The sequence below is a fragment of the Photinus pyralis genome, unplaced genomic scaffold (genome assembly GCF_008802855.1).
Source record: "Photinus pyralis isolate 1611_PpyrPB1 unplaced genomic scaffold, Ppyr1.3 Ppyr1.4_LG1, whole genome shotgun sequence".
In the NCBI taxonomy this organism is placed as follows: Eukaryota; Metazoa; Arthropoda; class Insecta; order Coleoptera; family Lampyridae; genus Photinus; species Photinus pyralis.
Genome location: NW_022170249.1, coordinates 67645530 through 67717618, shown reverse-complemented (window position 1 = coordinate 67717618; position 72089 = coordinate 67645530). Strand labels below are relative to the sequence as shown.

Below are 72089 nucleotides of genomic sequence, written 5' to 3'. Positions count from 1 at the left end.
TATTCAAAAAATTAGTCTGGCCATTCAGCGCGGCAATGCTGCTAGTATTATGGGCACTTTTCCTTTTACAATCTCTTTAGATGAAATTTTCTTCCTCTCTTAAATTTTAAACCTTTTTTATTAAAAATCTTTTTCTATATACTAATAAAAGTAATTTTGTAAATAAAAAATTAAAATCAAAAAAATTATTTTTTAAGGTTTTATTAGCACCTGAGCTAGCTGGACAGGTGTTTTGTGGGTGGCTTAGTGACCGTTTGCTATTGCACACAGCAAATTTCTGTTTGTAATATTTTAGTACTATTTATTATTTTTGTATTAAAGAGCTATCGTTTGTGACTACCCTCTCGATTCCCTTATTCTGTCTTTTATTTAATTCCCTTCCTGATCGTGTCTCAAACACAAAAGACCGCCATAGTAAGAAGACAATGTATTCGTACCACCCAGCCCTAGCCGAATGCTACCTAAATTTGAATGTGACACGAAACGTCCAACATTTTAACAACGAAAGGTAGATGGCGCTGCTTGTAATTGCGCCACAAAGTTACCAACTGTAAATATAGGGTAAGTCAACATTTTCAGTGTCGGCTGAGGAACCCCTAAGGATATTACAACACGCCTCGTAATTACGATAAAAAGGCAAGAATGTTTCATGTACTCCTTCGTATCTTGGTGGCGAAATAAGTATCAAAATAGATAATTTGTAATTTTGGTAGGTTAAAACCCGTTTAGGTGGGTGGACTGGTTTCTCCCCCATTTACATTTAACTGTCTAACCAATACATAAACATCAGTGGAGTATATTCTTGTATAATATTTAATTTAAAAAACCTTATTTGACTGCGAGCAGTCATCAGTCGTATTTAGATCAGTTTTCTGGGTAGCTTCTCTCACGCACCGATATATACAAATTGTAAATGAATTTGTCATATGTTTAATTCTGAGAATAGTGCTCATAATTTTCACATAGGGAATTGGTCTAGGTAGAGAATTTCTATCTAATCTGGAAAAGTCAGTAAAAATAAAAGCTTAAAGTTAGCCAATGTCGTTACATCTACCCTACGAGATTGTAATTAAAAGAAGTAGAAAATTACCTTATTCCCAAATGGATTGTTCCGAAAAGAAGCAATCAATTCCACTCTTAGATGATGTTTTCATACATCTATATCCAAAATGAATTTCGGAGAGCGTTTCGTATCAATTGCCGCACCCCTTGGATTAGGTGCAAGCAATGAACGTGAAATTATAACATTCACTTACCCCCCGCAAAGGGAATTAGAGGAATGTGACTGAGATTTCAAAACCAAAAGCAATTTGACGCGGCTATATCTATATCACGAAACGAGCGTTATACACGGACAATTAAAGATAATTCTGAACAGAACGGCCCATAACCCAAACACGCAGAAGGAATAACAATCAGAAACGTACGAATCGCGCAATTAAACGAGAACTTTGTAAATTTGAATTTTTAAAACACGGGACGCATCTAAATCAATGCGTTTTGTTCTACCAATCAATTGTTTAACTCGTTTAAAATTCAACGCAAAGAACCCCGCAATGGAAACTTGTCTAGATAGTTTTTGCGGAGGTTCGCACGCTTATGGATATATTTCCATCATAACACTTCGTTTGTTTAAGGGACGTCGATTATTTAAGACGATAGGTAGTTTAATACAACATATACTAAACAGACTTCATATCTAATAGATCAGGAATACCTTTATTTACGCCAATTTTCCACAATTAACTAATTTTGATCCATTTTCCCTAGGTTTTTTTATTAGGGTCCCCAATATATTTGCTCCTACAGAAGCTACATTTGTAGTACCTACTCTTTAGGCAAACCGGCAGATCAGTACCACGTTCCGGTAGCTTAAGGTAGATGAAAAGGCAGAAAGTTTGACCTGCACAACACCCACAGTTTGATTTTCTCATGTACTTTTAAACTTAATTGTTTAAGGATCACTGTATTTTGCAATCGTATTCAGCTTCGTGCATGGCGCATTTTTATTGGTGGATTTTTAAAAGCAAGTTGGAATGCTGTTTGTTGGTCGGCACAATCGTTCATCGCTAAAAATTCAATGACGGTTTAATTGCAAGACTTTACCGTGATTAACCGGATGTTGTGTAATTATATTCGCGCTCCGCCCTCTATGACCGACTACTTGTAGCAGGCTTTCAGCGTACTGTAAACCACAATTTAAAAGAACTTTTTTACCGATGAGCTGTCGTCAGGGTTAAGGGAGAAGGAAGGTGAAGCCATTGTGCTTTTTTGTGTGCTTGTAACCACATCGTGTTGTTTATTTAAGTAAAGTGTGTTCAATGGATCCTACGGATGAAGAATCTAGTTCTTCTTAGACTCCTTGTGATTCGCGCGAGGATCAGGAATTGCTATCCAGAATTAGGAAGCTAGAGAAGAAAATGAGAAAACGTAAATCAAAACGCCGACGACGCCGCTCCCGCTCTAGATCACGTTCACGTTCATGGCGTCGCCATCACCACGGTCTTCAGACAGATAGGTCTCCCCGGTCGATAATGAGAGTCGCCCCTACTCTTTGGACGTACAAGAATCCGCTGCGGAATCCTTTTCCGGCTTAGGTGGAAAAGATAACAGAAGTTCTAGTTTTGGATTTCTGTGCTACGGTGTAGCAGGACAGGTTGCCTAACTATAAGGCAAACCGTTTGGGTTTTACCCGCGGTCTTCTCGATCGTGCTTTTAATAGGCCTACGCAAAGCTATAAGCTTTGAGAACCTCTTTTATGCATAAGCATAACTAGCCAACAAATTTGTTGTTGGTTCCAACACATAGTTGTTGGCTAAACGATAAAAGCTGCACTGCCTTTAATGGAGATTCCTTTTAGGATCGCCTGCGCCGCCAATCACAGATCCTTCGGTTGAAGAAGAGGCACACAACTGATGAAGGACGGACTATCAGAAGAGGCACGGGCAGCATTATTGCTGAAGTATCCACCTATACGCAACATTTTATCAGTTCCTAAGTTAAACTTAGAAGTACGAGGAGCTTTAAATGAGGGTGCAGTCCAACGAGACGACAGATTAATTTCCAAACAAAAACAACTTGCTAGTTGCATGGCAGCAGTGGGCCGCATTCTATCGGCCAGTCTGGCAGAGACCGACACAGCCAACCCTTTTCTAGAAGTTGCAAGCGATGCTGGTCGCTTATTAGCAGATCTTTTCCACTCGGAATCTGTTTCGAGGCGAATAATAACGATCGTGGGCTGAATTAAAAAACAAGCCGACTTCAACTGTTTCTCGCCAACATTTAAACTCATAACGTCCGTCCATAGCTCAATCCGGCTTATAGCTCAGTTGTAGAGCGTTGGGCTATAAATCCGGAGGTCGGGTGTTCGAACCTGGTTTGAGGTGAATTTTTCATCTGTGGCAGAGATGGGAATTTCCTTAGATCAGTTTCGAGTATTCTACCGGCTACTCCGAATTAGGTTTTCCTGCAGTTTTCCTAATTCGTAAGGTAAATACCGTAGTATAGAACAACTTAAGACCTTCTGCAGGGGCACCTCTAAAAAGAATTATGCGGGTCACTCTGTAATTGGGCGTAAGCCTGTTGAGGGCCTAGAACAAGAGGGACAATAAATAAGTAAATAAATAAAATCCCGCCGCCCCCACAGAGTCCCCTTCCGACAGGACGGACGTCGAAATTACTCACAGAAGGGACCCTTGCCACGACACTCGGGGAGGAATCCGAGACTACAAAACTACTGAGTGGGTAATTCCTACTAAACATAATTAATTCAGAGGGGGTGACTTACTCAAAACCTTAACACATGTTCTAAAATGTTCTCTAACTCTAGGTGAGCACAAGACTAACGCCTATGTGTCTAATATACAGAGTGGCCCAACGAGAAGTATACAGAGGGCTTTTAGGGTATTAAATTTAGAAATATCGAAAAATCCTCGAACACGTCAATTTTGTATTCGAGGGGGACAACTTTTGAAATACAAATCACGAGCCCAAGTCTTCACCCCTCTACGTAGGGAGCTTAACTCCTAAAATTTTAAATGGAATCCTATGGCAAATGGCACATTATTTGAAAGCCAATTTAATCGTGATTACTAATCTGTTTTGCTTTTTAAATTCTATTGATTCGTTTCGGAGATATTCGCATTTGAAATGGTTTTTTCTAAAAAAACCAAAACAAATGCGATCTAAGTCACCTTGTATTAAAAAAGGTTTAAATTGTGCAAAAAATAACAAATTAACTTTAAACAGACAACATTTATTTCAATAAATGCTCGAATTGCCTTCCGCCTGCTTCCATGCAATAATAAAGATTTCAAAACGCTGCCGTACATGTTGCAAGATTTCAGGGGTAATCGCTCGAAATTGTTGAGTTATACTATAGTGCATTCTATTCTTTCACTATGGTTATACGTGCTTGCAACCCTTGTAATGTTCCGGGCGGAGTAGCATAAACTTTATTCTTTAAATATCCCCACAAGAAAGTAATCTAAGGGACTTAAATCAGGGGAAAAAACCATTTCAAAAGCGAGTATCTCCGAAACGAATCAATAGAATTTAAAAAGCAAAGCAGATTAGTAATCACGATTAAATCGGCTTTCAAATAATGTGGCATTTGCCATAGGATTCCATTTAAAATTTTAGGGGTTAAGCTCCCTACGTAGAGGGGTGAGGACTTGGGTTCGTGATTTGTATTCCAAAAGTTGTCCCCCTCGAATACAAAATTGACGTGTTCGAGGATTTTTCGAAATTTATAAATTTAATACCCTAAAAGCCCTCTGTATACTTCTCGTTGGGCCACTCTGTATAGATCGAGCAACTAAACTGTAAAACGTATAATTTATGGGCCATGTATGTACGGAGAAGTAATGACACTCCAATAACATTTAAACTATAATCATTGGTGGGTTTAATTTAAGTGATTAGAATGGATTGGTAGTTAATTAAAAACAAATGTGAGTTTCCATTGTGATATTTAGGCTTCAATGCTGCTAAAAATGTAAGCATTTCTGCTGCTCTATTAAGCGGAAATTGGCAGCTACATTTGAATGACTAAGAAATAGTTAAAAGCTTTAATTACACAACGATACTCGACTAATTAATCACATTCCTTACTAATGGCATCGAAATTCTATTCCCGTGTTTAAATTCCGCGAATCCTGTTTTAAAATTGGCAGTGAAGGAGGCAGTGATTATAAATCGAAAATTTCGTAAAAATGCGGATAAAAATTGAATTATTAAATGCGAGTCGTATGACAATTAGTTTTAGTGGTGATAGGGTACTTGCAATTTCAGATTTTTATTTTTGCTTTTCATTTTAGTAATAATTCCACCAAAGGTGTAAACAAGAACTACGTAAGGATCACGGACAGCCATTTAATTCTACTCGTAGTGTGGTGTGATTTAACCGCAAACTTGCGGGCTTGTTAAATATTTATCCTTACAGGAATTGGACCGATAAATTTAATTAGTAATGTACCCATCCTGCGAGCTAAAAAACTTTGTTATTTTAGGTCCGATTAAGGGTCGAATGCAATTTAGTATCGCGTTGCCTATTTAATCTATATATTTTCGCTAACGCTATGTTTACTCCTAAACTTGATTAATTATATAAATCCTGATCGATTACTCTATTAGGGAATCCTTTTAATGTAGGCAATCAGGCGCGTTATACGATCGTAACGATGAGTGCAAGAGACAATACTATTCGACGTAATCCGTAAATTAATTGTAGGCCAAAAGTAGCGCAAACAACTATGAATAGTAGAATTTCTTCCGGTTTGTTCATTAATCACAGTCTCTGCTTTTCCAATTCACTGCTGTAGGGATTTATGTCAACCCCAAATTCCAATTTCAGCGAACTAAAGTAAGCACCTGACATGTGATAAGTTACATTCTACATGCGAATGCGATAAAAAAATTATTTTAGTAATTGCCTTAAAGGGAACATCATTCACTCATTTCGCACCGCTTTTAATTATGAACAAAAAATAGTGTTTATTTTATACATCTTTAATTGGTCTAATGTAATTTTTCTACGTTTTTCGAGAATAAATAAACTGCAGCAATATAGACAACGAGCGACAGGGTGACTTCCGGTTGACGAGTATTTACCAAAATTTATTCAGTTAATCCTTTGACCATTGGCTACCTATTACTGAAAACAGAATTGAAAAATTCGAAATCGTTCGTGAGTTATCGTGTACACGGACGGGCGGACGAGCAGACAGTCCAAAATCATGAACTCACTTTTTGTCGCTTGTTAATAAATAAACAAGCATCTAAATCCTTGTTCTGATAGGTTAAAATATTTTTTAAACTTTTACACTTGTTTGAGGAGAACTATTTTACTTTAAGTCCATTACAATACACTGTTGCAGTTTAGCGACGTTGATTTGATTTAATATGTGATTCCTTATTACGTACCAAAGGAATTTGTAATCTGCATTTTTGATGTTAAAAGATTTTATTTAATGGCGTGTCATTCTATGAAAATTGTTGGTATCAGCAATGTCTAATGGTGATTAGTGCATCATAAATTTCACCCGCGTTGTAACTTAAGGATCTGAGTGCCACGCCTCTAGTGCAACTTCTCTATAAACAAAACAATATAATATTCATGTTAAAATTACATAAAGACTTTACTTGGTATATCACTTTAAAGTAAAGATAAAATCCCTTTTAAGAAAAGTATGAAAAAAGGGCCAACGAGCCGGTGGCGCAGTAGTTCCGTTGCCCACTGTTATTCAGGAGATTGTGGGTTCGAATCCCGCTGCCGACTACTCTGTCTGGAGTTTTCCTCAGACGCACGTAGCTTCATAATAGTAGTCATATAGGACCGGTCTGGACCAGTTCAAGGTAATTCGCCGCCTGACCTTGGAAAGTAGATCAAGGTGAATTTCAAAGGTCAAGGTGACCTTGGAAAGCAGGTCAAGGTGAAGTCCAAAGGTCACGTGAAGGTGACCTTGGAAAGTAGTTCAAGGTAAATGCCAAAGGTCACATGAAGGTGACCTTAAAAAGTAGGTCAAGGTGAATTTCAAAGGTCAAATAAAGGTGACCTTGGAAAGTAGATCAAGGTGAATTTGAAAGGTGACTCAAATGAAAGGTTGTACATTTATAATAAAAGGTTTTCTTTCGTGACGATGAGTTCATTAAGCAACATCAGTTGAGTAGGTAATCTTGCGTAACTGTGTAACTAAACGTACCGGAGTTCTAAAAGTGGCAAGTGCGCGGGAGAGGAGAAGCAGGCTGGAGACGTTAATAAAAAACATCAAAGAGCTGAAATTTGATATGGCGATGTTGGAGGCCCAAAGAAAGATGAAGACGTTAACAGTAGGCGATCGCTGCAATGAGTACGAGTTGCTAATGGCCTCTCAGAGCCAATTGGAGATGGTGTAGGCCTTTAGGGCACCGAGGAGGTGTTCTTTAATAATGTGAAAATTATCGCGTACCGTTAGAAAGTGGGGTTTGAAAACGCACTTTACAAGTTAAAGTTTACTAGTGTAATTTTAGTTTAGTGTTTTGGGTTAACGTTTAAGGTAATTTCGTTTTAAGTCAAGTAAATTTAAGTAAGTAAATTAAGTTTTAATTTACGTTAAATTTAGTGTAATGTTCAACTTCTAACCATTCTTTTTTTGTATGGAAATGTTTAGTTTAGTGTAATTTTGAAGATAGTTGTATATTTGTTTGGAAACGATTAATGAATCAGTTAAGTATAAACCAATAAACGTATATTTCACTTTGAAATTAATTTGTTTTACACAGGGACCGATAGAAACAGTGTTATTTAAAAGTACAATGCACCACACAATTTTTACAATTGTAATTCTTCTGTGCTTAATTTATGAATCAATAAAAAGACTTAGGTACCTATTTTTTTAATGTATTATGTTAAAATCTGGAGCAGTACTCTTTCCTCTCAGCACCCTAACTCCGTTCCTTCCGTTCCCATCCTTAAGGCTCCTCTGTAGTCAATCCGCCATATTGGAAAAATAACTAAACTTTCTTATGAAATGCTGCTTTTGTAGTTGAAGTCTAACAAATTCTCGATAGTGGATATTCTTTGCAATGATGAAAAGAACGGCGGTACTTAAAAAAAGCTGAAATATCGGTCTTAGTTTTTTAGGAAGATCGTTGAATAGAAAAATCGTTTTTCGTAAATAACAGCCGTTGTAATGGGAGTAGAAAAACCTACAGCACCAATTTGGAAATCCGACAGTATTTTTTACGGCGGTACTTAAAGATATTATTTCCATCTATTATGATAAGGCATATATTTTAAAAAAATAAGTTCCGCGATTTTCAGAAAAGAGCGCAACGTTAACATAAAGGTAGGCAACTCAAATTGCACTTAAACCCCTAAGGCGATATCTCATTACTTGCAAGGGAAAACAAAAGAAACTACCTGGCATTATCCTGGCACACTGTTACCTCGTTCCTAATGACATGGATTAGATAAACTACTATATAATTAGCTAATGTTTATTTTTATTTTTATAGAAATACTTTTTTATTTCTAAAACATTTTTCATTTTATCTAGATTCTTCAAGAAATTTGTTTAGGAAGATATCCCCATTTTTTAGCTCAACCCAAGCGGAATACGACCACTTATGTGTTTTAGATACTTAGTGAGACGATTATACCAATAATTTGTTGGCTTCTTGTCGCAATTCAGGTGTGGTGTAAAAATGTGACTCCTTTTTGTTTTTTTAACATTTTGTACCATGAAACTGCTTATTCTACGTGCATAAAAACATTAAAAAAACGTGGTAGGGCAGGACAAACGCATGACCTGTGACCTCGACATAAGGAGAAAGCACAATACACAAGCACAAGCAGTTTGTCAATTTAGCGAGACACCACCAAAATGAATATCCGTATCAAAAAAAGCGGCATAATTCGTTGGTTTTCCCCGTTATTAGTGGCAGATATAAAAAATTCTCGCAGTTTTAACAAATTTCGGACTATTTACTTTTTCCGTTTGAGTACCTATGCTTTTTGCGAGTCCCGCAATCTTCACATCAACTTTGCTGCGATTTTTTTTAATTTCCATTACTATGTGGCAACAGAAAACGATATGTTCTATATACTGTGTACTTATTTTTAGCGGATTTTTTTAAGAAATAAAAAAATGTGTAATTGTTTGCGTTTTGCCCGTCCGCCCGGGCCCACTTTTTTTTTAACTATTATTAGGGGAATGGTAATATATATAGTCTTGGAATTTTTTGCAATAAGTAGCCTATACCTTGGAGGTCCGCCAGACGGCCATCACTTTTAGATGTTTTAAGGCCCCCCTCTTTTTTACCCTTATCAGAATAGGGAGTTCGGGGAAGAGAGGGACTAGTTTTATCCATACTCTAATGAAAGGTCTCAACAAAAGGAATCCATTTTTACCTCTTCGACGCTTCATCGTGATCGGTTATAATTTATATCTCTATAGCGAATTGCCGGAGGAGGTACTCACAAAGGGCGATTGGGAGGTGTGGAACAAATATATCCATTGGTAAGATCAACACGATAAGAGCGAATACAGTTTGTCGGAGGAGAGGCAGAATGAATCGTCTGGACGAGACATCTATTGATGAAGTCGAAGCGAATATCTTGACACTTGTGCACAATTTATAATTGTTTCAATATGATCTGATATCAACAAGGATGAATACTTGGTCGTCAAAGAAATAGAGGAATGCCCAATTTCAATTTTCACTACTGAATTAAGGATTTAAAAAACCGAATTATGATACCGCACAAACGATGCCAATATCGATACTTACAGACCAAAAGGTGTAAATTCGATTGCTTGATGTCCATGTGATATCTCATGCTTTTTGGTGCCGAATATGGTTCTACCCATAAAAATGGAAGATAGTGTAACGGAAACGCTCCAGACATGACGTCGCCTTTGGCGCTCTGAAATTTTCTAGACGCGCGATGGTGGGGATGTTTGCAGCGTGTCTGGTAATTGCGCGAATGTTCTGGACTTACATTGCTTGCGTGTATAAATGGTTGCGGACCGAACATCGCGGCAGTCTACTACCGAACGAGTACGGACGAAACATCGAGCGCGGAAATATAAATTGCGAAGTGTGTGTGATATAAATAATCGATATAAATTGTACGGTTTTTATAGTGTTTTAGTTTTGTTTAATAAATATTGATATAAATCGAACCCGAATTTATAAATCACGTTACAATAGGTTGCAATGACAATATGTATAGACATGTGTTATTGTGTTAGTTACATTTTTACCAGCAGTTTTGTCTGTTCGTAAAAAACCTTCATGGGCCGTGCATAAATAAAACGAATACGCTAGGTAACTGTACAATTATTTTTTAAAAAGATAAGAACTTTTTTTAAATAAGTAAATTAATAACCTATTAATTATAAAAATGTCTAAATCAAAGTTGATCAGTAAAATTGATTAAAACAAATAACAGGAAATAATAATAAGGTGTAATTAACTAACAATCTATTGGGAAATGTTCGCAAACATTGCGAATTTTCTCCACTAATTACCTTAGAATCAAGTAATTTACAGAAGATCTCATTATAGACAAATGGAGTAAAAGGAACAGGTATTTGTGTAGCTTTATTCGAATATTGACTACACCTTTTCAATAAACTTGTTTACATAATTAGTCCTTGATCATTATACCTGGTCTATTGTGTTTAACAATAAATGAAGAAAATATGCAAAACTGAAAAGGATAGAAATATACCGTTTTCACACTCCACGAATATACGTAGAAATGTGTATTGTTGGTGGTCTAACCAATTGCAATAACATTGAAATGCAAATTGACTACAGAGGAGCCTTAACTTTACGCATCGTTACATTCCCGTTCTCTGGCTGATGAGGGTCAGGAAACCCTGAGCAGCCCGCCTCCGATCTCGAGGTGTCGGAGGAATGAAACACGTTGGAAAGTATGAAAGCTAAATCTGGTGAAAATATAGTGACAGTCTATAACCAATTTTTATTAGATAGTTCTAAAAAAATATATTTGCCCCTTTGTGGACACAGTTAATGTCAAAATGTAAATCGGCAAAAAACAGGGTAAGCAACGTTATTGTCGAGAACTACTTCGGCCGTTTAAAGCATTTAACTTTGGAGGGCAGCAAAAATTTGAAATGTTCAAGATTTATCAGGTAACATAAAATTGAGGTAGAGTTGGTTTGTAAAGACCTATAGGTACGCCTTGACGTCAATAAGTCGTCACTCACATATCGAACATCCTCAGAATCCACGCTGCAGGATGACCTTGAAGAGAAATTATCTCAAGAATTGTGGAAGGAGTATGTATAAACATTGAACAGTAATATTCCCACCCCAACTGACACCAAATGGAGACCAGTAAATGATCTTAATTTTTTAAATAATGCTTTGCTAAATGATTCATCATGTTAGAAACCTGTCTTAGGTCGCATAAAAAATAGCTTAGCCATAGATCGTAATCATTCACTTGCTTGTCCTGTGTCGGAGCTTTGTATGGAAGGCTTTGTTAAACCCAAGAGAATTATTGTGTATAGTTACTTATTACAAAAAATAAAAACCGAGAAAAATACAAAATAATGTCTGTTAAAATAATGTCGCTACGCACACATTTTGTGGAAATATTTCCACCTTTAATGCTGTCGATGCTAATTTCATAAATATATATCCGATAAATGAAAATAATTTTCATTACACTTTGATTGTAGTCAGACCCTAAACAAATGAATTTATTTATTTGAATTTTCTTGATTGAAGAAATACACAATCCAAGAAAAAAAAACAATATTTTCAAAAATGTCTTAATTTGATAGGATAGGTACAGTTAATCGAATATATTGTGAAAAATAAAGTACCCCACCCCTACTAAGGAAAGCGCAAATTTATATGAACTGGAAATCAAGGAGGTCAGGGCCTTAGCCAGAGGGGGGGTAAGAGCAGTTAGATTTGGTAGTAATTCGTACAATTTCGGAAATTACAATATTACATTTTTTTGGCCAATGTGTGACATTACATGAATTCTTTCACCACGCTAAAGTGGCAAATTTATATACGGGGAAAGTCATCGTTAGACTTTTGGAGCAGCGGTGGTCAGCTCAGGACACCTGGCAGTTGTCAAAGTAATAATTTCTAACTACAATGAAATAATTCGAACCTGATAACCCACGTGAAAAGTTCAGTGGTGAAGACGTAGCAAAAAGTGCAGGGTTGTTAAGTGTAATGAAAAAATTGAACTTTCGTTTTGCTATGGTTCTGGCAAATACAATACTTTTATTTATTGGAACCGGCAGATGCTGCACTACAGAGCCGCAGTATTTTATTACATTAAGCGATCGCAATAACTAAACGTGTTACAGGCGTTACAGCCCAATTATAGCAATTAAGAAACGGCGAAAATTTTAATATAACTATGAATGAAGCAGAAAACCTACTCCCCTCTTCTCCAATTGACGAGGCTGGATGCAGAACCCGAAAAATACCTAAACGTTTTGAAGGATTTATTGCAATCTTATCTACCGGCAGTTCACTAGATAACACTACTGCAAACACCTGCAAAATGCACTTCACCTTCACTTAGGGCCCTGTTTAAACTTTATCTGTTTTCAGGCATTGATCTACCGTCCAAAGAAGAATTAATGGTAGTAAAGCAGTATCTACAAGGAAAGTCCGGAGAGGTTTTCAAAATTTTATATGCTCAAAGGGAGGCGTTTAAAAAAACGTATGAGCTATATGCAACTGTTGGAGTGTTTGGCTGTTCCACTGCTGTTAATGAATCTACATTTTCAACAGTGACTCGAATCAATAGACCACAAAGATATTCGATGTCGCACCTAAGAATGGCTGATTTGGTCTTTTTAGCCTTTGAAAAAAAAACCGAAACCTTAGACTTTGAAGTTTCTTCAAAAATTTAATAAAAGAAGAGAAAGAAAACTTCAATTATTTGAAATTGAGATAAGACAGTATTTTTGGTTGAAAGATGGAGTTGAATATATAGTTTCTTTTCTATTATTAAACGAGTAAGGTTTATTGGGTTGTTTCTGTGCTAGCCCAGGTTGTGGGCCCATAAATGATATATACATATATTCTTATCATTTTTATCAATGCGTCGTGCGAGAAGTACACAAACGCAGTACTCCCACTTTTATGACAGAAATCTGCGTTATGAATCCCTAGGAACCAAGATCTCAATGATCATTAGGGCTGTGCATTCATTTCCTGCCAAGCCACTGAATCTAAATTTGAAACACGTTCTTAGGTCATAGGGGTAAGATGAACACTGAAAAGCTCTTGAAAATGTGCTTATTTTTTTATTTATTAAATGAATTAAACGTTATGCTACCAAATTATGCGAACTATATTTTCAAGAAAAAGGAGATACCACAGCAAATAATTATGTCGCCCGCCCGCTCTGTAAATTTATTTGCCCGCTCTTAGTAAGAAATAAATAAATAATATTTTATTGTGCTCATGTAATTACACTTGTCATACACTAAATAATACCGGCAAATAAAAAAAATAAAATATACAAATACAAAAATATCACAGATTACTTTTACAATAAATAACATAATTTTCAAATGTATAAAAAGCGTTCATGACTAGCAGGTTTTTTATATAAGACTTAAATCAGACTGGCTATGGCCCTCAAGGAGGTTCTGCATATGAAGCACTTGGGGGAAGAAGGTACATAAGCCACATTTTTACAAAAATGAAGAAATAGTCACTGAAAGTTACACCAAGATAGGCATAAGTCACAATATAAACGTTGTTCAAAAATAGCAAGAGATGGCGACACCGTGGTGTAATGTTTTTGTTCTCCATACATGGTTTAGTATGATTTTGTAGTCAACAAAGTCAAGCCACGCAAAATTCAAGATGGCGGGGAGACGTGAAGTGTCATGTAAGAGAAAAGGGTCTGACGAAAGTCAATCAAGTAGCAGTGAAAGTGATCCATATATGGATTCAGACGATAGTGTTTGTGACAAAGATTATGCTGCGACAGATACTGATTCTAGTCTTTCAGACAAAGGAATATCGGTAAGTAATAGTTATTTACATTATTAGTGCGGGAACAGTTATTTTGAAGATGAGCGCGAAGTTTGGCGGCGCGAGTGCGCAACGCGCACGAGCGACGCATCTCGCGCGAATCAAGCAAATACTGTTCACGCACGTAACATGTATTCTATTTTTTGCACGGATTAGTTAAATCGAATTTAGATATATAAATTCAAATCCTTTTCGCGAGATTTTTGCGACATTATAATTCTATTGAATAAATCAAGTCCTCTATGCCGATAAAGTAGAAATTTAGAAATTTAAAATGTCAATTTATTGTTAAAAACTTCTGGTTTAAGCTTATTTTTGCCCGTGTACTACAGGGAATGATGTAAAGTGTATTTATATTTTCTTTTTTACTCTTCCATCATGCTACTTATTAGTTTATGATCCGCACTAAATAGATATTTTCGTTGAATTTTTAGGCACTAGTGCGCGAAAGTAGATAGTCAATTGTAAAATTGACGTTCCCGACGTTCGTGTTTGATTGGGAAAACGCGATTTAGAACGAAGGAGTGCAAAAAAAATATTGTGACATATGCCCTTCTTGTTGTATAGCTTAGCGGCATGTGTCATTATATTCGATTGAATAAGAACAAAAATATTAATATGATTTTTAGACGTTTTTGGTGCAATATGTCAATTTAAATGATGTAGAAACTGCACGCTCACCATCAAAATGTCACATACATAAGTTCAGCTTTGATTATTCAGTATTGTTTGATAATTTCCGTTGTGGTTTATGCCATTTTTTTAGTGAAAAATTGCCTTTCTTTCCATTTCCAGAACAAAATTTCAATTTTCGTTAATAATTTCACAGATTTCTCAAGGCAGTTCGCAAGGTGATAATAAATCAAGAGGTAGTTTACAAACGCCTGAGAAAGCAACTCCATATCTCCCTGGCGAAAAAGTAACATTGAGTGTAGAAAAAAACAAAAAGCTAAAATCAAAAGGAATTTAGGGCAGAGCAGTCGAGGGAAAAGTGTATAAGATAAGATCGGTTCACCTTGTAGATGCAAAAACAAGTGCAGAGAGCTATTGCATGGAACGGAAAGTCATATTTTTAATGCTTTTTGGAATTTAGGCGACTATAAAACAAAGACAAAGAGACAAGACTCGTCTCGAAAAGTAACTTACCAATATTTTGTTAAACTGAACGGGGTAGATATACAGCTATGCAAACAGGAGTTCTTATCAGTCCACGGATTGCAAAAATGTTCTAAACGAATTCGCCTTCTCTGCTCTCAGATAGCAGATGGAAGAACTGTTCCAAAGAATGATGAACAGGGAAAACACTATAACCGACCCAATAGAACACTCCTGGAGCATATACAGTCAGTTCATGACCATATCAAGGCTTTTTCAAAATATGTCAGTCATTATAGTCGGAAGAAGAATCAGAACAGAGTATACCTGGATCACGACATTTCAATATCTGGACTCTATAAGGATTTCTATCTGGACTGGTGTAAACAGAAGAACATTTTGCCTGTTAAAGAGGACAGATACCGAAGAATATTTTGTAACGAGTATAACATTGGCTTTAAATTACCAAAAAGTGACACGTGCCACACATGCGAAAGTTGATTATCTTGAAATATGCCAAATGTGGCTTATGTACCTTGTTGCTCCGACCGCTTCATATTTACCACCTTCAACCCTCCCTTACCTCACAAATGGATATGGTCGCGCTTTAGTAGTTCATCTTGATAAGTAGCATATCATGTGCTAATGTATTTATTATTGTTTACATCAAGCTAATGTCAAATTATTAAGTTCGATAATGATATCTGTAAGTTCAAGTTTATCTGGTAAAATATTAATTGTGTTTGTTTAATGTGCACATTATATTTATTTTTATTGGTATTACATTTCGTAAAGTATGGTAAGTGTGTTTGGATAATTAAACAAATGCAAGTTGATTTTTTTAATCTATTTTATGTCAAGTACATTTGAAATGCTTGTCAAGGAGCAATTAGCTACTTACAACATAGTGTTACGATATCAAAAATCTAAAATTGTTATTCACTTCACCGTCATAGTGTTTCAACTGTTAGCGAATGTTCGCTCATGCTTTCATTTGATCTCAATTGCTCCGGCTGATTAGATCTATAAAAAATAGTTCTGTGATTGTAAGTTTATGAAAATTGTTGGTTTGCACTGTAGTACTGATCGTTTGAATTTGGGAACCTTGATTGATGACCATGTACTTTTTTTCTAAATTCTGGTAAGTGTGATCAGTAACAATACTAAGTAAGTGTATAATAATGAAGAAACTATGCTATTACAGAATCTTTTACGTAAACTGTAAGTAATTTTACACGTTCAACAATAATAATATAACCATTTATTTATTATCAATTGGCATATTCGTAGAGATATCTTATGTTAATATAAATTCAAATTATGTAGATTAAAAAAAATGCGGGAAGGTGCGAGGTTGAGTTCCTAACCTGTCCCAAGAATGTAGAGTACATATTATAATCGAACAGAAAAATCCGAGGACAGCTATCATTTCCTGATCGATAATAATGCAGTAAAATACAGCACACCCTTTGATAAATAATGCGTAACGGTCGAAGTATACTGATATATTTACCGCGATACTCAGGTGTCATTATCAAGATCAATATAAATATTTACATTGAATAAAAACACTATATTTTTATTCAATGATATTTATAAATACTGCAAGAATAAATTATCTGCCTACCTACTTGGTTTAATAAGGAAATGAGTTCGTATAGGCTATTTATATATTATTTTAATGCGATAGAGTAAATCGCGTTTACTGTTAGGCCTTTATTTAAACTTTGAGTAAACATCAATATCAAATAATATATGCCACTTCAGAGTAAAAAATGCCCTTAAAAAATGATTGACATCTGCGCTACATTGGTCAAACTTTATACTTACAAACAGTGTCTTTCTATTGCACTTCAGATCAAGTTTGTATTTAATACATGATCCTTTATGAAGTTCCACTATGCTGTCGAGTGTTGTAGGTAAATGATTTTGAATATGTTAACATTATACCAACAGAAGGTGAATATGAAAAAAAATTATTTTGAATGCTAAATTTTTTAGTTGTAGAACACGTTTTCAGTTAGTATGTTATGAAAAATGAGCAAATTTGACTAACAAATATTAAAGTGTGTCCAGTAGAAATTTTAAGTCCTATCCAATAATTGTTAAAGAATGAAATTAATTCACTTCACTACTGTAACGGGCGACCAAATGTGCTAGAAAGATAAAGCTACAGATAAAATTTTTATATATAAAAATTAAATATTGGAAATTATTTTAAGATTTATACGGTAATTAGGCCAACCGATATGTCGTATAAAATAGCCGATAGCGGGACAATTACGGACAAGCTGGAAATAATTTTCCGCGCTTCCCTCTCTGTAAGAGTAAGTTACATACATGACGACGTCAAATGTAAGGCTCCAATTAACATTAGACTATTGGTTGCTTTTGACTAGCAGGCTTTTACAATTTTACTTACATTCCGATTATATCTGTCACATTTAACATTTGCACAATTAAACCAACTACATACCTTATATTATCGTAAGTCCAATGTATATTATGTCTTGAAAAAACGAGTTTGTATAAAACTGGAGACGGAAAACCAAGAAGCAAAGTGTAAACGAAAAACGTGAAACTTTATTGTCAATATACAACGATACAATCAGGTTATTTTTGAGGAAAGTTGAATACAAACGTAGTTTTCCCGAAATCGTCCTGAAACCTTCGTTTTCATGCCTACTTTCTGTCAGGAAATTGACGCTAACAGCCTGAACAGCATCCTGTCACTTTAACGGACACCTGTCAAGATTGACACATTGGTATTACGAAACCTTTTATTTTAACTAAATGTTATTATTATTGTAGAAATTTTATGATAAACAACAATAATTATAACATTTAGTTATTATTTATCGTAATGGTAGTATTTTGAACATTTGAAATGTCTATGGAAGGTATCTTATTACTAGCGTCAACACCAATTTGGCCATTGCAAACTATAGCGTTATATGTAGATATTACTATATTACTATATTCACTATTCACAGTGTAGGGTAGACCATTACTACTGCTACCTGATTGTATTTTGTTAGCTACGTTCAACCTGTGTTGTATAGAATCATGAATTTTGTACAACATGACCGCTACGATGAGTAATGAAGAAACTTTTAAATTTATAATGTTGTATTGCTGTCTTCCCGCCTGTCTGTCCGTCCGACAACTTTTGTATTTGCGTCATCCAATTTCCTTTTTTGTTAAGATATTGAAATGAAATTTTGTTTGTAGGCACCTCAAATAAAGGTAAAACTAATGGCGAATCAAATAAATTTGTTTTGCGCATGCGCAATCCGATTCGAATTAAAACACGTAAAACGATTATTGCGTGTGCACAGACCCACATTCGTTACTTGTAAACCAATTCTTCTAGAATTTTAGGATGGGATTCTTCTTATACACTGAAATTGAAGTAGCAGGTGGATTGCGCATATGCAACGCTAACTTTCTTATTTGTGGTCGGATTTTTACGAAATTTTAACAGAAGTTGCATCTTACAAATGGGAAATGAATGCAAGTGTGCTTTTTGTAAATCGTTTACGATTACTTTTTTAACTTGTTTTCTTGTTAGTTACCCTCTGGACAAATTTGCAAGAAACTTCGAATATTTTTTAAACAAGCCAGAGCAAGCAACATTTCAAAAGTACTGCAAATAGTTAATTGTTATTCACTTTATTCTTGTTAACAGTGTAAAGAAAGCGGTACTATAAACATTTTATTTACTCTTTCAATTAAAATATTAATTTAATAATTTCATTCAATATACTAAATGAACATTTTATGGTGGGGAATTGGAAAATGAATTTAGGAGAAGAAAAACAAAACATTTAATTACTTATTTACTTAATTCCGAAATGTAATTAAATATGTTCGTATAGTTCGTTAGTTAATAGTTTGAGGTGGGGAAGTTAACTGACCCTATGTTGTAAGACAGTTATTGACTCTAGATAAGACCGTGTGAAAGTTTCCTATTATCAATTTGTAATATTTGCTGACGCACATTTATTTTTTTTAATAAAAGCAGTGATAAACTGAAGTGATGATGAAAATTGTTGGGATTGAGTAACTTACATTTGTACTGTATTCTTTGGTAATTGCGAAACGGCAATTTGCAAATATAGAACATATTTTGTAATCTATTTAGCACAAATTAAAATCAATCCCCATTTTGTAGGTTATCTTTATAAAGAATGAATCAGCTTCCGGTCATATATAGGATGTAACAATTAAATATGTAAAAAACAGATGTATGGTGGAGGGAACCAAAACAAGGATTTATTCCCAAATAAACCAAGGGTTTAAAATGTATCATTTTTAAAATACGTCTCCTCTTTTCTCAGTAAACATAAACCATAGGAAGTTGGAAGTAACTGCTTTACCTAGGTATTTGGTATGCGCACAATCGGTGAGCTTTTAAAATGAAAGACATTGGCGGAATAATAATTGCAATTTAATTACAAAGAAAAAATATACACATACAGGGTGAGTTTTTTTCATTTTAAGCATTAGGATCTCGGAAACCGTAAGACAGAGATTCGGGTAAATGAGGAAAGAGTTGTCGTTTTAAGAGCTTATTCAAGATATGTTTTTGTTTTTTGAAAAAATCCACAGTTTACTAGATATGAGCGAAAAACAGATTTAGTGATTTTTCTTTTAAATGTTGTAGAATCGTTAGTATTAGAAATACAGAAATATGCAAAGAACAAAAATTGTAGATTTTGTTCCGCTTAATAAGGTACATTTATTAATTTTGATTCTTCTTTTATAATTTTCGAGTTATAACTCAAACTTACATTTTTTTAAATGGAACCATAGCTGACTGTGACATTTTTAAAAAGTGCATTTTTTCTATTTACGTTGTTTACTTTATTGTACTTACTTTGACAAATAAACATGATACAGAACTGTTTGTATTATTAAGAGTAGTAAAAACAGAGTTTACCATGCGAAACATTTTGTTTCTCTTAATTACTCAGTCTATTATAATATTTAACTTAAAACTTTAGGGCCACAAATAGAACGACAACGAAAAGAAATTACGAGTACGAAATATTACATTTAAATACTTTGAAGTGATTACATGTAAAAAAATGTTCAAAGTGGCCATCATTAATATTTACACACAAGCGGCATCTTTTCGCGATAGAATTTACAGCATTCTGTACCATCTAAAATGCGAAAGGCATTTACCACCGGATCATGTAGTCTTTTACAGCATAAGTTCGCTGATAAATGAAACCCGTTTAGAACACCGAAAAGGAAAAATTTAAAATTGAAAGATCTGGCGATCTTGGTCGACAAAGGGCCGACCCGTTCCTACCTATCCATAACTTTGGAAATAGTTGGTTTAAGTGCTCTCGAACTTACAGTTGGTTGTGCAGCGGGGCACCGTTGTGGTGAAACCTACATGTCTTGAAATTCATTTGGTAGCAAACGAAGATAACAATGGCTTGTCCAATTCTCATCGTAAATTATATGTCCAAGAATTCGTGATCCAATAATTCCGAACCAAAGTTTAAATCCAAGTTTTCTTTGAGGTCGTCAATAATAAACAGCAGTATTTTGTTTATTTATTGTTTTCCATGGCATGATACTATCTACTTTTAATAGTGTATTGAATATAATTGTTAATTTAACTTACATAGTGAATTTTCGAAAATGGCCTTTAAATATGTTAAATGTGCCACAGTTACACTATTACCTATCTCACTAGATGTTGTTTTCCATGGCAAACTCTGTTTATTTACCTCTCAATAATACTTACGAAAATTCCTGCAGCGCGTTTATTTATTAAAGTACATTTAGTAAGCCTTATATCGTTATGTCTAAAACTTTTATTCGGGTCATTTTGATGTATTTCTAATAATAATGATTCTACAACAGTTAAATGAAAAATCATTAAATCGGTTTTTCGTTCATATCAAGTAAACTGTTGATTTTTTTAAAAAAACAAAAGCATATCTTAAATAAGCTCTTAAAACGACAACTCTTTTCATTTAACCGAATCTGTATGTCTTATGGTTTCCGAGATCCCAATGTTTAAAAAAATGTGATATACGATTCAGATCAGAAAATACCTGAATTCTTGCAGTATTACGAATTTTGGATAAAGTGTATTACAAATACATTGAAATTTGTTCTATGATCTTTTAGATTTGTATAAAAAATGTGACATGAGAATGTTTATCTTGCATTTTAACTTATTGTAGCGCTTATGAATATAATTATTCAGCCCTGTGATGTATCAGAATCGTTAAACTTAACGTGCAGGTTATCTGTCAAAAATGTCATTGCGCCTATTAGTCCAGTAACCTTGTTCCGGAAAAGGAGAGGTACCAGGCGTGAAATCCGGTAATTCTGATTTTTTGTGGGTGTTTATGTTGTTAACCCAACTGTTCAATAAGTTTTCAATGCAGACCAAATTTGCTATAATTTAAGGCCAAATCCGTTTATATAGATCTAATAGATTCTGAGATAATGCTTTTCAAAGAATTGTCAATTTTTCGAATTCGAAAGTCTTTCGCAATATTTTGTGGGTGCCGTTTCTATTCTGTTTTAGACTGATGCCAAGAACACCAAATTTGTAGTAGTCGATATAGGTTTTCTTCTTCACAAAGTTGTGTGGTCTCGAAAATTATCATTTGGTTCGATAGCTGACAGGTAGATACACTCGCAGTACATCACAGCTCAATATAGCTCCAATGTGGCAGTAGTTTTCGATAGATATCCAACGGCTATTGGAAAAAAAGGTACGAAGAGCTTTAAGCGTGTTCGCAGAGCCAAGTCATATTCATCTCCGGAAATAATCTTTGATGAAAAAACCATACCTCCGGTTTCTCAAGAAAATTTCTTGTCAAACGACAAAAACAAAATTCGATTCATCAACTTGCTAAAAACAAAAGTGGGAAACCACGGCATCCGAGTACTGCAGGCAGAGGAAGATGCTGACAGGCTCATTATCACTACAGCTATCACTGCTGCTTCTTCTTATGATGTAGTGTTGGTCACTGGTGAGGACATCGACTTGTTGGTAATCCTCACTGGAATCTCACACCAACGTAATCTTTTCAAGCATCACCTCCTCAAAATGCACATCAAAAGCGGAGCTTTTTTATTCATTCATGCATTCAGTGGACGTGATTCGACATCCTGCTTTTTCGGCCAGGGGAAAATGAAAATAGTGTCCACTATACAAAAGAATCCGGACCTCGAAAGGAAGACTGCAGTTTTTCGCAACACCACTTCTACACCTGATGAGATAGTAGAAGCAGGGGAGCGGATAACCGTAGCTTTGTATGGTGGCAACCCCGACTCCCAGAACCGGGAAGAGCTCTTAAAGGCTGCAGCGAAAACGAGCTTTAATGTCGTCAGGTTGGCTATCACACGAGATGCCACTAGACTCCACTCCTTGCGCACTTACCATCAGGTATAACATGCCACGAAAGATTGCCGGTCACAGCACACCTTGTGTCGATCTACAATCTATGTTTTTTCTTAACATGCGAGCGATTTCCGGAATAGGATCGTGCCAATGTTGAACGAAAAGTCTTTTTGTTCAACATTGACACGATAGAGAAGTCGCTCACATCTTTAGAAAAACATAGATTGTAGAGCGGGATCAAGAGTTCTGGGACCGACAATCTTTCCTGGCGAGAGGTTTACCTATCAACTGTCCTTATATATTTATGTACATAAACTCATAAATTTCTTTCTTGATGCATAAATAAGGTTTTAAAGTATGAATTTTGAATACTAAGAAAATTGAGTTTAATTCAAAAATCATATTTTAAAAAATAAAGTTCAATCCTGATACAGGTGCAGAATTGGTTTGGATCCGAACTGAATCTCTTACCTGGGGTAGATCTCCACCACACATCGCCTCGTCCCCAAAATGATTTCGTACGGTTGCAAGAAGGGTTGTGGGAACGCGTGAAGCTGCAGGAAGGCCACAACCACTGCAGCGGGGTATCGTGCGATAATGTGCCAGATATTGACCTTGAGATAGATCGCATCACCAGAAAGCGATGATCTGTCTGATCTAGAAATGGTGGAGGATGTATTGTGGAGAGACTTTACACAAGACATTGACAATCCAGCCACAAACCTTTCAAGTGAGGAAATCGACGATGCTCAACCGGGTCCGTCCGAGAAGGGAAAACTTTGAAAAGAATTATCTTGGAAACTATTAAGTCTATAGAAACAGTTGTGGTCTAAAATTGTAGCAAATTTAGTCTACTTTCAAAGCGTATTCATTATTTATTTTCGTCAAAATGGTCCTTCAGGGTTAAAATCGTCAAAAAAAGAAAAAAATCGAAAATTTCGCGGTTTTTTGTATATTTGACTATGTTGCGTTCGGCACCCGAGGTCGAAAACTTGGATTAGAGGTATATTTAGTCCAGGCTATATAATATTTTTGTATGAAAAAAATTAGTTACCGAGCGAAACCGGGTTTTTCAGGCAGGTGGAATGAATAGAATTTGGGAAAAAATAATTAAAACAGCTGAATTTTTCCGCGGGTGAAATCACAGGGGTTGAAAGGGATGGAAAGTGGTATTTTGCAAATTGTGGTAAAACTATTGATTTTAGACGAAAATGTTAAACGTAAAAGTTATAGAGATTAAAAAAATGAGCAACTTTTGTATCTGCACTATTTTCACATAACCTCCAATTTTCCTAGAAAAACCGGAAAAACTGTTTTTTTTCGTTTTTTATTCTTATTTTTGCGAAAAAATGTCGTAGGGGTTTGAAATTTGGAGGTAACATAGCCTGTTTTATGATAAAACAGAAGCCGATTTCTGAAAAAAATCACCTATTCTTCAAGGAGATGAAAAATCTATTTTTTTTCATCGTACAGAGGTGCGCGGGGTAGCAAAATTTTCGGGAAGACATATTTTAATAAACAAAAATAAAAAATACTATTCCTATAGCAAAAATTCGAGAAAATACCCAAAAACCGGAAAAACAGATTTAAGATATACACGGTTTTTGACATGATAAATCAACATGTTGGATGTTAATAAAGATTTTTTCGAAATCTGTCTTCTTTCTTCTCTTTAATGTTTGCCTAATATTCTCTTTTGTTATCTTATGCTCAACTGTTTTAGTGAAAATATCTTTATTATTTCTTCTTTCTGCACAATAAAAGAAATTCGAAGTAAAATCGAATTATGTATCTTGCTTCCTGATTCTTGAACAATTTATTTTTGTTCACCGACTCTTCTTCCTGCTTGTTTTATAGCTGATGCAATTGCGTTGGGCCTGTTGATAAACTTGCAAAATCTGCAATAAGAACGTTGGTTTTACCGGCCAAAAGCAAATGATTTGAGATGTTAAACCTGCAGGAATAAACCTTATGAGGATTTTATTCATAATTCCTGTAAATTAACGATCAACAGGCCCAGCTTAATCCCATCAGCTGTAAAACAGGCAGGAAGAAGGGTTAGTGAACAAAAACATATTGTTCAGGAAGCAAAAGAATTCGAATTTACTTGAAATTGTTTTTATTGCGGTAAAAATGCAGAAAAAAGAAACAATAATGATGTTTTAATTAAGGCAGTTGGGCACTGGGAAACAAAAGAAAATATTTTAGCAACATTAAAGAGGAGAGAGAAGACAGATTTCCAAAACTTTTTATTAGCGCGGATCCAACACGTTAATTTATTAGCAAAAAAGCTTATTTACCTACTGTCAAAAACGTGTATCTTAAAACTGTTTCCCCCGTTTTTGCCGCTTTTCTTGAAATTTTTCTATTGGAATAATATTTAATATTTATTTTATTTCACTTCAGTCCTTTCATATCACTTACTAGGTAGTACGCCCCTGGCGCTGCTACGTACCGCAATTTTAAAGCTAAAAATAACTAAAAGAAGAAAAACCTCTCCCCGTATTCCCACCGTTGGCCCGTGACGGAACATACTCATTCTGCCTTTTGCGCTGCGCGTGATAAGTTCGTTACCGCTTTGTGTACGTCGCTCGTAACGTAAGTTCTCTAATCTATTTACTTTTAGTTTTGTTTTTTAGAAATGGAAGAGAGAAGCTTTAGCTCGTCAGATAATGACGAGGCGTTATCCGTTTTAGATCGTCTGAAACGTTTGGAAAGACGGGAGAGAAAATGGCGTAGAAAACGTTCTAAGCGTAAACATCGCCGCAATTCTCGATCTCCGTCGACTCCGGACGAGATCCGATTTCGTCGTTCTCGGTCGAGGTCTCGCCACTCACATACTCTGCAGGACCGGACTCGCAGAAGTTCGGCCTCAGATAATGAAAGTTTTCTTCACTCTGAGATTGATCTGCACGTTGATCAGACCCCAGGAGGTTTAACAACGGAGGAGAATAAAGAGAACTCACCGACTTTGGTTATTGATAATGACGTCGTTTTGGATGAGGATGTCTTAAATATTATTGGCGAAGATCCCGAAAAAGTTAAAAGTAATACTATTACTTTAAATACAGCTATTTGTTCCAGATGGAACAATTTTTTGCTCAATGGGGTACCAGAAAACGATTTAGCTTCTATAAAAAGGAAGTATAATTTAAACAGTAATCTGGAGTTAACCCTTCCGACAATCAACCAAGAATTGTCGCAAGTGACTAATTTAACAGTCCGGAAAAAAGACAGCTGCTATACTGATATTCAGTTACAGATAGCTCAGGGTCTTAATGCTTTAGGGTTGAGCATTTCAAATATTTTAAATGATCCAGACGGTTTATCGAAAGAGGTAAAAGAAAGTTTACTTTTACCTTTGTGGGATGCAGGCAAAATTTTTACTGACCTCTTCTATACTTTAACCAAAACAAGGCGCAACTTACTGCTTCCGATCCTCAACAAATATATGCGAGATTTAGCAGAAGGAACCACTGCCGATAGATCCTTATTTGGGTCAAATTTCGGAGAGTTGGTTAAAACAGCAAAAGTGCTCGAAAGAACGAGCAAAGATCTGCTACCTCATTCTTCGAACAAACCAAGGTTTAAAAGTCTTGTACCCAAGGGACGTGAGGGACGACAGAGGGGTCAGTTTACAAAATTCACTCCCTCGACGGAGATGGGAAACAGACATCGCCCGGCCCGATACAGAAGGGAATCGAGGTCAGTCCAAGGGCGCCCTTACAAAAATTTTCGGAATTAATTAACTCTAATGAAAACCAGGTACGTTTTGCTGGTAGATTAATTATGTTTTCTACAAACTGGGAACGAATCACTTCGAATCCGATAGTTTTGTCTTGGATATCAGGTTATCGTATCCCATTTGTTTACCCGCCAAGACAGGAACTGCCACCTTGTGTCCGTTCGTTCTCTTCGGAGCAGCACGCTCACCTGTTACAATCGGTCAACGATTTGTTAAAGTTGGGAGCTATTTGTGCTTGTACTCCACACAAAGATCAATACTTATCGGGTTTTTTTCTAGCAGATAAACCAAATGGGAAAAAACGATTCATCTTAAACCTAAAGCAACTTAATTTGTCGGTTAGACATTTTCACTTTAAAATGGAAGACTTTAGAACTGCTTCAAAACTTCTGAATAAGGGTTACTTTATGACAACCTTAGATCTTAAAGATGCATATTTTTTGATTCCAATACACATTGAAGATAGAAAGTATCTAAGATTTAACTTCAATGGAAACTTATATGAGTTCACGTGCATCCCCTTTGGTTTATCTTCAGCTCCCTTCACATTTACTAAATTATTGAAACCTATTACTTCTTGTCTACGAAAAAAGGGAATTCCCTGTGTTAACTACTTAGATGACTTTTTAATTTTAGGGAGATCTCATTCAGTTTGTTTAAATAATACCAGATTCGCACTACAGCTACTGGAATCCTTAGGCTTTGTTGTTAACTACAACAAAAGTTCTCTCACCCCGTCTCAAAGAAAACAATTCCTGGGATTTATCTTTGATTCTGTAAATCTAACTTTGGAATTGCCCTTAGAAAAGAAAATTAGAATTACTGATTCTATACAATTTTTTCTTCACACTAAAACTTTTTCAATTAGAAAATTGGCGAGAAGAACGAAATTTTTATTTTTGCTTCGTATATAAATTCTAAAGATAATTGGAGAGCGGACAAAGAATCTCGCTGTCGGTCTACAGAGACAGAATGGTCGCTAGCTCAATCCGCTTTTACGCAAATTGTGTCGAATTTTGGAGCACCAGAGATAGACCTTTTTGCATCAAAATTGAATCATAAGTGTTGTAATTATGTCTCTTGGCTCCCGGACCCGAATTCGATAGCAGTGGATGCATTTACTCTTTGCTGGAGCAACTTTTTTTTCTATGCCTTCCCGCCTTTTTCACTTATTCTTAAAGTTTTACAAAAAATTGTCTCCGACAAAGCTGTGGGAATTATAGTTGTTCCAAAGTGGCCGTCCCAATCTTGGTACCCATTACTATTAGAATTATGTGATGGCCATCCTATGACTTTAGGTCCAAGTATGAATTTACTGACTTCTCCTTTTAGGGAAACCCGACCTCTTCCGAGGAACCTTACCCTGGTAGCAGTGCGTTTATCAGGGAAGCGTTAAAGAGACGAGGAGTACCGGATTGCGCTTTGGAGGTAATGATTCATTCGATATCCCGATCAACGGAAGCGCAATATAACACTACTTACAAGATGTGGTGAAAGTTTTGTCAACTCACAGGAAGTTCCTTGTTCTCTTCGGGACCGAAAGAAGTAATTAAATTCCTACACACTATTTTAACAAGAAAATCCTGCGGTTACGGATCATTTAATAGCCACAGATCTGCACTTTCTCTTATTCTACCAGGAAATGTTGGAGAGGATATTCTACTGAAGCGTTACCTTAGAGGCATAGCAAATACTAGACCACCGAAGCCAAAGTACACCAACACATGAAACCCACATCCAGTTTTGAATTTTCTCTCGAATTGGTTCCCAAACGAGAATCTCACTTTGAAACAATTATCCTTAAAATTATTAATGTTACTTTTATTAACTACTGGACAAAGGTTAAATGCAATTGCTCTAATCAGAATTGAGAACATTCGGGAATCCCCATCAGGATTCCAAATTTTTATTTCTGATAAAGTGAAAACTACAAGGGTAGGGAAACCTCAACCCTACCTTCAAGCCTTCTACTTTAAGGATTTACCAGCGTTATGTGTAGGTAGTACGTTGAAAATTTTTCTTCAGCGTACTGCCCCCCTTAGAAAAAACAAATCCTTCTTATTCTTATCTATTAGAAGACCACATGGGATAGCTTCAAAGCAAACTTTGAGTAGGTGGGTGAAAATGGTCCTACAAGATTCGGGAATTCCAACGGACCTATTTAAGCCTCATTCTACACGCCACGCGGCTACTTCGGTCGCCTTTAGGCAAGGAGTCTCGGTGGACGGCATTTTTCAATCGGCTGGTTGGGGAGAAGAATTATTTTGTTATTAAATGCAACTTCAATGAATGCTTTAAACATCTACCTAGTAAGTGATATAAAAGGACTGAAGTGAAATAAAATTATACAATCAAACGAACTTACCTTAGTGAAGTTCGATCGTAATTTTATGAATCTTCAGTCCGAGATATCACTTCCCACCCACCCATGTGAACCTGTTCGGTTCCCCTTCGAAGTTGCAAGGGCTTACTTTAAAGAAATGAATATGTTCCGTCACGGGCCAACGGTGGGAATACGGGGAGAGGTTTTTCTTCTTTTAGTTATTTTTAGCTTTAAAATTGCGGTACGTAGCAGCGCCAGGGGCGTACTACCTAGTAAGTGATATCTCGGACTGAAGATTCATAAAATTACGATCGAACTTCACTAAGGTAAGTTCGTTTGATCGTATAATTTTTGATTATTAAAATGTAAATCTTTAAAAAAACACCCCGCATAGTAATTAATGCAAAATAACGTTTTTTGGCAGATAACTTGCACGTTAAGTTTGACGTTTGTTATACATCACAGGGCCGAATACCCCTGTTTGTTATCATTGTCAGCGTTATCTAAATTAATAATTTAAAAAACTAATTATACTCTTTTGACATTCCCGATAACCTTTCTTTTCAAAATTGCAGTCTGTGTTGTAATTAGCAAATCAACAAAGTTTTCAAAATAGATTGGATAATAATGTAATAAGAGAAAACAAACACAGTACGTCAACGAACGGCCTTATTCGTTATGAAACTCGATAACCGAAGGGTGTTATTGTAAATATTTACAGACGAATTGACGTACAATTAGCAATGTATTAAAAAGCAACCGCAGAGCACTGATTTTAATAGAATGAGTAACAATCAAACGTTAACACGTTGAACAAACACAATCAGTAAGAATTTGTAACTATGGGTCGTTAATTTCGTAATAAAGATAATCTAAAAATTTAATTGAATAAGTTTAATTTGGGTACACACATCACGTAAGCGAATTACGTGCCGATAGTTTTAACAAGGCAAGGTTAAATGTGTTTTGATATGATGTTTACGGGACTAATAAAGCTCAATTTATTCAGTTAAGTTCATTGTAGTGATTAAGAAGAATAAGTCGATGCTCCAGTAGTTGCTGTATATAAACAATGTTGCGAGTCGCCGCCCGAATTGTTTCAAACAATAGAAATGGATTATCGCCATTTGTTGATAGGTGCCAATGTTATTCTAGTGAAATTAATTTACCCTCGCAGGCGGACGTAGTAATTATTGGTAAGTTTCGGACATTACGTAATGGTGCTTATAAAAGACTGTAGGTGGAGGCAGTATAGGATGTAACACACTTTATCAGTTATCCAAGAAGGGCGTGAAAGCAGTATTATTGGAGAGGAACAAAATTACGAGTGGCACAACATGGCATACGGGCGGAATAGTATGGCGTTTAGGGACTAACGATGTGGATATTCAGTTGTTGGCGGCTACCAGAAACCAACTGCTTAAATTAGAAGAAGAGACCGGATGTAATTCCGGGTTTGTTAATACCGGAAGTCTATTTCTCGCTAGAAATAAGGTGATGAGTACTATTTAATCCGGTCGCTACAGTTTGTGATTTTAGGAACGTCTGAAAGAGTACAAGCGTATGCATACGATCGGGTATTACTTTGGTGTTGAAAGTCAACTGTTGTCAGCTTCAGACGCGGCTAAAATTCATCCCTTACTTAATCCAAAGAGTTTCGTTGGAGCGTTGCACAGTCCAGGTGATGGGGTCGTCGATTCCACAATTCTTTGTAATGCACTCACGAAGGGAGCAATTAATAATGGCGCACAAGTAAGTGACAACTGTAAAGGTGGTCGTTAAACATTCAGTTTTAGGTCATTGAAAATTGTGCTGTAACCAATGTCAAAGTCGACTCCACATCGGGTTATAAGAAGGTTGTCGGGGTTGAAACTCAGCATGGTGTAATTAAAACAAACTGCGTGTTGAACGCCGCAGGTGCATGGAGCAGAAATATTGCACAAATGGTGGGTTTGGACATACCACTTTTGCCCATTCAACACGCGTATGTAGTTACTGAAGGTATTCCCGGCGCAAAAGGTGCCCCGAACATACGCGATAAAGACGTTTCAATTTACTATCGATCTCAAGGCGATTCCTTGTATATAGGAGGATATGAAACAAACCCTCACATTATCAAAGATGTAAGTCAAACCTTTGTAATCTGAAAAAAACTCGCTTAAAAACTACTTTAGCTACCTAATGACTTCGCCTTCGGCCTTTACGAATTAGACTTCGGCCTTTTCGGCGTACATATGGAAAAAGCCTATGATTTAATGCCAGCGGGGAAAGATGTTGGAATCAAAACCAATATTTGCGGTCCCGAAAGTTTTACACCGGACCACAAACCTCTGTTAGGAGAAGATCCAAAGTTAAGAGGTAAGAGAGTAAAGATCAAATTATCACCACAACCGCGGACAGTATGAGATAATTAAGGCTTAATTTAGAATAAATTTTAACTTTAAGATAAAATATCAAGCTATTGCAGTAATTTCCAAGCTCTAGTTCTGTAAAAAAATGTTTCATAAGGTCACTTACAACATCTGCCCCTGACTTTTACTTTTTTTTGCAACTTTCTCATAGTATCTCGTTGAATCATTTTGGCGGTGTAAAATTAAAGCAGATATTTTTGGCACAGCCGTCACTTAGGGATTTGTGGTGCAGAAATAAACATTATTATGGGGTATGAATGACCCTGGCGCCGTACGGGTGACACATACGTAAGTCTCACTTTGACGTTCATTGGGTATAATGTTCGTCATCTGGTGGTACTAAATGCGAATTTCAATCCATCCGACTGGGCTAAACCACTCTTTAGAGTCAATCTGTGCACTTGAAAAGTTTTTTTCCCAATACTAGTTTTTAATTAGCTACAAGGTTTCTCAAATTTAATCCACTTTACCCTTCTCCAATGTACTGTTTTAATAATCAGTTTATTTTTTGCAGTTGTTAGATAAACTGTGATCTAGTACATTCACTCCGTACTATTCATTTTTAGTGGCCAATTATAACATTAATCCAGTCACTAGACCAGTAAATTTTTGCACATTCTATGGACGGAATCGGTATAATGTGTCTTCAACAATTTCAAATCTATACTTTGTAGTGTTTATATTTGGAACTGCTTGGTGTATCATTAATTAGTACTGTTTCAGTTGTAACCAGAGCAAGGGAATGCAATACAACACGTCTTGTTGTTTAAGGCAGCTTTTTTCCTCCTTGGGTTGGGCTATATCATTTCTACGTACGTACTTTGACCTTTGGATCTATTGTGCGTGCCCCAGTATCTTACTCCCAGAGAGACAGTTTAAGTTAAAATATCTGAGGATCTTCTCCGGATGTAACTCCCTGGTTTGCTGAGGTGCTATTGCAGCCCCACCCAGGTCTTGTAACCACTGTCCGGAGACAGCCTCACACCAATAGATGATGTGCTCCGCTGTTTCTTACTCCGCGATTTTGTTGAGATGATATCTCGAGGAGCAGTGTCCAGGGACCACGCCATGCATATGACCCTAGTTCATTTCTACTGAGTGATAGCAACGAACTGAGAACTGATCAGTTTCTTGGAATGTCTTAGTCCAGGGGCAGATTCCCATAGACGTTTCCACTTCTTTTCGAACTGACTTCTTATCACTCCTCCCAACTAAACTTGCTGGTGCTCCACAGTAGGATTCCAGTCCGATTTGGGTATGGTTGGTGCCGGCCTTAGCAAGGTGATCAGCCTCCTCGTTACCAGCTATCTACTCATGGCTTCGCACCCATACTAACGTAACACGTGGTTACAATTCTGAAATGCGGTTCGTGTACGGCCGCCCTAAGTCTTGTTCGCCTCGTAATTGTTTAATTGTTTGTATGTCCTGGTGCACTTTGATTCCCCGAGCGAGTAACCAATCTTGCATTAAATCACACAGAGTGGCTCTTGTTTGCCCGTCACCACAAATGCTAGGTCGCGGTCGTTTGCATACGCTATGCAGCCAAAGCCTTGACCGACTAGGAAGCTTACCCGTCCGTTCATGACTAACTACCAGAGGGGAGCGGAAAACCCCTGCTCGCGGCCACAAGGACTCTCCGATCCCTATCTGGTTTTAATCGCCCTGCTTTCTAACATGACTTTTATGAAACGCCTAGTGCACAGGTCGATATCCTTGTCTCTTGCTGCTTCATCAATGGAATCATAAAAGGGGCAGTCCCTCTCAATGCGTATGAGGAAGACTAAGGTCGGTTGTTCAGCGTGCTTTTCTCAATCTTAGAGATGAGGGTATAAAGGGCCGGTCTTCGTAGAGCGTCCCTGTTGGTTGGTGTGAAGGGCGAACTCTTCCCTTATGTATGGCCCTACTATTTCTACATCGTTTTAAGGACGAAGGGCGATAGGCTGATAGGTCGGTAGCTTTTAGGTAGTTGGTAAAACACATTTTCACACAAGTGGCTATTTCACTTGCGCCTCTCTTACCTTAAAATTCCGGCCAAACAGCACTACCTTTGCTTATTTGCCACATTAAAACCTGTAAGTCAAATGTAGCACGCTTTCGCTTATAAAATTTCGGTTTAACGTGAAACAGTGGGCTATACTAAACTGCCTCGAGGTCAAGGAATTTCGGTGTCTTGAGATTCTTCGTAGCGGTTGAATCGGTTGGGCATACACCTTCGTAACTTCACTGTAACTTACCATAGAATTGAGCGCCACCCAACTTCTTTAAATGTTTAACTCTTTCCGTATAAAACTGGGACGATACAAGGGAAGTAATAATGAAATCCAATATGGGAATACTGAAATATTGTTCTTCAATAACAATCAAATCAATAAACCAAGTAAATTTAAATGTAACTATCCCTATTGAATCCCTAATACATCTCCTAACTCAATAGAGTAAGTGAATTGCACAACAGTTCCCAAAAAGTAAAACCCAACAATTGTATCGATGTTGAAAGTACAAGTAAGAATACAAAAAGAAATCTTATCTTGCATCTAATTTCGCTGTTGAAAAAGAGCGCTCTCCTCGGACGAATAACAAACAACCAGAAAAACACCAAATTTACCGAGATAAGCCTCGATGATGAATGAATTGATTGTATGCCCGAAGGGCCTTAGTCTACTTGTAAAACCTCAAAATCGTCTACGTTAACTATGGACAACTGTTAGAATTAAAAAAAGCAAAAATATATGTTCAATCGCCAGAATAATTGTAATTGGAAATTGAAATTAGAACCTCATGTTTTTCACCTTTCAGTCTGCTTTACGTGTCACAATAAGGTGTGCTTGTACTCGAATGCCGGAAAAAGAAATTGCTTGCGCGGAAAATCCACCGACAGGTGACGCCAGTAAACGCAGACAGTTAAAATCTAGGTTAAAATTTCAGTATGTCGGAGAATCTCAAACAATTATTTACAGTGACCGGCAATCAAAAATAATCAATACTGACATGAGAAAATAGCACAGTTCAAAAACAAAGTATTTGCATTGTTACGATTAAGAATTCCTAACTAACTGTTTCATTTTAACCTAAAAATGCATACACCAAAGAAAGCAGGATTCGTGGTTTTATTTTACACATCGAAAGCATTCAGTAATTTCCTAAAATTTCTAAAAGTAAAATGTTACATAACGGAGCTCTAATAATAGACCAAGATTAATTTGTTTTGCTGTTGCTACACATGTAACTTAAGATACTAATCCTTGCCAGGGATCTGTGCCCCTGCGTCATCATTTATATTTTATGGTGTAATATGAAAAAAGCTAGTCAAATTATGTCCGTAATAATTATATGTATAATATCCTTGAATGATAATGTATGCTCAGAGATGGCGGCAGCGGCGCTAAAAATCTTCTTGACATTACGAAGTTTTGTTATGCTGTGAATTATCTGACGAATTTGTAAAGCGCAATTAATGGTCGGCAAAATATCTTAATCTGCGCCTAATTTGTAAATATCCAAGAAATTGCCTTACTCTAATTAAACTAATAATCAAAACAGTGTCATGTCAGTGTCATGTCAAATGAGTATCCAATTTTATAAACATGAGAAACAGAAGCCACCTTATTTTCATCGGTGTTCTCTTTTCACCGCATTGAATCCATTAATAGCGTACGTCGAACGCGTGAAATGCACTTTATTTATGATCTATCCTTGTTTGAATTGCGCGGTAATGAAATGACATTATCAACAAGTTAGATGTTGCTTGATTCGTACGTTGATGACGCAGGGGCACAGATCCCTGGCAAGGATAGTAGTAACTGAAGATCATAGCTTCTGCAGAGTTTGAAACGATCATATCTGTGCCGTCACGTTGAACGAGAATATTTTAAACGGTCATTTATTATTATACCGTTGCAATCTAACAAGACGAGGTATCTTGATTCTACAAACAAACAAACTTTTATGATTCACACTGTGAAATTACTGTAACGGATTACCGGAGGACACAAAATAGCGTATATACCATAGGACTAAAGTGCCTTTATTTTTGAGTGGGCGTGGTTTCAGCCAAGGCTGTTCTACCAACCCAACCGACTATACATTTACAAATATCCATGTCCGAACCCGGATTCGAACTAGGGACCCTTAGCACCACAGTTCAGCTTTAACTGAACTGTGCCACACGGGCCACATCGCCCTTCTAATATGACGCCTTCGTTATCATTTAAAAGGCATGTTAAATCGTGTTGGACCGGAGTTTTACAGTAATTTGTAAATACTCCTAGCAAGAGTGTGGAGTAATTCGAGTTGGATCCTTAATCATTAGCACAAAGGTTGAAGGTGTCGATGAAGGATGCTGCTATATAGGAATCGAGCATATTAATATTAAAATCTCCAACACACGTTGGGATATTGAGGTAGATTACCGCTGCCACTTGGCCTCCTGATTAACCAATTGTCAATTTCTCATAAAATGAAGTTCCATCCATAGCTGTTCTATTCCCACGTTGGGTGGTCAACATTGTTAGACAAGGAACGCATATCTTAAAGCACATCTTTAGTTTTGTGTAGCTTGAGAACAGGGAGTTACTTAGTTTTTTTTTCATTGACTACAATTTTAGGCTAACCACGAACATATCGAATATTTCATTTTTCCCTGATTTTTTGGCAATTCTAACCCTTCACGTAGTCTTGATCACTGCTAATTGTGAATTCCTAGCCAGAAGGTAAAATCAATTTGAGTATCACTCATTTGTGGATATTAACTGAAAGCAGGTATCAATCCCTGAAATTATACGTTATGACCCCATTTCCAGGGAGTTCGTAGAACAAGTACTTTTCATTGCTGCAAACACATATTTGAATAAAACGTACATTGTTTTAATAAAAGCACGATTTGTTTGTAGGTTTCTATTACGCTTGCGGTTTAAATTCGGCGGGAATGATGTTTGGCCCAGGCATTGCGGAACAGATGGCCCATTGGATTGTCAACGGTCGTCCAGAACTGCCCATGTTTAACTACGACATACGTAGATTTACGCCGGAGATGAAAAACGATAGAGCTTGGGTAACGGAGAAGTGTCACGAGGCGTATGCGACGCATCACGGCATTGGGTTCAAACACACTCAACCATTAGCTGGACGCAATTTCAAAATTGATGTGTTTCACGAGGTTTGCTAGCGGTTGCTAACGATAAAGATGCTTATGTTTGAATTGTATCAGATTCTTGTTGCAAACGGTGCGGTCATGGAACAATCGCAGGGATGGGAGGTGCCAGGATTCTATATAAAGGATAGTACGGCTCCGGTTCGGGTATATGATTGGCATGGTTTTTACGATCACGTTGATAATCCTGACAAACGATACGAAAAACAATTGGAAGGGGACTGCACCTTCGAATTTTCCAAACATCACGATTTGGTACACTGAAGGTACTCACAAAAATATTTCTAATATGGTGCCCTTTTAGATTGGCCACGAAGCGCTTGCAGCTCGTACAAACGCGGCTTTGTTTAATACCTCGTATTGTTGCAAACTGTATCTAACGGGCCCTGATGCACGAAAAGCAGCCGATTGGCTATTCACTGCACACACAGATCAAGAGCTCGAAAAGATTGTATATACTTGCGCTTTGAACAAGAACGGCGGGACTGAAGGTGACGCCACAGTCATAGGTTTAAATCAGGGCCTCGGTACTTTAGTAGGACCAATTCTTAAGGTAAACCCCTGCACTGGGTTCTTTGCGGTCTAGTAACATTTCACGTTTAGGGTAGAGGATATTATATTGTAGCCAATGGTTTATCAGGGTACCACATGCTTACTCACATTAAGAGGGAAATTCAAAAGAAGCAGTTTAGAGCCACTGTTACTGACGTTACAGATAATCTTGGGATACTATCCATTCAAGGTCCAAAAAGGTGAGTTTTTATGACTTTTACCTTCCTCTTTTGACTTCCGTCAATTTAGCCGAGAAATTTTGCAAGCCATCACCGAATCTCCAATCACCAATGAGAAGCTACCATACGGGATGTCTGATATTATAACCGTTAATGGTCACACGTGTAGAATATTGAGGATCAGTTTTGTTGGAGAATTGGGCTACGAACTGCATATTCCATATTCCTCGTGCATCCCGGTATATAACAAACTAGCTGATGCTGGCAGAAGCTTTGATATGAAACTCGCCGGTTACCGTGCAAGGTACTCATTGCACTGTGAAAAAGGTCATCATCTGTGGAACAAAGATTTAAGATTGGATGACAATCCAGTGGAAGCCAACCTTCATAAGTTATGCAGAAACGAGGGTTGTTATTTAGGAAAAGATCACGTAGATAGGCTAAAGAAGGAAGGCGTGGATAAAGTTAGAGCGTTTTTTACGATCAAGGATAAAATTCCGTTGTGGGGTTACGAAACAATCTGGAGAGACGACCAAATTGTTGGATATTTACGAAGAGCCGAATATGGATATTACTTGAAGTCGAGTATTGGTACCGGGTACATTAGGCATCCCAAGAATAAGAAGGTTACAGAAGAATATTTATCGAAAGGGCAGTACGAAATCGAAGTGATGGGTAAACGATATCCAGCTACCTTGCATTTAAAGAGTCCTTTTGATCCTAAACACCAACGAGTTGCGGGACACTACGAGCACCAATTTGTGGAAGAAGTTAACTTTGAAGACTGACCGTTTAAATTTAGTTTAGTTTTTATTTCTTCTTGTACCTAATTAAATGTGATGAATTAAGATGTTAAAAGTATTGTACATTATGAAATTATTTTAAATATAAAACGATTCTAACCCAAAGATCCTTGCCTAAATCAAGGTCAGCACCATACGCTCTTCTACTGCAAATTAATTCAACGTGTTTTGTTATTCATTTAAGGGACTAAAGCGGCGACGCGACAGCACACGTTGAAATGTCAAAGACAAAAAACTGAAAAATCACCACGCTCGGGAATGGCGCCCAGATGTCGCCGACCCCACATCATGCAGTCCCTTCTCTAAATTCAAATCAAATCAAATCAAAAAACGTTTATTGGTTTTGGGTAGGGTTGACAGTTAATTGAACCATACACATATACATGATGGTAGCTGTTCAGTGTTCAGGCCTCAAGTGTCTTCTTCAGCCTGGAATTTACATTAAAGGATTATTACGCATAAGAGAGAAAAGGGAATTTAATTACAAAGTATATAAAAAAAGGATGTTGCTCTTCGTGGGGTACTGGATGCGTGCGACTGGGCGGCGGTGTGCTGAGGTGTTGTTGGTCTTGTAGGTGTGCTGGCTGCTATTGATAGAGGGTCGGCGCTGGAATCATGGTTATCTGAAATTTTAAAATTGGTAAACTTTTGCTTGTATGGTTGTTATCTGAAAATGTAAGGAGTGGAGTCATGGTATAGGTCGACTGGAAGGTCGTCAATTTGTTAAAGGAGCAGTGAGGGGGGAAATTTAAACTTCGTTTTGGGCAGTACTTATTCGCGGTATGTGTTGTTGTGTGTTGTAGCGAAAGTGTTACGTGTTTGAGGAATTTGACCGTGCATACGTCGTTGTGTGAATGTGGTTGGCAGTGCTGTGAGCTTCTGTGTGATTGGTGTGATGTTCGCGTGCTGTATTGTCAGTTGGCAAGGGTGTCTGTAGTGTAAGCTGTGAATTTTTCCCAGTATGCAATGGAGTGGAGTTGGGGACGGTAGAGGGAGGGGGGGGGGGCGCTATTGTTGGTAGATCGGTGGAGACATGTTCGGTGACCACGTTCCAATTGGGGTTTTCAAAGTATTTTCGTAAAATACGAGCAAGTGGCGTAGGTGGTGGATCGGTAAACCAAGAATTAATAAGCAAGGGTAGATGGTCTGAGGTAATCGATGTGCCTAAGTAACAGTACGTGTGGCTCGAAGAACAGTACGGGCGATTCCGTACATAGAATATGTCAATAATGGAGGTGGAGGCGCGATGGTTTTCACCACAGTGGCGACAGGTAGGGATGCGAGAAGTTGACGAAGGGTTAAGTACGCTAAGGTACAATCCATATACCATTAAACAATGGATTTGACATTACAGTTGGATTAAATAGCCGATCAAAAATTAATAAACAGAAACATTTAACGCGAGCAATAAAAAAGGATTTAATAATAATAATAATAATAAAGCCATCAATGCATTTGCAATACCAGTACTGACATACTCATTTGGCATAATAAAATGGACACCTACCGAATTAGAAAGCATTAATATTCTGACTAGAACACAATTAACCAAACACAGAAAACACCATCCAAACTCCTGCAAAGAAAGAATAACAATAGAAAGACAGAATGGTGGAAGAGGACTGATCGACATTCACAAGTTACATTTAAAACAAATAAAAACTCTTAGAGAATATTTTCACAACAAACATACATCGCTACATACAGCAATTACATCTGCAGACAAGAACTACACACCACTTAACCTATCAGACCACCAAGAGAGACAACCATCAAAACATGTTCAAACACAGCAAGAGAAACTAGAGAACTGGGCTCAGAAGAATTTACATGGAAGACATATACACATTATTAACAATGAACAAATAAACAAACAGGATTCGTACAGCTGGTTACAACAAGGCCAATTATTCCCTGAGACAGAAGGCCTTATCTTGGCAATCCAAGATCAAGTCATAGCTACCAGAAACTACCAAAAATATATAATCAAGAATACGGAATACAATAACGACTCGTGTAGGAAATGTCACCAACACCCTGAAACAATTGACCACATAATTGGAGGATGTAAAATACTAGCTGGCACTGCATACACAGATAGACACAATATAGCAGCCAAGATTATAATAGCCATCAAATACAATCTTATTACAGAACACACACCATATTACAATTACACACCAATCACCATACTTGAAAACACTAATTACAAACTATACTACGATATCACAATTCACACAGATAAAACTGTAATATGTAATAGACCAGACATAACATTACAGGATAAAAATCAAAATATTACCTACCTGATAGACGTTGCCATACCAATAGATGTAAATACAGTAAAGAAATACGCAGACAAAATTGAAAAATATACAGAACTAGCAATAGAAGTAGAGAGAATATGGAGGCAAAAGCAAGTACATATAATACCATTCATAATATCAACAACAGGAATCACACACAAAACATTTAAACAACATTTACAACAACTTGATCTAGATACATACACTCATCATCACATTCAGAAGGCAGTCATACTCAAAACCTGCAGCATCACGAGAACTTTCCTCAGAAATAACTAGCCAGACTTGACAATAGTCCGTTTGGCTAGGATTAGAACCGGCAAGACCGAGAAAATCAAATAATAATAATAATAATACTTTATTGGTGTAGTTGTTCAGCTTGGATCCGGGAGCTTTGATGTTATACTTTGCTTTTAGGGCTCTAATGGGTTCTTTCGCTTCCTCTTTTGCTTTTTTGATGATCTTATCAAGATTAGTCCCTCTGGTAACAAGAATTGTGATTAACCTTCTGAGATCTTGTTTAAATGCTTCGGGGTCAGGTTCCTTGTTGCTAATTATTTATTATCCTGGCGGAGACCAGCTGTAAGCTGTTTTTCCCAACCAGCAGAATTACAATTTTCTCGAAAATACTGATTGAAAATAACAAACATTAAAAAAAAGGTATACTATTTCAATAACTTGAGTTGTACGAGACTACATGAAAAGAAAATAAATGAAATCTTAGAAGAAGACGACAGATTGACAAAAATGACAAAATTTCTCCACGTGTGTACATATCTAAAAGAAGTATATAGAAGAATACATATAGAAAGATTAGGTAACAGAAACTTGCTATACTTAAAGGTCTAATTATTATTCATTGTAAATAATACTTTTTACTGTGCGTCTAAATTGATAGATATTCAATGATTTGTATTCATCAGGCAGCCTATTGTACAAACATGCAGACATGTAGGTAAACGAAGATTTGTAGCTTTGCAATCGATGTGCAGGTATTTGAATATAGTTTGTATTTCTGAGTTGACGATCATGTAAATCTTTCCGAAAACGTATTTTGGACTGTAAGTATGGGGGCACGCCCGATCTTATAATTTTGTGAATTAAACACAAATAGTGTAGGTATAGTCCTCCTATCGTTCATTCGGTAAAGATTCAATTGCTTGAGATGGGGTGTGATATGTTCTTGCCTATTTACGTTACTTACATAACGTACGCATGCGTTTTGAACTTTTTGGATTCTGTACGAGTCTGAATTTTTTAAACAAGGACCATACACAACATCACAATAATCAAATAGGGACAACACAAGGGAATTAACAAGTTTACGTTTGACAGAAAGTGAAAGAATATTTTTATATTTATAAAGACAACGAAGCCGACCATACGCGGATTGTATCAACTTACTTACATGCGGGGTGAAAGTCAGATTTTCGTCCAGTATCAGACCCAAGTTTTTGTGAACGGTTTTAAAGTTTATTACGTTGCTATCAATATGTACATCAGTTAGTGAAGAACTAATTCCCCCAAGCAAATGTTTCTTACCGATTAGCATTCCTACAGTTTTAGATGGATTTAGAATAAGAGAGTTGTTACTTGACCATTCAGATATGCGATGCAGATCTTCATTAATTAAGGCAGCTGTATTTGAAAGCTGATGTGGATAAAACGAATAATAAATTTGATTATCGTCTGCATAACTGTGGTACCGACCGTGGTGTACACATCTACCGAAGTCGAAAGTAAACAGGGAGAAGAGAAGTGGCCCTAAAATTGACCCTTGTGGAACTCCAGTAAATACTTGCATGGAAGACAGTTTATAACTAAAGAACTTACCTTGATTGATAACGGAACCGGTTGTTATGCGCTTACTCCTACAGTAAACAGGAAAAGAATAAAGATTTTCGTTGCGGTTACGAGGCCACTAATGGGTTCAATCTAGAGACAATACCTACCTGCAACAAAAAGATATGAATATACTGACCTCTTCAATGTTAATCCTTGCCTTATCTAATAATCAAAGTTGCTAATATATTAATCTGTGGCTATTATAGTTAGTGAAACCGGGTGTATAAGAAATATCATCAACCACAAGACACTTTGATTACTGTGTTGTATCTTAAATAAACATTATGTTGTAAGCTTTTTGTTCAATAACGTGCGACAATAGATTTAACATTAAATGTCAGTTTGTCGCAATGTTGGCGAACAGCTTAGTACTCGCAGTAGAATAAAGAAACAAATTCTATTATCATCCACATAAAAGTAGATGGATGCACAGCACAAGAAAAGGTAATTTAGTCATTAAAAGTACAAGAAGATTCCTCTGAACATTAAAGTTTGTAGAAACGCTATTATTTTTGAACCGTTCTTAAAGGAAGTAAACAGTATCTTTACTTTTTATATTCGGTTGTTTAAACTGTCTGCAACTTCCTTTGTGCACTGATCCTCACGGATTTGAGAAAAGCAAAACTAATTTAAAGTGGCGTAGTTTTGTTATTTTGTTTAGGGAGTTGCTGAAAAGATTCCTATTGTGACACTTAATACGTTTCTTTGCCATTGCGTTACGGTATACACTGAAGAGGATATTTCTAGCTAAAATACACAGTTATATGTGTTACCTTTTAAAAATGTTGCGGTGATGTAAGATTTGCTGCATGATTTTTGTCAAATAACAACATATTTATTTGTCTTTAGAGGAACATTACTTTTAACTTATATCCAAAAGCGTGAACATTAAATTTAAAATCCTAATGATAGTATACGGATGTAGTGCAATTTCAGACTATTCCATTGTATCGTACTTTCAAGTTGATGATATTCAAATACCTCCAAGGGTTTAGAGAAATCTAATTATCATATTTCCGTTTGTTCCCGTCGTAAATAAGTGCTGCATGTCGTTACTAGAAGTTCTAAAAATGGATTTTACTTTGTTTCAGTTACGCCCCTTGCAATTTTTCCAAATTAATGATATTACCAGCAGAACGCAACGATTTCAAAACAACTTGGGGGACAATTCGCGAACCCCTTTTTAGGAGATTTTTTTGGAAGAAAAAAATACCCTTATGATGGTTTTGTCCGTCCCCCACATTCGACCTAATAGGATGAGTAGTAAAGGAGATATGATGTAAGTTAGAGAACGTATAGGGTCGTATGAGGGTACTCACAAAAGGAAAAGGGAAAATCTGGACACATCCGCTTCTCTTTATTTTTACTATTATTTTGAATTTAAATTTTAAGGGTAAGGTAAGATTCAATGAAATCGTTTGATTTATATTTATATTTTTCAAATTTGGTGCCGTTTTATACTTTTCCTGTGTGTGTAGTTTTTTTAAACAGCGCCACCTACTACTTTCTAATAATGAATGCAGTATATAGGCTGTTTCACCGTTACCTAAAAGTATTCAGACTCCCACTAATAATTTAAATCTGAAAATTACATACAAACACAGTTTTACATGATCTATCGAAAGAAAATATTATCATGATCGTTTCACTTCCGGTTTTACCGGATGTGGGCAGTAACTTTCTTATTTTAAATAGAACACCCTATATTTTATTGCATTTTCGAAATCTACATGAAAATCTACCTCATTTCATACCACATTTTCCTATAACACCACCAAAGGTTTTCAAGTTATCCAAGATTTTGCAAAATTTTTGACGTTTCGACTGCTTTTCTTTAGGGCATTGGTCCCTGTAGCTATTCCGTTGACTTGAATTTCAAAAAGTCTTCCATAATCAACAATACTATTGATATTGATAATGATTTAAATTTTGATCGCCCTTCTACAGGGTGTTTTGGATCTAATGGTCAATTTTAATAACTTCAACCTTAAAAAGTTGATTTTTTCAAATGTCGAAAAAAATTCATATTATGACCTAACTGCTGTTTAGTCACTTTACCTGAAAATATTTGGAGAATAAATCTTTTATTACTAACATTTTACGCAAACTACGGTTTTGTAGAAAATCTACATCAGAAACCTTCATATTAACCAATTCGTCTGTTTTGCATGCACCAGATATTCCGATTATGAGACCGACCTAAAAATGAATAATGATAAATATGAGGCAATAAAATGGCATTACTACTTCACAAGTTATGGAGGTAATGAATGGTTACAATTACAACACTATGGCAAATTAATTGTATGTTTACTTTGTAATGTAAAAATTCCATAGGGGCCTCTTTTAGAAACTGATAAATCTGCTCTTTTGTTAAGACCTCTGGTTTTTTAGGTTTGTAGCCAACATTTTGTTTTTTAATAAAGGCGCTCAACTTGTAAAATTTTGTAATATCTACCTTTTCATTCAGATGTAATGTTGATCGCAACATTGAATAGGTCGCCCATAACGTGGAGTAGGCAAGTAAAACATTTTCAGAGCCTAGGTTGGTTACACCCTTTCCTACACACCACTGTTTATAAAAGTGAAAAATTTACTCGTAACGTTTCTTGCTTTTCTGGGAGAGTACATTTTTATTGCACTTTCCGCAATTTCCCTTATTTCATGGGGTGCAGATCAAAATTCGGACATTTTTAAAGTCTAGTGTAACTTTGAATAGTAATTATAATATCCAAATCTGTTTCTCGGCAATGCTTTTAACAAGAGCAATCCTTTACAGAGGGCGAGAGATATTGAGGTGACCCTCTTATCTAAAACGCACTGTATTATTTGAGAATTACTCAATCCCCTAAAGTTTCGTTTTGTTTCGCCAAAGGGCCTCTTAATTACAGTGACTTTATAAAGAGAGTGGCGAGAATGGAAGCACGTCCGCCATGTTGTGGCAAATTCATACACACAACCCTTCATTATACGGTGTTTATAATTAATGATAGAAGGCACCCCGATAATGAATTTAAAAAAATTACAAATTACTACTGGAATACTTTAATAATTGAAGATATTCAACACAGCTAAACATTGTAATGATATCTAACCATATCTAGACTGAGATTGTTCGGAATTTTAGCTACTATAGGGAACAAATGAAAATGCTTCATGCAGACCAAATGGTTCTCGCATACAGGAAACCTCACCAGGCCCGGACAGCTAAGGATTGACAGATTCGGTGGGTGGTGGTACATGGCCGTTCTTCGTTGGTCAGGAGATTTGTCTAGTTATTTCCGATAACGAATGAGACCTATCCTGCTGCGTATGTCTAATTTAATTTGTGCTTTGCTATTATTTTTTTACTTTAATTTCTATGTAACCACGTCATTTGATAATTTAAATTCTTACTTTTTAACTACTCTCTTGTGTTTGTCCGTAATTATTTGTTAACTGTTGGGCAATAAATTATTATTACTTATTAAAAAAAGTCATTTCTTTTGCCCGGTGTGTGTGTATTGATTAAGAATTTCAAATTTACTAGGTACCTCTAGTGCAATAAACTACAAACTGTAACTAAGTGCAGCGTATTACTTTTCAAATTAAATCATAATATCTATATGTATCTCCTAGCTTGAATCCTTTGATTATGTTCAGTTCACGTTTTCGGAAACAAAAAGCTGGCAACCTCAGTATCGCGGTATCATAAACAAAAAAATTACGTGTATAATCTTTGTGATTTAAATGTTTGTTCGTGAAATGATTTGTTAAGCATCTTACGTGTTAATTTTTAAATATAAATTAAGCGTTACTTTCTGCAAATAATTAATGTTCAAATTTTATTATGATTGTCTCCCACTTCCATTTTATGGAAGGTTGGTCGTCTCGCGTACATATTTTCCTTTTGGAGAGTCCTTGTTACATAGCACATCCTTTATTAGGTACCTACTTATTATTTCTTTATTAAATAGCTCTGGTTTAACTACAGCAAATCACTTCATTGGGAACGTTCGCTACAATGCGACTAAGCTCCTTAAAAAGTCCTAATTGGGTTAATATTTTATACACATTCCCAGTATAAAACCAGGAGCACTATACATAGCGCTAATTAAAGAACATTACGTTCTTTACAAGTAGGTGAGCTGAAGCTTTAGTAAAACTCGGGGAAAGGAACTTTCGTAGTACTTGGAAAGTGTCACTGCAGATATAATTGCGTAACTGTGACGTGTGAAATTCCGTTCTAATTTATGCGCATTCAAGCCCACAAAGAAAAATAGTATTCCTAATATAAAATTAATTTCGAAACCAATTCGGTTAATTCAATTTGAGTACCCTAAGAAAATATTGATCATTCCATTAAATCTAACAATGAAAGTGATGAGGCAAGTTCGAGTAATGAAAAGCAGTCCATTTCTGATAATAATTAATTACCGAGACCCTCCCTTTAAATCTCCTCTGCTTTCGTCGAGATGAAAAGTAATTGATTGGTGTGGTATAAATAATAACTGAAGGCACCTGTTGCAATACCTTGAGGAATATCTTTAATAAAAGTTACACCTTCAATGTACCAACACAATATACGAAAGGGGTGAACGCATATTGCATTAATCAAACACTACACAGATACGAAGTTTAACAATTCATAATTTAGAGAGTGAGATCCTTTAATTTACCTTCTTTTGATCTGATTTGCATCAGAAGGGTTGTCTGGAGGTTCACATCAAAGCTGGCAATTACTGCTTTGTCTAAAAGTAGCTGAAGTGTGAAATGTGACTCTACCAGACACAAAGCACTTCAAATTATAATTATCAGATAGACACTATTCTAGTTCACATATTTTGATTCATTCAAAATTACATTTTAACTCAATTCCCTTCCTTTGCGATAATATTCCATGCACCTACTCTTTTACAGAGATGAATCTTGTTCTCCGTAATTGTTAAGTTAAATAGGGTGCATTGTTCATAATAAAGTACAAATGAATTTTATAGGTGAATTGATGCGCAATACTATCAATTAATGGATTAATAAAATGTATACTTTTTTCCATCACCATCACCATCAATGATTGCCCTCAAATGCTGGCTATCAGAATGACGCAAGTAGGGGAATAGTTTACGGGGAATTACTAAAGGCAAAAGCTGCGCATGAGCATATTTAATTTATGCTCTACATATAGGTATGCGATGCTTGTTGTACTAGAAGCGTTTCTGCTTAAACTTTAGAGAGAGAGAGAAGAGATTTTCGTAAGTAAAAAAGTTGGCATTTTGCAGTCTGCGCATGCGCACATCTGACTTTTACTATATGCGATATGTTTGCCTTCATTAGGAGATCTGTGGTTAAACTTTCAACAAAATATATTAATAAATAAGAAAGTTGACATTGCGCATGCGCAGTTTAATTGTCAAGATTTTCCTTGGCTCAGGTGCCAGAGCTATACGATATCGAATGAAAAAAGAATGAACTTAATATCTTGAAAACTCTAGGAGTAGTCGGACAGACCGACGGATAGAGAAAGTGGCTGCAATAGCGCAACCAACTTCGTTGGAAAATGCACTAAAAATACTATATTATTCAACGAACAAGTCGGATGAATGCTGCCTCGGCTCGTGTAGCAAACATCCTCGTGACTGATGAGTAATAGCCGTTACTTGCGAGAGAATAATATACTGTAACGTAAATTTAATTTCGTGGTTTTATTTATTTACAATTAACCAACATAAATGTATAACAGTCTTAAAATGGATTAATTTATAACATAACACAAGCTCATCGAAGTTGTAACTGACTCGAAACGCAACTTGATTTGCTTATTCTTTCTAGATTGTTCTTGAGTGCACAAGGATGCTTCAGTATGTTCTAGAACAAACAAGTCATATTTCCATGACAGATTGCCTCACATGCGCCTTCGTTCTTTATCGCCGATGACTAATTTTTCACTGTACCTCGATGTCTATTAGTATTTCTGGAATATTCGCCACACCGCCCCCCCCCCCCCTTTTAAACTTTCGCGTCTCGCAACACGGACGACGGTTGTAGCGAAGACACACTGCCTGGCAACGCTTGTTCTATAGCGGGTCCGGTGCTTTGTCACGAGGTAGTAAAGAAATCTTCCCTGCTCCTGTAGAAAATACGCTTTACCAACGTCGGGATGTTGAAGATAGATTTCTCTTAAACCTGAGTTCCCGACCAAACAATACTGAAGCTGGGCTCTGTGCGGTAGTTTCATGCACCGCACAACGGTTCGCCATTAGGAACAAGTGCAGATATTGATCCTAATCACACTGTCAACACGTTGCCAAAATACACAAGGCACGTCCTCTAGGATGAACCTCTCAAGACCGTTAATCTTTTAAACGTTGGGGCGGCATTATACAAACCAAAGGGCATGGTGAAAAACCAATGTAGTCTGTAGCCTCCTTGGAAGTGGAAGTTGTTAATAGGTTGGACATCCCCCGTATTTATTTTATGTGTTACCATATTGCCTCGATCGATGTCCTTTGCCTAAAGCACATTTACGGGGCAATACCGAATTCCGAACAAGCCCCTGATAAAATTTATACTATTTAAACCGTACATTTATATGCGTTTAATTTTTGTATATCTTTGATATTCCGTGCGAGCTTGTACGAGTAAAAAAACGCACGGACCCGCATCCAATGTAACCACGGCCTTGGCGAAAACATGGAAACACCCGTAAGACTGCACGTCAAATTTACCCTAATGACGTCAGAGTGCAAATCGCGCCGTTTCCGAGCGTTTCAAAATTGCTCAAATGTAAAAGTATAATATTTTGCTAAATTGTAAATATTTCCTAATTATTTTTTCACATGCTAATTCTATATGTAAAACTACATTTATAATAATGTTGTAACGAAGCACCCGGAATTTCCCCATTTAGTTTGCCGTTTACAAGGACCACCCTGTATAGTAAGGATTGGTTTGGGCTTCGTTACGCAAGAAGACCGTGATATTGAGCATCTTCCGCAATGCCATGGAGATACCGTAATTAATTAGTCCGCCTACGACCGCTCCTGTTGGAATTTTGGAATTATTTTTGTAACCACCGAAGGATGTTGTCCTGGCGAAGATGAGGGACAATTAATATTCTTTGGTTTCAGCGCCGTTAATTATTTATAAGATGTTTTAGATTCCCATAATAAGTAAAATCAAGGATAAAACGAGTTCAAATCGAGTTGTTTACAAGTTTTGCAGTCCCGTCCGTATGCCTGCATGTTGCGATAAGAGTGTTAAAGCGATAGCGCCGTTTGAGAAGAAAAAGTCCAAAGGAGCTAGTTGCAGATTGGATTTATGAGTACTTAGGTTTGATTACGCTTAATTAGGTAAGCGCTGTTAATTAATGCCATGTTAATGGGCAGTAGTAAACCTTGTTAGAAACCGTCGAGAGAGGTGTCCACAGAGGCGCTGTAATTTTTCTAATTGTTTGCAAGTTGTCCCAGATTTTTAAGATAACCACAGGAGCCGCAATTAATTAAAAACCGAATTATTTTCTACCGCGCTCGGTACGAGCACCGCCCGGCTTTGGAAATTCCTGTTCCACTTCTACCAAAATAGGTTTCCTTTAAAAGGAAAATGCTCATTTTGGGAGGGATCTTTTCTGCTTCATACTTTCGAGTTGTAAGTACGCCTTTTGATTTCTTTAATTTGCGAAACCGTATCATTCCGAATCCACCGAAACCCTTTTGTTTTACCGTTTTACCGTTTGAGCGACCGTAAGTCAAGCCGTTGTCCTTTCCTTTTCACTACCGTTTTGAGTTTCCCTTTTTTGCACAACCGTAACCTTTTGCCACCGTTCCGCTAAACTTCATTATATTCTGTTCTCCTTGCTTTTCCGCTTTTATTTCCCCTAGACACCGCTAATTGATTTATTGTTTTATTCCCTTTAGGAAATTTACCGTCGGCCATATTTTGTTTTAGATAATCCGGAAGTGACCGCCGCCATTTTGTGGTGAACTCTTACCGATCCCTGGTAGATTCCGTTCTCCACTAGAGGATACCCGGAGGCTTTCCACCCCGTCCGACAAAACCGCCCCTTTTCCCAAGACTTAGGGGGTGCAGATTAAGTCTTGGTGGCGCCCGAGTGACCGACCGACCGTCCCCGGTGTAATAATTGAATTGTACAATTATATTATTGTTCGACAATTAAATGAACTTGAAATAATTGTGCTTTCCCTTATTTAGAATACCGTTCGTGCACGAGCTAAGGGGGAAGTTCGTCGCAATGTAGTAGATGCAAAAATAAATTTTATGCATACACCCAATTATTTCGCCAAGCTGAAACCGCAGGCACGGTGTTTTCTAGCGTCTTACGCTCAGATTAACAATTGTCTTTAATCAGAAAGATGATTTCATAATAACTTTTTTTAAATTTAAAATTCTTTATTTCTAGGAGAAAAATCAAACGAAAGGTATTTGTGGGAGATTTTACGAGTGATGATTTCGATACCCCAAGAAAATCAAAGCGCGCTTTCAGTATTGCCACACTGAAAATTAAAGCTCAGAAACGAAAAATTGATGCTATGCGGAAACATAATGCTCGATGCTCATAATGCTAGTTTCAACAAGAGAATTTTCAATATTTGATATTCAAATATAAAATAATTGAAAATAGTGGCAGATTTGAATTTTTTTTTAGTAATACATATAATATGGTTTACATTTGTGAAAATTTTATATATTTATATAATAACATCTATGCGACTTGCATTAAAATTTAAATACTTTTCTCAAATTTCATTTTGGATTTTTTAATTATAGGCTTCACTTCCTGCTGCAGCTCCTAAGGAAATCATAAGGAGAATATTAAAAGGCTCTGAGGCAGAAAAATATTCTCCAACTTTAAGAGCATTCGCTCTTACTCTCAACTTTTATTCTCCCAGATCTTATAAGGTATGTTAGCCAAATAACGCCATGTTCCTAATAACGCCAGACACCCTCTTTTGGAAAACCACGTAAGCAATACAAAAAATTGCCAGTGTGGCATTGTAGGTTCATACCAGAGAAGACAGTCAGCCATTAAACTCTTCTGTATACATGAAACAAGTGTCACCACATGAGATGCATGATTTTGGTGGCAATAACCACCATTCGTCATTGCGTCTTTTATGCAAGATATTTTATGTTCAAACGCTCTGAAAATTATATTTGTTCATACCCGCGTGGTGTTTGGTATAAGTCTATATTATATCTAGTTAATAGTTCCAATTAAAACAATAGCATTTTTTGTAAAATCAGTAATGCAAATTTTCGGTTAAGTGCGCCTAATAACGTCAACAGAAAATCTTCTACTGGCGTGATTAGGAGCCACGCTGCAACTAAAGAGTTTTCTGGGTCTTCCAACCAAGTAAATCAGAAGAAAAAGAAAAAAACCTGCAGCTAAAGAGAGTTGGTATTGTTTCGTTTGCCAAAAAGACCGGATCCGCGATATGCGCCTTTGTGTCTTTTGCAACCGTAGGATTATCCAAAAAAGACAAAATTTCATATGTTTGTATTGACTGTGAGCGTTAGTTAAATTTCAATAAATATTTACCCTAGGTATATATTTTTGTCCTTAACCTTAGTATGGCGTTATTTGGGTCACATACCTTACATATGTTCGAGATAAATTCAATAAATCATTACCTCATCCATCCACAATTAAGAAGTGGTATCAAAATATTGATGGTTCTCCATGATTCAGTCAAGAAGCCTTAACGGCATTGAAAGGCAGAGTTGATTTGAATAATACTAATGGATTGAAAGTTTATTGCAACCTAATAATGGATGAGATGTCTATACGAAAAAAAAACAGAGTGGGTTGGTGGGAAGTTTTATGGAGGGATTGATGTAGGAGCTCATTTGGAGGGAGACAGTGTACCGGAAGCAAAAGAAGTATTGGTTTTTTTAGTAACCTGCATAAATGGTCACTGGAAAATACCAGAGTAGGTTATTTTTGCATCGATGGTTTATCTGGCAGTGAAAGAGCAAGTTTAGTTCACAATTGCTTAGAACTACTTCATGAAACAGGAATAAAAATAATTTCTCTGGCATTTGATGGAGCTGCATGCAACATCTCACTGGTAAAAAAAACTAGGGGTTGATTTCTCTGATGCCAACAATTAAAAAACTTATTTTGAACATCCAATTTCAAAAGAAAAGGTATATGTTTTTCTGGACATAATTATGCCACATGATAAAATTAGTTCGCAATTGTTTTGGTGATCAGAAGATTTTGAAAACCAAGAATGGGAAATTAATTCAATGGATTCAATTATTTGTTGATTTCCAGGATCAGGAGGGACTTACTGCTGCTACCAAAATAAAGAAGCGACATATGCAGTATGTGCGAGAGAAAATGCGAGTCAAAATAGCATCGCAAACATTGAGTAAAAGTGTTTGTGATGCTCTGAGATATCTTGAAAAAGACCTTAAACTCCGTCAATTTCAAGACGCCGAAGAAACATCAAATTTCTGCGAATTATTCAATGATGTTTTTCACATTTTCAATTCCAGAAACCTCTTTTCCCCGTACAAATATAAAAAGGGTTTATCAATGAATAATAAAGATTTTTTTTCAAAATTTGAGCAAGCTAAAGTGTACATATCAAATTTGATGCTGCATGGAAATTCCTTATTCCTGACCAATAGGAAAACTGGATTTCTTGAATTTTTAATAGGAATGGAAAGTTTCAAGGGTATTTATATGGAATACATTGAAAATAACAGTGCACTAAAGTTTTTATTGGGTTACAAGTCATCCCAAGACCACCTGGAGACATTTTTCAGCTCAGTGAGAAGCATGCACGGTTTCAATAATAATCCGACTGCAAGGCAAATTCAGGCAGCTTTCAAAAAATTGTTGATTTCTAAGGAAGTTCGAGAAGCTGACACTGCCAATGCTATAACCTTAGACAACACATTAATATTGAATGTCAGCAGTAGAAAAATTACTGTCAATGACCATAATGAAGACCTAGAGTGCTCCACAGATTATGAAAATTTATGTGATGACCAAGACAACCATGACTTTTTCAGTTCTTCTGGATGGCAATTGTCATCTTATCCACAAGATCTTATCATGTATATAACTGGTTTTGTGTTGAAGTCAATTAAACAGTGTGCCACTTGCTCAAAGTGTATTTCTTTATTGGAAAGTAATGAAACTTTTTCATTATTACAAAAACATAAAAGAGTTATGGCAAGTTATTTAAAGCCTCGAAATTTCTGATTGATACATGTACATGGGGGGAAAAAACAATGAAAGTTTTCGATATTTTTAGTCCCAAATATAAAAATAATGTAATGGATATCCTTATTCGTGATGCACTCACATCTCTACCAAAACATGTGCTCACGGCTTGTGGTGATCATATTTATGATGGAGAGCTATTAGATAACCATCAGTTGTCTTTGTTTAAATTAATATTGAAAAGATACTTCACAATAAGGATCCACCATGAAACAAGGAAAAAAAGTGACCAGTTAAATAACAGCGTGAGAAGTATTTTTACACACCTCATTTTATACCAAAATCAATAAATCGTTTTATTAATCAAATATAACAATCTGTGTATTTATAGGATTTAAGATTATTTTTTATTACATTGTATAATGGTTTGTAATATATATGTACATATTTTAGAATGGGACGTAAACATTTTCATTTCACTAGTTGTCAGTTCATCACACTTTCTATAAATTCTTTGAAATCGAATCATGTTCTATAGTCCTATATAGGAGTAAGTATATTTTGGTTAATAAAGGGATCCCATATTTTCTGTCGATAACGAATACTTTAAAAAACGTATAAGTAAAATGAATGGAACCTACTAAGATGTTTAAACAGTCGTCATGAAGTTCCTATTCACTATTTTAATTTCAGTCAATTTTCAGAAAAATATTTATTGTACACCCTAAATTATTATTAGAACGCGCCGCCTCTGACTTCTGTTTACAAACACACACAACAGCGACCCCGTCCACCGCAAATTTATGTTTATTTTACGGACAAACATTCACCATGTATTAGTATTGGCGTTACCTATCTTCTTAATTGTTAATCTGAGGTCTTACGTCTGCAACTTAAAAAGCTTCAATTTGAACTTGCGGGCTTCATTGAAGGAACGCATGTATTTAAGGTTTTCACGAAGGGCAATTAGTAGGGGCGCAAAAGTAACGGTATTAAAAAAAATGAAATAAACCGTAAGCACATGCGGTTATTATATTTAACATTTAAAATTATAAAAACCTTGCTTAATTGTATATAATAACTGTGCATGAACAAAAAAAGATATTAAAAGTTTCTTTAACGTCCTTTTTATTCATTCGCAGACCGACAGTCATAAAAGGAAAGCGTGACGGTACTATGCTTAGGATGTTTTTAATATATTTTCATGATATTGTTGTAATTTGTCAAGTTATCTTGCTTGCAACAATGAACATATTTAGAAGGGGAATTTGACCTGGTTTGCGGTAACAAAAGCACATCCGAGGATTTAAAGCTTAACAATTCACGTGCCAAACCAAATTGTTAATTTAAAAAACTAAGCGGAAAATCAAACTCCGCAATAAACTAAAATATGGATTTGTTTGGGTATTTTTTCTGAACTAAACAATCCTCAAACAGCATTTTATAATTACATGTGGATGCAAACACCTTAAAAGTTTGATTCGATGTTTGTATTGTCTTTAACGGACAAGTTATCAATTTTCGCTCGACACCGGTGTCGATCGATCGGCTACCGCACGTTGGTCATCGAATGTACACGAATATAGCATAGGGTATTATTTAAACGATCAAACGAACTTACCTGCGAAGTTCAATCGTAATTATATCTGACGTCCAATCCAAAGATGTTACAGAATGTTTAACTATGTAGATGTTTAAAAAATAAAGATTCCAAGAGATTGACAGTAAACTCTGTATTTTTAATGGAATTGTCGAGTGTTTCCGAGATAATTAAAAAATCGTCCAGATAACCACAAAGACACCAGCTTATCTCTTTAATAAAATCCGCTTCAGAACAGATGTTCATAATATAAATTTAAGATACCGAGGTTTAATTTCTCCACCAAAGCATTCCACTGCCCTATACGAACGCACCTTTCAGTACCAAATTGATAAAGTCTATAATAACTTATCAGCTGAACTCAAAGCTTCATCTCTTCCTCTCTTCAAAAAAAAACTGTTCCGTTCTTTATTACATCTTCAAAATGACGCATAATAACATCATCAATTCATCAGTCACATAAAGATAAATTACAAATAATTGTTTGCAAATTAGTTCCGACGCCGACCTAACATCTCAGAATTTTAGTTTAAGTTAGAATAGGCATAATTTCACCTTGCTATTCTTATCTTTTTTCACGGCTCCAATGGAAGACCAATGGTAGTTTAACTACTAATTTGAATTGGCACCGTGTGATTCCTCATAAATACGTACTACTAAATTTCTTCTTCTTCTTTTCCTTTTCTAGTTCTTATCTTGCCATTTGATCATTAATTTAGAAGTTTTTCTTTATTGTTTATGAATAACTATAAACGTTTTTTTATATTTTGATATGTGAAATTTTGATATGAGACCTATGGGGAATAAAGGCTATTATTATTATTATTATAATTTACGCAGATAATGTTATTTAATCTGATGTGTTGGACCACTGGTTTCAGTAATTTTGTAAACATGTGAGGAGCTGAAGCGAGACCAAAGGGAAGACGAGTAAATTCGAATAATTGATATCATGCATAAACCTCAAAAATTTCCTATGTGATGTAGCAATCGACACGAGGAAATAGGCATCCTTTAGATCAGTGGTTCCCAACCTTTTTTTGATAACGACCCTTTTCAAATTTCCTTGGAATCACCGCGACCCCCCAAATAAAATAAAAACAAAATAAAGTACTTCAATAATTTATTTTAGATATATGGTGACTTTTTAAGGCAGAACAAAAATATTAGAAAAAATCGATTAATGCGATGACTGCGCTTGCATCTGAGAAACCAGTTTCGAAATTCTAGGTTGCGTTTGACTTAATGCCAGTCTCATGTCGTCTTGAACTTCCAGTCTATTTCTTGTCTTTGTTTTTATTTGGAGAAGAGTTGAAAATCCAGATTCACAAAGATAGGTCGAAACAAATGGTACTAATACCCGGAAAGAATGTGTCGCAACAGTGGCATACGAACGACGCATGGAACACCAAAATTCCGTCAAGGTTTGTTCCTGAAATAAATCACGAGCTGAGGAATCATTTCGCATCTCAATAAATTCATCCTGAATTTCTTCCGGAACATCGGCAATATCCACTGACACGTGGAACGGGTTTCTCACCAGCGCAGCTTCTTTTTCGGAAAGTTCAGGAAAATATCGTTGCATTTCGTTTTCTAGCGATTGAAGATGTTCAATAATTTCCATCCGTAAATTTTTTGAAATCCTTCCTGCGATCCTTCAATCACTGTTGACATGTGTTCGAACATTGCCAAGTTTCCCAGACTTGCTTTACGTCGCCAGTTTTCAAGTTTGGAAACAAATGCCTGGAGATTGTCTCTGAATTGGATAATTGTCAAATTCTTGCCCTGAAGTTTCAAGTTCAATTTGTTTAACTGGCCAAATATATCCGATAAATAAGCCATCCTCTGCATCCAAGTCAGTTAGTTGTGCCATGAAATCTAATTTCCCCTGCATCATTCAAACACGCGTTCAACAACATTTCCCTTTGATAACCATCGAACAGCAGTATAGAAGAGCAGAGCTTCATGATCTGAACTCATATCTTTACAAAGTTCTTTGAACAAACGAGTATTAAGGGCACTAGATTTTATGTAATTAACTATTTTAATTAATGAATCAAGTACTTCTTGCAAAGGCTTTGGAAAAGTTTTTGTAGCGAGTGCAAACCGATGGATCATACAGTGCAAACCCTTTGCTTGAGGTGCGAGTTCCTTAATTTTCTTCTGCAAGCCTGATCTGGATCCAAGCATCGCAGGTGCTCCGTCAGTGCAAATTCCACACAAGTTTTTCCACTCTAATTGATGTGTTTCAAAGAAAGTACGTATCATATTCATGACGTCTTCACTCTTCGTTGTAGTTTTTAGGGGTGCACAAAACAAAAATTCTTCTTTAATGTCATCCAAATGAATATATTTAGCGAAAACAAGTAACTGGGAACAGGAACTAACATCTGCAGATTCATCCAGTTGTAAAGAAAAGAGAGGGGACTCTCTTATTTCGCTTAAAATTTGCTCTCGCACATCTGCTGACATATCTGCACTGCGCCTTTGAATTGTGTTGTTGGACAAAGATATATTACGCATTTTCATCTCGGACGCGTCTCCAAGAATCAACTTAACTGACTTTAATAGGCATGGCTTAATGAGCGTTTCGGCAATTGTGTGAGGTTTTTTATTTTTAGCAACTTCGAGAGCAATTTCATACGATGCTTGAACATTCGCTTGGTTTTGTTGCTGAAAGCTTCCACTGAGGTCCAGTTTTTGGCGTTTTAAGTTACTTTCATGTCGTTTTAAAGTCCAAGTCTTTTGTAACATGTTCCGGGTGCTTTGTTTCCAAGTGCCGTTTGAGCTTTGAAGGTTTCATAGACTCGGCACTAAGAACTGCATTACATAAAACACATTGGGGCTTTTCTATGCCATTATTGACAATAGCACAAAATCCAAATTTTAAATAGTTATCTGAATACTTTCTCTTTTTATCCATGACTTTGGTTTCTGAAAAGAAAGAAAGACCCAAATTAGGTGTAGGTATTCCAATTTTGCTCCAGCAGAAATGCTACGAAAAATGTGGGTGTTTTGAAATAGAAGCCGATTTACACGTTGTCCGAGTTGTGACAATTATAGTGGCCATAACTTACGCCATATAAGTTATTCGCCGAACAAGCAGTTTTAAGTAGCGGTACCTACTAGCTACAGAAACGAATTTTTCAAAACGTATAGGTATGTACTTACCTAATTATTCAGAAAGCAAGCGGCAAGATTAGTGATTATAATAGTTGAGCAACACACGTAACCAAAAGCAACACTAACTTGCCCTTCATTGACTGACGAACGACTGCGCTGTCACGTTGGTACTAAATTGGCGCTAACACAGAGCGCTGGCCTCGTCCCACGATGCGCTAACAATGCACTTCCCTTTCTTCTTAGGTCTGTCGACCTGTATTTTGAGGCGGAAAAAATGCGCGTTGTCACTTTCAAAAATATAACATTCAAATAAATTTATTCGCTCTGCAATTGATGCTTTCTGTATTCAAGGTTACAAAAATTGGTGACTTCTTAAATAGCCACAGCGACCCCTTTAAAAAGCCACGGCGATCTCCTTGGGGGTGGCGACCCACCGGTTGGGAAACGCTGCTTTAGATCAATGGTAGTTAAATACTAGCACAAGCTTCAGCACCGTCCGTATGTCTTCCATCTTAAAGTGAGGGGCATCGATGTGTTTGTTTAGTAGCTTCAAGTTAAGGATAAACCGTCTTTTACCGTTAAACTTGTCTGTGAGAAAAGTGCGAGAAAGAAATTGGTCCATAAGTGGTTTACACTTTACTATAGCGCCCGATTTTAATAAGTTGTTTATTTCCCCGTCCATTGAAGACTGTTCTCCTGAAGATAAGGGAAACACGGTACAAATTGTACAGGTGTACTGATCAACGGCAAAGGATATCCCTTAACCCACTTAAGAAGCACCTCATTCGACGTCAAAGCTTGCCACTTCTCATAAAAAAGGGATAGCCTGCCTACCAATTTAGTACTTGCCTCGTTTTCCTGTTGAGATTTCCCGATCTGCAAGGTAATGCCCTTTGACCCTGTCTCCCTCATCTGACGGGTTGGGCGGTACCTGTTTAATGGACTACGTCTCCGTTCTTGTCCCTGTGACTGTCTGCCCCCTCCCCTCTTCTTTTCGTTACTAGAAGGGGTCTAGCTACGTATATCTGTGCTTCCAACTAAATAAGCGGATGTGTTTTAACTGTTTAATACGGTTATAGAAGTTTCGACAAATTCATCTGTCCGTAACCAATCTCTTTAGCTATAACTAGTGTTTACATAAAGGGAATAGGATAGGATGTCCTGTGTTGGTCATAAGCCTTTACATTTACATCAAGCTCAAAGTGATTATTAATTAATTACGTTGACGCTGCAATCTAAGTTTGTTTCAGTACCATGCATCTGAATTCTTACAAAACTGGAAGCGTTCACGACTAATTATCTTACGTACAAAGTTCTTCTATATCTAATCTAAATCTAGTTCAGACAACTAACCTCCAATTCCGGTCAGCCGCGAGGCCTAATTACAAGAAATGAGGATTATATGTGCGGCGGAAAGCACGGGATTTAGTGCTACCGTGTGGCTACTTATTCTAACAACTAATATAACCTATTGTTACCTGGGGGTTTGTTCAAATCTATACGTTCACCTTCTTAAGCGTTTAATCCCAAGTTATAAACTTCGACAATGCCATTATTACGCAGTTTCCTCATCGCATCGATGATTTAAAACCTTAAAGGAAAAGAATACAAAAGCAATTAAATTAAGTGTCGTTTAGTTTCCATCCGAAGAATAGGACAAATAAGTGAATAAGGTTGATAACATTAAAACGCCATCAACTTCCTTATTTCAATTGCGGGGATAAAATCATTTCGGTGCTGAATTTGTAATAATGCAAAAGCTTTGAAAGAATTCTTTAGTATGACAACACGGGGAAAATATAGGGGGATATTCTTAAGTCAAGTTTTAGGGGGATAAAAATAAATTTCCTGTCCAACAATTCGTCCATTATTCTAAAATAGCATGGAATATTGGCAGAGTTTTCGATGGAGGAAACACTTGGGTTTATTTATCGCAGTGCTTTGGAATGTATTAGTGTGCAATATTATAATGTGAGGTTTTAAGACTAAATATTGGATCTCTTTGTATTTTTTCCATTGATCATTCATTACTTTAATTTCGTAATTTTTTTATAATTTGTTTCAGACCACCAGATTTTCAGAGCTCACGTCAGAAAGTTTCAACCAATGCTGAACTACGAAAAGCGCGCGGTGATATAATGGATACGAAATTCACTATAAGAACGATTGTGAGATTACAAATTAAATAGGCGTAGGAGCAATTAATAAGCGGAAAGTTCAGTGACTTTCATATCGTCTACAACACTACCTCGGATCAAATTATAAAAGTAGGCCATTGGCAAAGTTACTGTTACCGATTAACAGTTACATAATTTTCAGTATCTCGTTACAGTTACTTACCAACATTTGTAACTAGATACAGATACAGTTACAAATTTTATTGTAGTAAGTAGCTACATATACAGTTACTTTCTTAAAGTATCTAGATACTTTGCAGTTAGAAATAATTTTTTAATACCCCACACGTTTTTATTGAATTTAATCCCTAGGGATTAAAAAAAATTTTAATCCCTCATTTTTGATTTCTTGTAAAACATTCAGAAAGTACCTATTCATTTTCTTTATTTTCAGAACAGGTACCTAATATGAAAAGCACAATTTATAAAGGGCCTTAGTGTATGTACATCCAGCTCTTCCTATATAATGCCAAATAACTGCGTTCTTCTCCGCCTCAACAATGGTAAAAACTCTTGACTTTTAGTTTTTGTATCTGGAATTCTAACTACCAGCATCGATTCTCCATCTTCTATGAAGTCTACGTTCATTTTTAACAATTCCTCTGATCTGCAAGCTGCAACTTCCTCCAATATCCATAATTGTCACAATCTACAACCACAAACTTTGGAAGCATGAGCATGCAATGTTTTACACAAACTAACCTTTATCAGCAAGTGACATCTTAGGGGATGAAAGAAGCGCCTTCATATGCTTCGTCACTTTCGTCTTCAATATTTTTAGAAGGGTTCACAGGCATGATTTTACCAAAATAAAAAATTCTTAATTTTTGTTGACAGTTACAAACAATCAAGCGTAACTATGACATCCTAAAAAACCTACCTTACTGTTTCATAGTTTTTATAGCATATTAATTTTCAAATGGATTCAGATCGGTCGGTATTGGAAAAAATAGTATAAGTAACACTGGATTAAACTAGTTTTTGTTCCCTCAAGAATATTAAAGCCCTCGGCTTTAAACCATTCTTTCAGGAACAAAAACTCTTTTTAATCCCTTGTTACTTAATATACTATTTCTTTAACCGTCGTTATAAAAATTTCTAAAATCGAAATAATAGTTATTATTATAAGACGATAAAGGGCACATTTAACCATTGAGTGAATTAACTTTCACGAGTGGTTTAGTGTTACCCTTTATTTTATAGCAGAAGCAGCAGCCGGCCATTTGAAGTTAGAATGACAGATTCCATTAGAATGTATCAATCACCTGTTTCACTTTTATTCTAGCGGTTAAAGTGATCATTTTATGTACCCTTTCGCGGTTTAAAGAGCGGACCTAGTTACTCATTCCAACTATTAAAATGTCCATTTAACAGCTGCTATAAAGCTGTTTTTAATTGAGACAAAACAATTTATTTTTTTTAAGGCATTAAATATTATGCATTGATTTAACTTAACCCACGATCTGTAAGGTTAACTAGAGGACAGCCAAAGGTGTAACCCGTTGCCCTGATCAACGGGTCGGCGCTACGGCAGAACGTTGTCGTGCTCCAGGTAAAATAAAGCGGAAAATGGTGGCCCTAACGGGTCGGAAGCTCCAGATAAACAGACGGAAAACGGCGGTTCTAGACCGGGGTCGGATAGTTGTGGACTCACAAAGTAAACGGGTAGCTCCAGGAATCGACGAGTTTGTTTTGTGTTTTTCCAGTGCAAATGTCGGCACTTTCGGAAGAACTAAAACAAAACTACGGGCGTACGGTAAGCTTGAATGAAAACAATAAACACAAATTAATTACCAGGTGTCAACGAAAATCAATGCCAGGAAGGGAAAACAATATCCCCCCTTAAATTATGGGAACAGAAAAGTAGTTAAAAAAAACTTACCTTGCAATTAACGGAGCTGGTAGCAGTTACGGTGCAAGAAAAAAGCAAAAGCTGTTAAATACGGGGCGTAATGTAAAAAAGCCAAAAAATAAAAGCAGAATGGCCAAAAATAAATGTACGGAAAGCTACAAAAAATTAATACGATACCCGGTAGAGGTAACTAGCAAAAATTCAAAAAGGCCAAAATGATCCCCACTAAACAAACGGCCGTTACCCTTTTATAAATTCGCGATTTTCATGGAGCGGAACGTCGGTTTTTTAACAACCAGCCAGTGATTCGAAAAGAACGGTCCAAATATTAAAACTTCTTTAATATTCTCGGCTTCGGGTCATACAAATCGGGACAGTCCAAATCTTCAATTATTAAGAGTGCTCACTGAAACCACACACTTTAATCGGATGTTGTTTACTGCAACTCAGTCAAATTAGCTACTGTTATGGTGGTTTTATACAAATTAGACAGGAGTCATTAGGAAATAATCTAATAGTAACAAAGGTATGGTCTCGTTGTTTAGCGACGCACAATAAACCTTTGTTTTATTGGTTATTCTTAATTACTAATGATAGTGAACTTATGATAATGATTGTTATAAAGCCACCTCTATACCCACTTAAAATGGGCGAGATGAAATTTCTTAAATCTACTTTTAATTGAGCTCCATTTGTCTCTTGGAATTTCTTCAAGTCGGTAAAGCGTTATCAACTGATCCGGCGTCAACTGTATGCCCTTACAGTTTTAATGCTCGTTTCAACCATTGGGGAACAGTTTGTAACAGTCTAATAACGGAACTTGAAATTTAAAATATTTAATTCGCTCTTGTGTTGCGACATGAGAAGAGCTTTCGGGCGCAACCAGGAATTTGAAATATCTTGACGAACTATTTTCAAACTGCAATTAAGTTACAGTTTTGGTTACGTGTAAACGGCGGCTGAAATACAACGCTAGTAAATTAAATTAATTACGGGTACCTTGTATCATGGAACTCTTAGAACAAACAAAAATTACTTTCGACACGGACCACTTCGTAACGAAGCGCCTCCAGATACGAGTGGTCATGGAAAGTATGCAACTCTTTTCGGCATGAACTAAAAACAACCGCTACCGGAATAAACTTTCAAACAAAACTGTAAGAACTGGTTGAATGATCTTTTCTCTGTTAATTTTATAAGTTATTGCGAGAAGACGCTGGTGCTCCAAAGCCAATCCCCCAAACTACACCTAGGTTTTGTGTGTATCGCGCATGAGCTATTCCGACGAACACTTCCTGTAGTAACGCGGACAAGCTCTCCTTCAATGGCCCACTCCGCCGATCTCCCAATATAGATGTCTACCCAGACGGATCCCTCGATTTGCAGCGACTCAAACTCGGCCTTTACAGAATCGTTATCTGGGCTCCTGAACGCAGGATATAGAACTTCCTATATATCCTCATGCATTCCGATCGTCTCCGTCTTCCTTATAAAGGAGTTAAAACACTCGGACATATTTGGTAGTCGTTCTTCTCTACATAGCCTGTCCATATATCCCGATTCTCTATTGTGTGACACTTGTGGTGCGAATGGTGAGGGAACGTTGTGGCGCGATGATTTATACTATAAAAGACTGACGATGTTAAGGTGTAGCCGCTGTCGCTTAGCCGCTAGTAAACGTTGAGTTCTAGGTTCCTAAGATTTTGGCCGCCAGTGACTTGATCACTTCAAACTTTTTAACGGACAGATATCGTGGGTAATCACAATCACGAGGCAGTACTGATATTTTCTGTTCGGGGGTATATCTATTTTCTAATGATTGTTTGAACTCGGCACTCGTGCTACCACGATCACGAGGCACACTGGACATTCGATCTATTATCCAAAGGATGATAGATAATGGAGAAATAGTAGAACATCGTCAAAAAAGTTTGATTCCATCGTCTCTCATCATATACGGAAATAATACTATACACCGAGATTAAGGACGAGAAATTAAACCCTCGAGTTGGGGTCAGCCATAGAAAAACGCTTAACTTCACAATATACTTCTAGCCGGGTTTTTTAGCATTATGAGATACCGTGTGCAATATACGTGCTCAGCGGAAAGATGCATCACGCGAAGATAATGAGTTATACCCCAAAGATGAGTAGGCGTCATGGCAATCTCCAACAAGCACAGGCGAGAGATATAAATAGTGAGTTCGTAGTTCGTCGACTCCAGCTCCGTTAAAAAAAAAGAGCTCTCTCCACAAAAAAGCTTCTCCTCGTCTGAAAAATACAGTGGATGAACGGCTGTTTCCCCCGAGCGATCCTGTTCGCGACTGGCACTACTATTTCAAATGACCACAACAATATTCTACCTCTCAGTAGAATCTACAATAGAATTCTGCTATTAGGGTGTGAGTTGAGTTAATCAACTGCTATATAGTCGATACAGCGCTCGCTTATATACTTCGGACGAGAGTGCAATACAACTCTGATGGTTCAAATTAAATGTGGCGTAAGTTTTAGGATGGCATGACTCGCAGAGTATTAAACTCTGTGAATATACACGCGAGTCTTTCTTTAATTATCCGATCTGAGTGTTAATAAACGGCAGGGTGCAGAGAATGATGATAGCGAAAAGCATCCGGTGTATAAAATATTACATTATATTGAGATGTGGGATTAAAAAGTTTTATAGCGATCAGATATTAATGAAACTGAAAAGAGGCATTATATACAGAATACCCAGGTTGGTGCGAAGTTGAAGATTTAACTATACAAATGCTCATAGTTTGACTCATTATATATTTTTGGTTGCCGCATATCTACTGTTCCTCGAGTGCGTCAATACAGAGAGACGTAGTCATATAAAAGATGTAAATATATCATATTTTATTAGAATCGTGCGCTAGAACGATGAGCGTCTTTCGAGCAACCGAGTATTATACGTAAGTGCTTAGCATTCTGTCGATTATTTCTATCTGTGCATGTGATTGTCTGGACGCAATATTGGATAACGTTGTCAATAGACCTCGAGAACCTAATGGTCACCTCCTACAGGCTCCATAAATGGAATTCTAGTCGATTTATCGCGAGACGTTTTCTCATTATGTCAGCGTTGAAGATTTAAATGTTTCGGCATTAAGGCGCTTCATGCCGTAATCGGCGCTTAATTTATCAACAGAGGAATACGCCCTCTTACTTGGGTAATTTATCTAACCCTTGACTCGCCTACATTGCGCAAAATGTCAAATGAAACGATATGCGCGATCAATTGCATGAGATCTCGTGGTATACAAATGTAAAAACTGATAGGGAGGTGGTGTATAGTATCTTCTCTGAGCTCACTAAAACGGATAGAATGTATGTACGGAGGGTCTATCTTTTCTCAATAAGTTCGCGTTAGTGGAGTCCACTCATGGTGGACGTAAATGCAGATCCCGCAGTGATCGTTATTCATAAGCGTGTGGCTCGTATCGTGTGCGACTAGTACCAAACCGGTGTAGTGGGCCGAATTGACGATTTGGCCTCACGTAGTTTATTGCCTTTGAGAACCGCTGTAATATTATCCATGGCTACTATCATCGGAGACGCGCACGCTGGGTTCAACAACATTTCGTGAACGTACTGCCGTTATAATTTCTGAAATCGGACCCAAAAGCTTACTCGTACAGATCTTTAGGTAGATCGTCAGACAATACAAATCGCAAAGTTTATACAGTGGCTGATGAGAGTACAAAATAAAACATTTGAGTCAAAATTACATTTTCTATTATTTATTACCAAAAAATCCGGCATACACCGTTTTTGGACATTCGCAACTTTCCGAAATAATATTGAGATTATTCTGTGCGTGAATATTCCTACTAAAATTTATAATTTGTCCGACTCTGGTTATAATCAGAATATTTATCTTTCATTGGATGTAGTAGTGATAATGTGTCCAATATCCAACACAGACGAGTCATTCATCATCATCTTACAGAATGCGTGGAATATTAAAAACACCATGGACAGAGAAAACAGAAGCCAGCGTGGTATTAAAACTCTACAGAACTTTTCCTATATTCTAGGTCTCAACTACCAGCATAGAAAGACGATACGCTCATTATTATGTCTCAATATCTTGCAGAGCTATGGTTTAAAACAATTTACCTCTTAAATTGGTGTCGTATGTGACACGCAACTAGGGAGCAATTAGTAACGATAGCATCCGTGTTTGCAATCGCGTCCAGACATGGGTCCAAATATATGCAACTCGCTAGGAACTCGGTCCGCATCTGCAATTGATGAAAGCTCGTCATGGGAGTGTGAGCGCTGGACATTGTATTTCAAATATCGGTTACTAGGTCCAGTGCGACACGCATTTCCACTTACATTGTGTTGCAAACACTGGTCAAACAACTAATCAACGCTCACAGAGACCATCCATCAAGCAGCAGAGTTAGTTAGAGTGAATCATCCGTGGGTCTCCATAGTCGACCCTCTCCTACTTATTTTAACTCCACTCACTAATATAAATTAGTTTGATCTAAATCTGAACTATAAAATATTCTAGTCTGACAGACAAAGCCTCATCGAATCAATGTCTCAGATTAAGAGATCGGGACTATGTGCTGTTCGGAAGGTGTGAATCAGAAACCTCTCTATTTTTTGATGTATTTAATCGCCACATCCTTGCTCGGCACAAGCTAAGACTTCTGACATTTACTCTCGTGATCTTCCACGCGATCACTTTCAAGATAACATTTAGGACATTATCTCCCAACGATTACCCGACCTTACTCTTTCATTCATTGTTTATCTCACATGTATCCGAGCACTACAATATAGTTTTTTAAAAAGTGAGCGAACCAATACAGGACCGAGTGTAAACAGTACATATTTATTTCTCTTTTACGCAGTCATCCGTCAATTAATCAAGACACATTTAACTAACAAAGTTATACATGCAATAAATCAAATTGTACTGTACATTATAAGCGTGCTCCGTATTCAATAAGGTGTTAACCTCATTTTTGAGAAGACTCGCAGACAGCAAGAAACTGCGATTATAATGTGGCCCTCGTACAGCACCTAAGCTTGTTGGTCTAGATTAGGACAAAAATTCTCAATTTATACGTTGACTCGACGCGCTTGTTAAACCAAACCATTATTACTTAGACGTCTGCTAACTAGTCTACATAAGCTTTATTTATGTGCCTTGGGTGGAGTTTTTGTGGATTTACTTCAATTACGCGCATTGGTCTCTGTTGCCGTTTATTATTATTAAACAGAAATACCGAGGTCGTTTGATAATAATGATAAGTACTCGAGTCTGAAGCGTTAATATACTCGTAAATGCGATGGTTATACTTTTAATTATCGTAGCGTGGGCGACTTGCGGGTGATCTTATATTACGATCGGATCATCATGGTAATGCGCCTATATGACGATATATGTTACAATCGTCTCGAGAATCTGTGTTGGATTTTAAATTCTATAATATAATAAATTCAAGAATCGAGCAAGGGATTCCTTATATAGGGTTCGTGTAGAGATATAAAACTCAATACTATTTTCTCCACCAGTTGTAAGAACAATGAAGAAATCTGCACCACAATTAACACTACTACGAATCATCTATTTTGTCATAGCATACCGCGTTGTTTGCGTGTAATTATCCACTCGAACATTAGCTGTGTGGAGTGAAGGACTGGTTTCTCAAATCATAATCCTTCGACGATTTCTACAATGGTTGTAAGCTGATTACACGCGACCAAATATTATTATTCATACAAGCGAATATCAACGTTTATGAAGAAAGTGATATGTCTGTCGCGACTCGAAATAAGGAAGATTACCTAGTGGATGAGTAACTATAAGCCGATAGAGACATTAAAGTAGTATTTTCCCTATAGCTCCTTTCGATATGTGCTGTGCCTCTTACATATACGTCACGAGATTCGTATGTCAAATAAAGTAAATACTGCACACAAATCTTTCGTTAGTGCCAAGTCCTTATATGGGTTCTCATGTGTAACTATCTCATATTAATTCTTATTCATACCTTTCATGTGTAATCAGCATATACTCCAGTTTTAAACCTACTACAAAAAAAGATTCGATGACCAATATAATAAAGGAGCGCTTTAAAATACACACGTCTCTCTAATAGTATAGCTAAGTATAACCGATCTCGCCAGATTCTATGAGCTTAAAGTCTTCAAACACTTCCATCTGGGTGAAATTAAAAATAGAAGATAATCTTCCTAACGATACGCAGTTCTTCAATGCAGACAACAATTATCTTTAGCTAATGTTTCTGCATTTACCATGCTACCAATGACTGCACTTTTGTGGTGTGATTTAGCTTTTTACTAACGCGTCCAGCTACCATTGAGATCCGAGGTATGCCTTCTAATCATGTCCACTTTAAGTACTAGCAATAAGTTGAGTTTTGGCAATGCAATGCACACCAAAAGATAGAAGATTTAATTACCTTTGACATTTCCTTCATATATGCCAGCATTATCGATGCATTTAAGACTTTATTCGTAAGTACACTTCCTATTCATCCATGGAAACAACCTTTCATATGCTTGATATAGGCTTACTGGATTGAGATTTTTACACCTACCAACGTTTGTTTAGATTTACAACAAGCGATTTAATGGACGTTATTATCTTTTTTCAACGGAAATCGTTTTATTCACAACAGAGACGATTTTCTATAAGCAAACGTCAAGTGACATTTCATGGCAATCGTGAATGACGAACACCCAGCCCACTTAATTAGACATGGTATTCGAGTTAACGGTCAATATGACTTCATTGTTTTCGTATTTTAAATATACTGCAGGTATAATAAAAATACTATAAGATACACGTCTATAATTTGGTCTTTAAGCACTTGCACGTTTAAAAGGCACATCCGCTTGCGTCGTGCCCTTAAACTCGTTGCGCGTGCTTTAAAGACTTCATATACACTTGTATCTTAATATACTATTTTTTGGTAGGCAGAAAATGACGGTTTTCATGACGATCTCTGAAAAACTAATTTTACGGACTTGAAACTTAAAAATGTGTCCGACTTGAATAATTCAACGTTTGAATACCGGAGTACCGAGAAAAGTTATAGGGGGTGTTGGCATAACAACACAAAATATAAATAAGAATGTCAGATATTACAGTTGTGATTTTGTGTATTGAACCATTTCCATTAGCTAACTATTAATTGTGTATATGTGGCGACATTTAACCACGGAAACTAACAACCCTCTGAGAGCTGGCCGGGCGTGACAATGACTTTGATATAAACTTAATACAAATTCACGTCACCCCGACAAAGCGAGTGGCGGACGATTTTTTGTTCATTACTTTTGCCGGGATGAAAACCGATCAGCGGTATAGTTTAAAAACATAACACTGTTGACTTTCGCCAGATACACATTGCCAATTTATTCGTTATAACAATAAAAAGTTAGATTCGTTTCTTTTGGTTTTGTTTAGTTGGTGATTACCTATGAAAACTAACATATTATCCAACGCCTATTAATTATTGTACCCGCGTACTACAGGCAAAGAATTACAACAATTAACCTCCATGTTGTTGTTACAATTAATTCTTCTGGTTTGGCTCTTCAATGGTACTGAAATAACCGTCTCCGCTGTCACACTTTGGAGGTTTGGATATGGGTCGTTACATTCGCGGATGGCAACATATAACCCTTGCTCCGAACAGCCCACCCTACTAGTAACAGAAAATTGACCGCATTCCCACACAGGCGACCACGATCTTTATCGTTTACAGCTTGATTCGATACGGCATCCGCATTTCATTCATTAATCACATGGTAGTTTAATCTTAGTTCCTGATTACCGTCCGCCCGCCGAAACATAAACAAGCCTTTTACGAACCAACCTGTGGATATTCCATAGTGTTCTCTATGGCTTCGATCACAATCTTGAAAACCCATGCTCTTTCTCAAGCTCTGGTTGTGTGAAGTTACTTGGCATAGATTTTTCTTTCGATTCAACCATCCTACATTTTGACAATTAAAATCTGGGAGATTAATTCCCTGGCATTCTCTTGTGCATATTAGTTCCTCTTCCAACAATGTATTTCCTTGTTTCCGTTTATCTCAACCGCTATAACCGTGCGTTAAAAGAAGCCTATCCGGTTACCGTTTCATAAAGGAATTCTGCACCGTATCCGTGCAAAGCCGCTCATCCCAACAATCGATTTGAAATAAGGTTAGTCTGGCAGATACCGCTGACTCGGAAACTCGACGTATTACCGCTTTTACCATCGCCGGCAGATGACTTTCCAATTGAAGTCATTTTTGCCCTTGCGGTTACATTCCGCACCCGCCCACGTTCCAACGTCTTTTGGACCGGATTATAGGCCGGAAAATAGGGCAACGAGTATTCGCCTACCTGGAAAACATTATCAGTATTTGGGTTGAGAACGTTCACGGACGCACTTACAACATTTGAAAGAGTTTTCCGTCGACTCCCGGAGTCAAACTACAAATGAACCCCGAAAAATGTCACTTTTGCGACCACTGCGTTTAGGTGCATGGACCGTCTCAAAACTGACTCTGAACTCAAAATACTGGACTCGGGTCGAAGGATTAAAGGCTAAGTAACAGGTTCCGATCAGGAAGAAGAAAAGACCGTGGAGATCAAGCGTTACCAGCGACTCGATTTCTGAAAGGAGTCCAAATGTTCGGAGGCCAGATCGATTCCTGTAAGGCCGAGTTTTGAGTTCGCTGCATCGAGGGATCCCTGCTGGGGTAGAACATCTAGTATTTGAGATTCGCGGAGTGGCCATTGGAGGAAGAGCTTTGTCCCGCGCTACAGGAAGATGTCGTTCGGAATAGCACGCCGCGCGATACCACAAACCTAGGGTAGTTGAGCAGATTTGGCCTTGGGGCACCAGCCGTTCTCTCGTCAATAACTTTAAAATACAGAGAATAAATCATTCCACCGTTTCTTACAGTTTGTTTGGAAACGTTTTCCGGTACCGGTCTGGTTTATGTTCATGCGAAAAGAGTTGCATATTTCATGACACTCGTATCTGGAGCGCTTCGTTTACCGAAGTGTCCGTGCGAAAGAAATTTGTTTGTTCTTAGGGTTAATGTATACAAGGTAAACGTAATTAATTTAATTTCTAGTCGTTGTATTTCAGCCGCCGTTACCGTAAACAAAAGCCTGTAACTTATTTGGCAGTTGAAATAGCTTCCCGTCAGAATATTTCAATTTCCTGGTTGCGCCCTGAAGCTCTTCTCATGTCGAACATCAAGAGCGATATATTTTAAAATTTCAGCTTCCGTCTATTGCATGTTACAAACTTTTCCAATGGTATAAAACGAGGCATTAAAAACTGTAAAGGGCTACAGGTGACTGCCGTATCAGTTTTGATAACAGGACCTTTTACCCGACTTGACGAAATTCCAAGAGACAAATGACTCAATTAAAAAGTATGAATTTAGAAATTTCATCTCGCCCATTTAAGATGGGTAATAATTGATGGTGGCTTTATACAATCATTATCATAAGTTCACTTCATCATTAGTACATTAAGAAATAACCATAGAACAAAAGGTTTATTGTGCGCGCTACACAACGAGACCATACCTTTGTTTCTAATTGATATTTCCTACTGATCTAACTGTCTAATTGTATAAAACCACATAACAGTAGCTAATTTGGATAGTTGCAAGTAAACAACATCGATTAAATCGTGGGGGTTCAGTTAGAAAGCACTCTTAATTAATTGACGATTTTGGAATCTGTCCCCGATTTGCTATGAACCAGAAGCCGAGAAATATTAAAGAGCTTTAATATTTGGACGTTCTTTTCCGAATACACTGGGCTGGTTGTTAAAAAACCGACGTTTCCCTCATGAAAAGTCCGAATTTTATAAAAAAGGGTAACGCCGTTGTTTAGTGGGGATCATTTTGGCCTTTTGAATTTTTGCTAGGTTACATCTACCGTACCGTATTAATTTCTTGTACTTTCCGTACATTTATTTTGCATTCATGCTGTTTATTTTTTGCTTTTACATTTAACCGCCCGTATTTACAGGCTTGTTTGGCTGTTTCTTGGCAAGCCGTAACTGCTACCGCTCCGTTTAATTTGCAGATAAGTTTTTTTACTACTTTCTGTCCATAATTATAAGGGGGGATATGTTTCCCTTTCCTGCATTTTTATTTTCGTTGACACCGGTAATTAATTTGTGTTTATTGTTTTCAATTCACACTTACCGTACGCCCGTAGTTTTGTTTTAGTTCTTCCGAAGTCGCCGACATTTGCTGAACTCGTCCGATTCCTGGAGCTACCGTTTTACTTTGATGAGGTCACCACTC

At 36.8% G+C, this 72089-nt stretch overlaps 2 protein-coding genes across 4 annotated transcripts; both read left to right on the top strand.

Annotated features, from left to right (window-relative positions):
- Positions 1-16113: 16113 nt before the first annotated feature.
- LOC116172170 (sarcosine dehydrogenase, mitochondrial-like) lies at positions 16114-37777 on the top strand. 3 transcript variants are annotated; one of them, XM_031489333.1, is made up of 11 exons: positions 16114-16270; positions 29603-29774; positions 29819-30072; positions 30118-30330; positions 30375-30701; positions 30753-30936; positions 35879-36144; positions 36196-36393; positions 36443-36691; positions 36742-36890; positions 36940-37777. In XM_031489333.1, the coding sequence occupies exons 2-11, from the start codon at positions 29651-29653 to the stop codon at positions 37655-37657; spliced, it is 2682 nt and encodes an 893-aa protein (XP_031345193.1). In that variant the 5' UTR covers positions 16114-16270; positions 29603-29650; the 3' UTR covers positions 37658-37777. The 3 variants fall into 3 exon arrangements, with proteins under 3 accessions (XP_031345193.1, XP_031345200.1, XP_031345187.1); XM_031489340.1 differs by lacking the exon at positions 16114-16270 and adding an exon at positions 29370-29527 and having other exon boundaries at positions 29588-29774; XM_031489327.1 differs by lacking the exon at positions 16114-16270 and adding an exon at positions 29385-29527.
- LOC116172193 lies at positions 25072-29055 on the top strand. Its single transcript, XM_031489352.1, has 3 exons — positions 25072-25092; positions 25137-26275; positions 27588-29055. The coding sequence occupies exon 2, from the start codon at positions 25152-25154 to the stop codon at positions 26253-26255; it is 1104 nt and encodes a 367-aa protein (XP_031345212.1). The 5' UTR covers positions 25072-25092; positions 25137-25151; the 3' UTR covers positions 26256-26275; positions 27588-29055.
- Positions 37778-72089: the final 34312 nt, after the last annotated feature.

Bases quoted from the DNA above. Each gene is read 5' to 3' on its own strand.
- LOC116172193 (XM_031489352.1), top strand. From the start codon at position 25,152: ATGGAAGAGAGAAGCTTTAGCTCGTCAGATAATGACGAGGCGTTATCC.
- LOC116172170 (XM_031489333.1), top strand. From the start codon at position 29,651: ATGTTGCGAGTCGCCGCCCGAATTGTTTCAAACAATAGAAATGGATTA. The intron at 29,775-29,818 runs GTAAGTTTCGGA...AAAAGACTGTAG, and splicing joins GGCGGACGTAGTAATTATTG to GTGGAGGCAGTATAGGATGT. The intron at 36,692-36,741 runs GTAAACCCCTGC...TTTCACGTTTAG, and splicing joins TAGTAGGACCAATTCTTAAG to GGTAGAGGATATTATATTGT.